This window comes from Diadema antillarum, unplaced genomic scaffold (genome assembly GCF_040938485.1).
Source record: "Diadema antillarum isolate AM-2024a unplaced genomic scaffold, OU_Dant_1.0 seq00001744_RagTag, whole genome shotgun sequence".
In the NCBI taxonomy this organism is placed as follows: domain Eukaryota; kingdom Metazoa; phylum Echinodermata; class Echinoidea; order Diadematoida; family Diadematidae; genus Diadema; species Diadema antillarum.
The window spans coordinates 11170-83258 of NW_027272427.1; the positions used below are offsets into that span (position 1 = coordinate 11170).

The 72089-nt window shown below is 39.1% G+C and overlaps 1 protein-coding gene across 1 annotated transcript; it reads left to right on the forward strand.

The window, feature by feature from the left end:
• Positions 1 to 31569: 31569 nt before the first annotated feature.
• Positions 31570 to 55688, forward strand: LOC139711985 (S-crystallin SL11-like). Its single transcript, XM_071623829.1, has 5 exons — positions 31570 to 31711; positions 33480 to 33575; positions 35339 to 35454; positions 38263 to 38373; positions 55524 to 55688. Exons 1-5 carry the CDS (start codon positions 31570 to 31572, stop codon positions 55686 to 55688), a joined length of 630 nt encoding a protein of 209 aa, XP_071479930.1.
• Positions 55689 to 72089: the final 16401 nt, after the last annotated feature.

The window sequence follows — 72089 nt, forward strand, 5'->3', positions numbered from 1 at the left end:
CTACCCAGATTGAGAAATTACAGCGGGTTCAGAATGCAGCTGCCAGACTTGCCACAGGCGCATCCAAATTTTCCCACATGCAACCTGTCCTCCGTCAACTGAACTGGCTTCCCATCAGGTCCAGGATCCACTACAAGATACTTCTGCTCACTTTCAAATGTATCCATGGTCTTGCCCCTCCTTACTTATCTGATCTCATAACCATCCGTCACCCATCCCGGTACACCCTCCGCTCCTCACAAGGTATCACATTGAATCACCCAACTTCCAAGATGCTGGCCACACTTGGTGATAAAGCATTTTCATCTGCTGCTCCCAAACTGTGGAATCAACTGCCCAAAACTCTCCGCAGCCAGCAATCTCTTGTCACCTTCAAAAACACATCTAAAAACCCACTTGTTCCGTTAATATCAATAATCCACTGGTAAAGCGCATTTGAACATGTATGTTTATGGAAAATGCGCTATATAAATGTATTATTATTATCATTATTATTATTATTATCTGTCTGATAACAAACTCTAATCTTATAATAATAATTCATGCTAGTTTACTAATGCTGTAAATTTGTTTTTGGTGAAGAGAAACTGAAAGATCATATTTGAACACTCTTGATATGCTCATATCGGGAACTTTGATGCATCAGAATATTCCGTTGGCTCGGAACCCTTTGCATATTATGCAAATGAGGCCCAGACTATGTACATGGTGAAATGTTTGCATCGCACTAGTGACATTGCAAACATAAGTTTCAACACTTTCGGTGTTCCAATCTGAAAACTAGAAACCTAGCTTTTCATGGAAACACTGTATTTTTATCATAATGGGAGCTAATTTGCATATTATGGAAATTTAGCCACTTTGCCCCACTGGATTTCTTGGGACTTTTAGTATGGTGTTTAGGAGCCCATAACAAGTATAGCACTGCAGTGGAATTCCTGCTGTTGCAATTAGTGTTGGGTGAAACCCTATTTTGACTGGACTAATGTGATCTATGACAAAATGTGTATCCGGTGTCTGTTAACAGTGCGTCATTTCTTTCAGAAGTACAGTATTTGTTGTAGTAGTCCATCGAGTATAATGAGCTTGCTCTGGTATCGTACAGAAGTTCATGCAGGACCCGTTTCACCAACACTGATTTCAGTGAGATCAGTGCCACTTAGTGTTTTCAGTTTCACTTAGCAAGTCCTCGTGACTGAAACATACCAATCAGAAAAGTGAGATAGCGAGACTGAAACCAGTGAAGTGAAACTGAAACCAATGAAAAGTTTGTTGAAACACCCTACAGGACTGCAAGAAAGGAAAAGGCATGAACTAACCATTTTTATAGGGATTGGGGGCGGAGGTATAGATGGTCTCATTTTATGAGAAATTGACTTAATCTATGTTCTGTGCCTAATTGACTTGAACGAAATGTCAGCTTGTGCCAAATGCAAAACAAAAAACAAAAGATCCAGCTACTGGGATGTAATATATAATATAACACACCACTAATAATGAAAATTGTGATTTCTGGACAGCTGTGTTGTAATGGCTACAGGCAAGTTTTAGTGTAACCATGGTAGCTATGGTCTGTAACAGGTTAGGTCTCAACTCTAGTAAATTAAATAGCTATGAATTTGCATACTTATGTAACTTTAAAATGGTGTTTAACGTTGAGAAGGTGTTGCATATTTTTGTTTGAGAAAAACATTGTTTTTAGCATAAAGTTTCCATAGAAATGACCTAATTTGGGCTCAGATTTTTTGAAAAATAGGTCACAAATGTGCCCAATTTTGTTTGAAGAAAGGCAGGAAATAAGAAATACATACACTAGAAACTTATCTCATGATTAATGTCAGTTGTATAATGAACACTTGAGGTATCCTAAAATTCCCATTCATTTATCTGGTTTGTGGGGTGGCCATGTTGATGATGTCATTTCGGCATGTTCCGAAGCAGAACTTCTGGGTAAATTTTACTGGTAAGTTTGTTAAGACATACATGTATACTTTCTAATACAAAATTTGTTTGTTATACGATAGTTGCCAGTTGACCCCAAAATTCAGCCTCAATTCCCTGGCTTATAGACTTACAGTTGAAATCAAGCAATAGTATATAATCAATTTTAAACAGGGGCCCCGGTATTACGAAGTCCTATTCTTCGATTCAAGCTATTCGCATGCCCTCGATCGAAAACGTGCACCGTATACCCGAATAGTATACTAGTACTGTACTGTACTCCTATGTGAACCAATGATTTTTTTCTACTCGCCCCCCCCCCCAGCAGCGTGCTGCAAAAACTACTACTCTGACCTCAAAATTGATATGAAGATTAGTATAAATTCCGTGTTCATTCAAAGAATTTAATACTCTTCATTTAAATTTGACATTTAAATCATGATAAGTGAACAATTGTATCAAATATTACATTTTAAGGAGATTCTGACATTTCCATCATGCGTCGCCTTGGTAACAGATTTTTTTTTGTCACCATGGGACACTCTTTGACCTGTTAATGCATTTTTTTTTTAAATTCTACCCACAAAACTGGTCTAGATGACCCACTTTATCACATCCAACTTCATTCCCATGCTTTTGGAACCAAAATTATGATGACTGAAATGTTTAAATGAGATTATTCAACAATAGAGGGCGTACATCACACTCCCACCTGCACATTCTTGACATGCTTGAATGTCAACTTTGGATGGCCGTAACTTTCTTATTATTTGAGCAATATCTATGAAATTTTCACATTGTATTGCATACATATTTAGTATAATTTTGAAGAATATTCAAACAAATTGAGTATGTTTTTGATATGATTTAGAGATAGATAAGTTTTATGGTAAAATTGCATTTTTGCTAAAAAATGTGAAAAAAATTATATTTTGGCCTCAAAATTAAGATGAAGGGTGGTATAACCCCCTACACAATTGGTATCATCATATAGATAATTTAATTTTCTTTAATTTGATACCAAAGCCATGATAATTGAACAATTTTATCAAAGGTTACATGTATTTTTATGAGATACTGACATTTTCACCATGCGTTACCATGGAAACGGATTTTTTACCACTATGGGACACGCTTTGACCTGTTAACATTGCATTTTTGAAATCTACGCACAAAACTGGTCTAGATGAAGTAGATTAAAAAAATATCTGTTTGGGGTGCATGGGAACCCCTTTCTCCTACTAGACTAAAGTATGAAACTCGCAAACATTCTTGGCCGCCCGCAGAAAATTCTCCTGCGTGCTGGAAAATCCCTACTCCCAACAAGCCCGCGTAGCTTGCCCGGAAAGCATAACTTGCATGTTTCAGTGATATTAATGTGACTAACAAAAGACATGGCGAGGGAACATGCAAGTTATGCTGAGTCAAGGGGAAGGTGCATTCCAATGTCTTTTGTTAAACATTTCAGTACCTAAGCAATGATTGACAGATGAGGTAATCTCAAGAGTATTGGTTTGGAAGGATTTTTGTGGGCGTTCCGAAGTAATCTGAAGAATAATAGAAGAAAAAATCATCGAAAATAAATGGAATGTTTCTATAGATATTAATTACACAGCAAAAGTGTTGTTGAGGGTATCATAAATCTACACAAATCAACATGCATTGGGATTTCAGGGCCCCTTTAACAACAATCTTGATCTCAATAACGTTGAAAACCCTATCAGTTTGATATGAACACCAGCATATATCACTGCAAATGAGTGTCAGTGCTCTTCAAGCAACTAAACACGGGAAAAGGCGGGGACAAGGTAGTATGATAACTGTTTCGAAAAGGAGCAGTCGTATTTACGTTAAGATTATTTTCTTTTTCTTATTGACGGTGGAGTTAACGGGGACCTGCGTGCAAAGGCTTCCAAACCTCGCTATACAAACTGAAGTTACATAACCGACCGATAGTGCTGCGATAAAGAAAAGATGAATGAAAATCCTGCTGAGTCACTGGACGCGCCGCGGATGAGAAGTCACAGGCAACGTAGCCCCTCTGCAGCTGATACACCCTGATAAATATCGGAACCAGCATAAGGTATAAGGTGTAGTATCGGAAACAGTATTACTTTAGATGGCTCAATCCTGAAAATCTTACCCACTACGACTTTTTTTTGTTGGTTTGTTTGTTTTTAGAGCTAATCATAAGTATTACTTCCCATCGTATGCTCTGTTAATGTTGTATTTTACATTGACTTTACCTTTAGATTATGGTACTCTGGCATGGGGTCACACTCATTCAACATAATTGTCATGATAGAATACGTCTCCTCCAGGAAAAAAAAAGCTTTGCGAATGATTTGTCATACTTCCTATGGGTTCCCTTGCAGATGTTCTATTTTCTGAAACTAAGATACTGAAAATTTCGTTATCACCTGGGTCAATTCATGTACAAACTAGAAAATCAAGCGTTGTGTTCTGTTTTCTCCATAAAAATTTATTATATAAATTCATTTCATAAAAACGAACCAATTCATGTGTATCCAACCTGTCATTCGAACGAACCTCATCTGCCGTTAACGAGAAACATTCTCACCCATTTTATATTTACATTTTTTCTTGTCTTTTTTCTTTTGTGAGAATGTGTTACCTCTCATCTGCAAATTCGTATCTTTGTCCAAAATGATCTGTTTCAAGGTGAACTCATGATTCCTTCCCATCCCCATTCTTTGCTGCAAGAAGGTGATCTTGTGAAGGGCTTTCACTGGTAAGGTTTTAATTCTGTTGCTAGTGTTCGATGTATTTTAGTCACTTCTATCCACCCATGCATGGTTACATTTTCGTACCTTATTGATGACATTGGTTTTGAGGGGATAGCATCATCAAATAACCAGCTCTGCTTTTTAGCTTTTCCCCCATTTTCAACATTACGCAGTAAATAACATATATATTTCTTCCTGAATGACGTTTATATAACATTTAGACATATTGAGAACATAAAGTCTATTCTTATTTTCATATCTTTTGTTCTTTTCTCGTGATATGTTTGTACATGTCACTCTATGTTAAATATGAAATGGAAGGAAACGAAACGAAACGAAACGAAGGTATGATTATTAGCGAAAAGAGCATACATAACCCTAACCCTACATATGTATTTTTTTTTTTTTGGGGGGGGGGGGGGGGAGGGAAGAGGGTTGAATCAAAATGCACATCACCACCGAGTTACCTGGACATGGGGGGGGGGGGGAGGGTAGGTTCATGCGGATATCATCTTGATAATATCATATCGTGATGATGATCATGTGGACAGGTGTATATATATATATATATATATATACTTTATTTGTATCATCAAAAATGAAACTGAAACCAAGTTCATGCTGTATTCACCAACAATTTATTCCGGCACACAAATTTGCGAGCGATATATATATATATATATATATATATATATATATATATATATATATATTGTTGATAACCTAAATAATAAGAAAAGTATAGGTAATGATGGTATTTCGGCTTTTCTTCTGAAGAATATAATAAATGAAATAATTTCTCCACTCACTTATATTTTCAATCAATCTTTATCTAGTGGCAAAGTCCCAGATAATATGAAAAATGCTTTTGATACCATTGACCATCAAATTTTGCATTATAAGTTAAGCCATTACGGTATCCGTGGGAGGGCTTTAGAGTGGTTTAAAGACTATCTCACAAACAGAAAACAATTTGTTTACATAAATGGCTAAATGGCTATGAGTCAGGTATGACGTCAACTTCTTGCGGTGTCCCCCAGGGTTCTCTTCTTGGCCCACTTTTATTCATCCTGTACATCAACGATCTCCAAAATTCGTCACAGATTCTTTCTTTTATTTGTTTCGCTGATGATACAAATCTATTTCTATCTCACCGCAATCCCAATACCCTCGTAAGTATAATGAATAATGAATTGAAATCTGTTCAGTCCTGGATTTACGCTAACAAGTTATCATTAAATGTTGATAAAACACATTATATGTTATTTAGCAATTCCTTGCAAGTTATTCCTGATGATGTTAAGATTAATGATATTAACCTAACCCGAGTAGATAGTACAAAGTTTTTAGGACTTTACATCGATCTTTAATTTTTTAAGCAAAATTTTGTCACGAAATACAGGAATCCTAAACAAACTGAAACATTTTTTGCCCAACCATATCTTGCAGATTGTATATTCAACCATGATTTCCCCATATCTTAATTATGGAATTCTTGCGTGGGGTAACGCATCTAAATACTTACTGGATTCACTTTTTCTTCTTCAAAAGCGAGCGATCAGAATTATTAACCATGCTGGGTATTTATCTCACACTAACGCCTTATTTCAGAAAAATAAGATTTTAAAACTGATAGATTTGTTTGGTTATAATTTAGGTATTTTTATGTATAAACTTTCCTCAAAAGATCTTCCTGGTGTCTTTTTACAGATGTTCATAAGAAACAATTCTGTCCACCACTATCCAACTCGCCAGAGTGACGCTTATCACCTTCCACGAACTCGAACAGTTTTCGCTAAAAACACAATTATGTATACAGGTCCTAAATATTGGAATGATCTCCCAACAGAGGTTAAGAGCTGCTTGTCATTATCATCCTTTAAGCGTAAACTCAGACAGCATGTATTGAATAGCTACAACACACAAGTGCACTAAAATTCCTTTTTATTATGCTGATGGCTGCTCTGTTATACTACTCGGTTGTTGCCATGTGAACAGACTCATGCATATACATTTTAGTTGCATGCTCTCTCAAATTCCTTCCCATCGGTGTTTTTCCTTCCACTTCTAGTAAGACCTTGGTCGTGTCGCATAGTTTCCCCTCCTTTCTTTCTTTCCTTTCTTTTATGCATCATTGCAGCTGGCTGGTATATCACATATAGGAATTGCAATTGATTCATGTTCTCCATTTTTCAAATCTTTCCCCGTGTCTATGGAAGCCGGAATGTTTAAACCCTAATAGTACTTAAGTATTCACGTCATTATCACTCCCATGTCTAAATTGCTATGAGAGCAACTGCTATAGTGTGCAGCATGTGGTTACTTGTTCTCATTTTATCACACACATAAATGCATGTGAGAAGAATCTTCTGAGCCCCGAGTAATAGTCATTCTCTTTTGTTTATCATTACTTTTGGTCTTAATTGTACCCGTGCTCCTCATCCTGTTCCCCTTACTAGGCTTTTGTTGGGACCTACACTCAACAAGCTTTGCTTTTTAGTAGGTTCCATCGTATTTCTCTTCGCATCTTTTACTTTGATTGAAAATGACACATCGACCGTTATGTATTACTTTTGTATTCCTATTTCTTCATGTATATATCCAAGCTGGACATTCTGTATTATATTTTGTTATATACCATGTATTTTCCATCGAGAAATACGAAAATAAATTGAAATTAAATATATATATATATATATATATATATATATATATATATATATATATGATATGTTATTTCAACTAATACCTTGATTGCATATTATGTTTATATCAGACATGCCAGAGTCAGAGTACAGCTATTAGGTGTGGGATTTTGCAGTGCTGCAGCGCTGTCAGAGGGAGCTAAGGGCCCAAGCTTTGGAGAGTGTGTTTGTGTGTGTGGGTGTGTGGAGGGGGGTTTCTCACCTCCCGTGGTTAGAAAAGCATCAGAATGCAAGCTGTTATTCATGCGATCTGGTGCATAATAAATATAATGTTACGGCTCATTCTAATAAACAAACATATCGCCTTGAGTTGTTGCTTTTTGGTGGTTGGAAATCCATATTTGTTTGTTTATTGCGCGGCATGAAAAAAAAAAGTGAGGCGCATTGGTGTGAGAGTGACAAGGACCCCTGAGAGGTGAGTCTCACGAGAAACGTGGTAGGTGTGTCATTTCATATTCTTCAAATCTCGAGCATTGAGATTATAAATTATTATATTCCACGTGATAATAACCTTGCCATAGGATTGTTCAAAAGTTGATCACGTGGTAAATCGTAGTTTTGCCCATCATAGTCCACACAGTCCTAACGCGTGATCACTTATAATTTTGAGTACGCGCGAAGTATAAGTAGGTGCGTTACACTGTAGACTACCCTTGACCTTTATAGGTCAAGTGATAGTCCAACTCGTGTATAACGCGGTAATTACAAATTTGTTATTGTCAGCTACGTCTAATGTTGACTCGTATGTGACTGTACGTGTCGTAGTCTAGCTGCCTTGGAGTTTTGCCTTGTTTGTGTCTCAGAATTCAATCTAATTCAATTCAATTCAATTCATTTTAATCGTCCAATAAAAACATTACAGGAAATTCAGTGCGGGATTTTTACATATAAATGAAAAAAAAAAAAACATAACAGGTACAATGTATACTTAGAGAGAGAACAACACGAAAATAGTACATGATAGATAGATAAATAACCGAACACGTATGCAAAGTCAAACTGAAAAGAACAATCGTATAAAAACGTGGCATAAAAACCGGCTCCATTAGCATGAAAAACTCCAGACACCTTCCCTGTTGCTGCGTTCCGAATCTCTACCACCCCCCCTCCATGTCAGCCCGCGATGCGATAAACTTAAATAACTCAAATCAACTCGCCCTGAAATATAACACAACATACAAATTAACACGTACGAAAACAATATCAGTGATTATATCAGCATAAAGATTTCTTTCTAAATCCCACCAATAGTGCACATAATCACTTTACAAATTCTGAGATATAATAATGATAACGAATATAATCATTGCAGTTGTACGTCAATTTGCCAGAAAAAAAAATATAAAGGGAGGATAAGCGGTAGAGAGAAAAAAGAAAGAAAAAAAAAGGAGAAAGGAAAGGGAAACAGAGGTAAGTAACATAATCATATCAATCATCATTGCTATGACATCATAGATCCAAAAACTGTAAAATCCCAAGATGAGGTGATGATGATAATGACCAGTCAATGTCAATGACTATAAAAAAGGCAATGATTATGATGGTAAAGCTGATAATGAAGGAGGCGATAATGTTGTCGTGGAGATGATAATGATGATGATAATGGTGATGATGGAGGTAAAAATGATGATGAAGGTGATGATCATAATGATGCTAATGGTGATAAAAACATAGGATCTTCAGAACATTTTACTGTTTTACAGTACCCCCTCCCCCATCCCATCCCATCCCAACAACGTTCCAGTCCATGCAAAATAAATCACCACACATTTACCCCTATCATAATTCATCCATTTGAAAGCCCAAGACTCCACCAAAAGACCTGCTCATCACATAAACAATTCCAACACATCCCTGCTGACCTGCAGCCTTCCTCAAATTATTCAATACTCTGTCACATATTCCACATGGAAACAGTTACTTAAACACAACATTATCAAAAAGCGGACAGGCGGCCTCGGGTGGCCACGGGGGCAACCTCACGGGAAGCCTCTTGTGATTCAGCTACATACGAGTTAACGGGTACTAACTGCAAATGGAATGAAAGAATTCAGATATCGGTTTGTCTTGCATTTTGCAGACTGCAGTCGCTTGCCAGATCTTAACCAACAGAAATATTGATGAAGAGGGTGCTGTGGGTCCTTCATAATATTCTCTACTTTCCTAAGAATACGGATAGTGCACATGTCATCAAGATCGACTGAAATTTTCTCCGACTATTTCACCTGCCTGATTCAATAACCTTTGAATTTTCAGTTGGTCTCTCTTCCTTAGACTACAATACCAGGAGAGGCAACCATATAGAATGGTGCTCTCGACAATAGCTGTGTAGTACATTTTGAGAATGGGTTTGTAAACTTGAAAGGATTTTAGTTTCCTCAAGAAGTGAAGCCTTGCATGGCCTTTTGCCAGTATGACCTGTTTGCTCTGCTCTTCCCAGTTTAACGACTGATCAATCATTACACCAAGATATTTACATTTTGGAACAATTTCAATAACTGAGGTGTGGATGATAACTGGTCTTGAAAGAACATTCTGTCTTTTTCTGTGATCAAACACAATTTCCTTTGTTTTCTTTTCATTAAGTTTGAGGTAATTACAGTTACACCACTCTACGAAATAGTCCAGTGTTCTTCGATATGCTACTTCATCATTCTTTGTAATCAGTCCAATTATGACCGTGTCATCAGCGTATTTCAGTATGCTCGTGTCCTCGCAGTCACCTTGACACTCATTAGTCTAAAGTATAGAAGGATGGGGGACAGGACACAACCCTGGGGGGAACCGGTACTAAGACCCAGTTTACAGTGCGAGGCTCGGCCGCGCCTCGGCCGCGGCCGAGCCCACGTTCATTTCAGTGTAAACGCGCAAAAGGCCAAATGCGAGGCCAAAATTGGCCGCGCATTTGGCCACGCCCTGGAGGTGGTCTCGGCCGCGGCCGAGCCCGGCCTTTTCTCAGTGTAAACGCAAACTGGGCCAAAAGCGGGGCGAATTTTAGTCTGGCTTCCAAACCCTCTGCCTGTCCTCGCAGTCACCTTGACACTCATTAGCATAAAGTATAGAAGGATGGGGGACAGGACTCAACCTTGGGGGGAACCGGTACTAAGACCCCGTTTGCAGTGCGAGGCTCGCGGCCGCGCCTCGGCCGCGACCGAGCCCACCTTCATTTCAGTGTAAACGCGCAAAAGGCCAATAAATGCGAGGCCAATATTGGCCGTGCATTTGGCCACGCTCTGGAGGTGGTCTCGGCCGCGGCCGAGCCGCAGCCGAGCCCGGCCTTTTCTCAGTGTAAACGCAAACTGGGCCAAAAGCGCGGCCAATTTTAGTCTGGCTTCCAAACCCTCTGCCTGTACTATTTCGCTATTCAGGATATTAACCCCCTCAACGTCGAAAACTAGTATAATTTAAGGTGGTTTTGTCCTGCAAAGGATTTTTTCCCTTCGGCAAAGGCCTTTGCCCGAACGGCGACTTCATCGCCACGGAATTCAGTTGGCAAAAGGTTTGAAAACCAGACAATACCAAATTGCGTTTGTTTACATGCAGAGCGTCACTACGACAAAATATTGAAAGGTTTGAATTAAAAGCGCGGCCGAGCCCGGCAGTGTAAACGGACAAAATTGCGGGGCTCGGCCTCGCGCAATTGAGGTTGGGCTCAGCCGCGGCTCGGCCGCGGCTCGGCCCAGCCCCGCACTGTAAACGGGGTCCAATTGACATCGGGCGTGAAAGAACGCCACTAACCGATACTTGCTGCGTTCTATCATGAACCTATTACACACATGGACTAGAAACGAAGGTCTTTCTTTGATCCTGTCATCACCGCCGCCACCTGATCATGTGCATTCAGGTGCTTGGACTATGACGATTGTGCAATCGTGCATCGCACTGACAAAAGAATCGTTTCCCTCATTGCAGTCTTATTTTGCTGAGGTGCCTTTTCAGACACAACTGCCTTTTTATAAATACCAATGAATGGGAGCAGCAAACCCGAAACATGACAGTTTTCCTGTCACAAAATTGAAAATTACTGAAGTGGACACTTGTGGACAAGCACGTAACATGGCTTAATGATAGGACATAGACATGCCATCTTCGGTTACTGTCCATGCTTACTCTGGTACAATGTGCGAAAAATGGGAAAACTGACATTACAAATCACAACCAACCTGCCAAAATAATTGCTTTCTCTTGTAAAGTACGCTCATTTCGCAAATGAAATTACTTGAGCGATAATTTCTCAATGTACACTACAACTGCACATGCATTTTTCTTGATTTAAGAGAATTACTATCTTCTGTGCATTTAGTTTTTAGATTTCTCAAAGCAGGGAGGTGTTAGAAAAGGAGAGACAACTCTTCGTAATTCATGCAAACACATGTTTTGGTTCAAAGCGTTACAATGGGATGTCTAGCATTCCACTATACGCTTTGAAGTCATGCTCTGCACCGCTCTAGTTGCCAGGCGAAGTTCGGAGACGAAGAACGCATTTCACCTTTCGTTGAATTACAAGCTTTATTTCCCCGTAAAATTTTAAATGAAATACTCGAATTGATTAAGAGTAGTTTAGGAAAGACTCAATATTATAAACATGCATTTCTAGTTTCTTCGTAATGCGCAAATTGAAATGAAATGAAAATTAGGCCATCTTAAAAACCTAATTATTTTTCTGTAATGCGCACATTTCCGCATGTTAGTTTTTTATACTTTAATCTGGGACATTTTGATCTTTCAAATAAAGTACTCCGCTAAAACGTGCACCAGCGTGCTTTTAAACTATTTGCTGTTAAAATTGTCAGTTTTACACTGCATTTTGATTCGCTGCTCCAATTCAATGTACACAAATTCATTGTTGCCATCACATTGAAAGAGAGAGAGAGCGAAATGCAGTAGGGGCAAGTATTTCTAGATGTGAGAGCGCTAGTCCCGATTATTGATGCTCTCTTATGTCAAAGCACCTGATTTCCACCTGTAGTTAAGCGCATAACTTCTCGGCAGTGCCGAGCATGACTTCGAAGGAGAGCAGGAGTTGTCTCTCCTTTTCTAACACCTCCCTGCTCAAAGGGTCGTCATGTTTTTATCCAGGCTAACTGTCGGCGGTGATGATAAGATCAAGGCAGGAAAGCATGTTTAAAATGCTTTTGTGCCACTAATTTTGACAGAAACAGGTGCATGAATTAATCAACGAGCGATGAAAGTCCATGTGTAGTAGGTCCATGGTTCTATTGACAAGGAAATCGCGAATCCAGTGAACGAGTGAACTCGCAGATTCCGAAGTTTTTCGATCAGCTTTCCTGCTACCATGGTATTGAATGCTGACGAGAAATCCACAAATGTAGAGCGAGCGTATGTGTCGCGGTTGTCTGTATGACTTTGAATGGAGTGAACAAGTTTTAACACCGCGTCATCTACGGATTTGTTCTTCTGATATGCAAACTGAAATTTGTCCACCTGCTGCTTTAATGGATCAATGAGCTAGGCGCTTGAATACAATTCGCTCAAAACACTTCATGACTTGTGACGTCAGAGCAATCGGACGGTAGTCATCCGGCCGGCTCACTTGGACGCGGTTTCTTGGCAACGGGAACAATAACGGCAGATTTCCAACACTTAGGAATGGTGTGTTTCTTCAGTGGCTTGCGGAAGAGTGCAGCATAAGGAATTGCCAACTGATGAGCACATTCTTTGAGAATTTTCCCGGTGATATGATCTGGCCCGCAAGCTTTCCGTGGATTCACGCGCTTTAACAGTTTCGCTATACTTCCCAAGTTTCGATAGTGACGCTGCATTGTGATGAGTCGTCACACAAAAGCTGTTCAGGTGGAGCAATTAGATTCCCACATCTTTCCCTATCGAATCGGCAGAAAATTCATTCAGGTCATTCGCCTTGTCATGGGGGTTAGAGGCCAATAGGAAAGGGTCGCTTTTCCTCGAGGAGAAACCCGTCATCTCTTTCATGCACGTCCAAGCGTCACGGGGATTATTTGTTTTGAACTTGTTATGTAATTCGCAGGGGCGGATCCAGGAATTCCGCAAAGAGGGGGCGTGTTTACGAAATTAAAGGGGGGGGGGGCGCACGCACCCCTCCCCCATTTTTTCTTTTTATTTCTTTTGTTTCAACAAGAAATAAAGGGGGGGGGGGGGGGCGTGCGCCGGTTGCGGTCCTCCCTGGATCCGCCCCTGAATTCGTCTCGGTATTATGCAAGCTTTGCATTCTTAATTTCTTTCTTTACTTTCTTTGCACTCTCAGATACCGCAGCTCGATCATTTGCAGAGAAAGCAGCGATATTTTTGCTTCATTGCATCTTTCACAGTTTTAGTTATCAAGGGTTTTTGGTTGGGATATATTTTCACTGGCTTTGAGTGAACACAGCTGTCTATGCAGAAACGTACATAATCATTTATCCTTTCCGTTTCCACATCAACGTTATCATCGTGAAAAACATCCCAATCCGTGGTTTCAAAGCAAGATTGTAGTCTTTCAATGGCAGATTTGTCCCACACTTTCACAACTGTTTTTGGTAGGTTTTGTCGTTTTAAGTTTTTGACGGTACCTTGGTAAAAGATGAACGACATTATGGTCAGAGTTTCCAATCGGAGGACGAATGAGAGACTTGTAAGATTGGCAATGGAACAGTAACATTGGTCCAAAATCTTATTTTCTCGTGTAGATTCATTGACACATCGATCAAATGTAGACAGGGAGGCTGCTCACAATGATTACATCTCCCAGAACAATCTTTGGCGAATCGGGGGAAGAAATACACATAGACTGTACGTACAGTGTCATAAACCAAGTTTGACGCCACCTCAGCATTTGCGTCGGGAGGGATGTATGTCAAAATAACATGAATTTGGTTGAATTCTCGGGGAAGGTAGTAGGGACGTAAGGCCACGTACATGAGTTCAATGTTGGCGCTGCGTATACTTTTCTTTATCTGAAAATTCTGACACCAGCGTTTGTTCACATACATACAAATTCCACCTCCTTTTGATTTATTATTTGCAGTTTGTGACCTGTCCAGACGTAAAATATCGAATCCGTCACTGTCAATAATGTCGTTGCGATGGGTATGTCATTTGATAGCCAGGTCTCGGTGAAACAAAGTATGCTGGAATCTCTGAGTTTGGACAAGTATTTGCAACCAGTTCGAATTTCGTCAATTTTGTTTCTTACTGACCTTAGATTAGACAGCGTTAGTATTGGTAAGGGTGGGCGTTGTCCGGCCTCTCCGTTGACACGTTGTCTCACACCACCCTTCCTACCACGGCGTCTGTGTCGACGCTGATCCGGTGGCTCCGTCCAAGAGTCATTTCTCGGTGGTACCCATGAAGGCAAATCTATGGGCGTGACTCGCGACGCCACGGTTCCAGCAAGTTCATGTAGTACTCGTTGGTTATATGTAATTGGGTTGTAGGATCGAGCCGGAGGTAAAACAACCAGAAGAAGTACCAAACAAACCCACATGACGTTCAACAGTTTGACGAACATATTCACCACTGTGCAATAATCACACTGAAACTGATGACAAGTCGAAATCAATCTCCAAAGATGAAAATTAACATATTTGACAAAAAAGGACGAGAAGTAAAAATCCCTGGTCGCCACAAGAACAGCGCCCTCTGTTCAGCGTTTGTTTGTTGGTTTGTTGTTTTTATTCTTAAATTGTTTTTGTTTTTTAACAACAACATGATTGGTAGGTAAACGTAGCCTGAGCCTAAGGATACTTGGTCTATACCTAATCAAGGACAGGTCTAGACATTAGCTAGGCCTACATGTTAGATCTGCAGTTTTCATGTTACTTTAAAGGGGCATCGCAGACAGTTTTCATAATTTCACATCATGCGATACATAAATCGATAGCTCTATTACAGATTTGTTTAATTTATTATGGTCCTTGAGCAGAGAAACAGTACTCTGAAAAATCTTAAACAAATTACATGCTCTGAACCGTGTTGATGACATAGGAGCCTCACATATTTTAGAAGTGTAGCAGTGTAATCCCATTACAATACCACTTGCTTGACAAGTTAACCTGTGTAGAATGTATGCATCCCATCTTCTTTTGTTCTGTTCCCTTAAGCTCCAACTCATGCTTTGTTATGGTGTTCATTGCAATTTGTTGTAAATTTTGAAACATTCTTATTCCTCAACCCAATCGCTATAAATTCTGAAACCTTGTACTCGGTATGACTGATTTATGATGTTCAAATGTAAAAGTCTGAAAATCATCCGGAGGTCTCCTTTAATAGTCTAAGGGTGCGTTTATCAATTCCTTTTCTCGGCAGAAACAGATTATCCAAACAGGTTTCAAGGAATTTTTACGAGTTGATAAACGCAAAGCTGTTTTGAAAGCCCTTCAGGAAAGCCTTTACGAAAGGGTGCGTTTATCAACTCTCCTCTCTCGGCAGAAACAGGTTATCCAAACAGCTTTCAAGGAATTTTTACGAGTTGATAAACGCAAAGCTGTTTTGAAAGCCCTTTAGGAAAGCCTTTTCGAAAACCCCAAATTTGTGGCTATCCAAACAGGTTTCCTAAACAGGTTTTCAGAAACCTGTTTGTAAAAGCCTTTTGGAAGTTGATAAACGCAAAGCTGTTTTGAAACGGCTTTGTAGTCTTGTACTTCAGTTACGAACAATGCACGCCTTATGGCCTCTTCTCCTCGGGTCGAATTGCGCAATGCAGCTGTGCAGTGACAGGCCACTTAAAAATCGTGTTCGCGAAGAGAGTTGATAAAAACGCAACTATTTTGAAAGCCGTTTCTAAAGGGCTTTGGAAAGGGCTATCGAAAGCCGTTTAAACAGGGGAAAGTTTATAAACGCAGCCAAAGTCTCATGCTGCCACTCAGAAATATTTGAAGTATGTGCTAAACTGGAGCTGCCTCACAGATAGGAAGACAATTGATTCATGTGGCATTGCATCATGACTCGTCACTCTCAAAGAAAGATATGTCTTTATGATGGTAATTGCTTTTCGCCGTCCCTTCTAAAGAAAACAAGCGACACATTAATAGTACAGGCAGTCAGGGCTTTGGAAAGGGCTTTGGAAAGGGCTATCGAAAGGGCTATCGAAAGTCGTTTAAACAGGGGAAAGTTGATAAACGCAGCCTAACTAGCTGTGTTTTTCGTCACCATTGAACAAATGAATTTGACTGTTGTGTGGCTGCTAATATCTTGCCTCGAGTTTCGTATTCTTTTAGTACAGTGGTCTCAACAAAAGACCTCTATAACTTCCGTGATACGTTAATAGAGGTATAGAGGTGACTTTTTTTTTGTGCTGTAAATAAATCCACCTGTAGTATCCGAAGTTGGAAAAGGTATGAGATAGAATGAATGAGCTACAAATTATAATCATTAGCATGTGCACAGTAAGCTAAATGAGCCACTTTAACTGTCCACGAAATCTAATTTCTAACGTTGGTGATATGATGGGGGAAATAGCGCATTTCAGCTCTTCATATGAGAAGAGCACGCAGCTGTAAGCCCGCATCTTTCGATAAACCTAAATGTACACGATTGAGTGTGACAATTAAAGCATGAAGAATAATGTAGCTAAAACACATTCACATATAATCGACAGTCACGTGTAACACTGAATTGTAAATATTATGCTTGGACATTGAGCTACAGATCGGTCCGTCCGGGCAAACCATCCGGAGTCTAAAACAAGAGAAACCGAACTGCTGATGAATGTCTTTCTTGAAACAAGGTATGAATGAGAAATGCTGAAACTGCCGAGAAGCTTCATTCTGGGAGACAATGTACATAATCAAAGTGTTGATGTGACCCTTCTTTGCGCTGATGTGACCCTTTTTATTTTCATTCATTTTCCCCATTTCCAACAGAAACATATACATTGTAAATATTTTACATAAACTGAATGCTCGCTCATGCGTAAATCACATCACAATGCATAATAAAAGATAAGTTTACAAAATATTTTAAGTAGACTGAAATGCAGAAAATGGGGAGGAATGCTAAAAAGCAGTGCTTGTAGGGTGCATTCCCCCAATACGTAATGCAACAAATTATATGATTGATATACTGTTATACATAAAAAAGCGGAAATACTACAGAAACTAAGATATGAAAACCGAATTTCCCCTTAAACAAACACCCTGGACAAATCCCTACACTAAGTTGCTGTTATGCAGGAGGAGAAAGGAAAGAGGCCGGGAAAGAGGTGTGTGTGTGTGTGTGTGTGTGAGAGAGAGAGAGAAAGAGAGAGAAACTGATCACATGGTGTGAAGATAAAAGATAGAAAACGAGAGTTTAATGGGTGGTTGGAGCCGCTCTGCATTGTTGCTTGATTTGAACAGAAAATAAAGTTGATTTTCCAGTTCTTTGAAATCATTAAAGGATCAACACAATTCTTCGATTTCATGATGTCAATACATGCCATTATATAACATCATTAATACAATCAGGTCCAGAAATTCTGTTATTTTTGCAAAATCAAAATGATATTTTTTTACCTTGTGGCTAAAAGTCGGATCAAAAACAAATGAATTAGAAATGGGTGAATGAAGAAATTCATAAAATATCCTTTGAGATATATGAAGATTTCTGGTGACATCTTGTCCAATCTGAGAAAAATAAAGGTTAAATGCACCAGCTATCAACACTGTTTCTACCCTTTCCTTATCATCAAATTCAACTCTTATTATACGGGATTTATCCTTATCATTATTTACAACACTATTTATCATTTTCCAAGTCTTACGTCATTCTTGAAAAGAGATATATGATCCGCATAATGCTTTTTCCCATAACGCAGTATTCTTGTAAGAATATTTGTATACGTAATTAATATACGGTAAGATAGTCATTACGTTTAATTTTGTCTGCATAATATGGATTATTTTGTTCAATCTTTAACCACAGTAATCTAGGATCTTTTTTTATAATCACGTTCAACTTCAACCAAAGGAACATATTCATCCATATGAGAACTCAGAATTTCGTAAAATCCTCAAATGATATCAAAATCACTCTAGTGAGAGCTATATACTTCTCTCCCAATTTCTTCATTCAAACTATTCTTCAAATTCTGTGAATTATCTGGTGTTACTTTTCTGAATGCTTCTCTAGTGGGACTTTATTAGTTTTGTGGTGATTGAAACAGTGTAAAAATCATAACAATCAAAGTGTGCACTTAATCGATGCACAAACTCTCTCGCATAAATGGTAGGGGTTTCCCCTTCCACACCATTCCCGTAAATGTACCAGAATGAAATGTTTATCTTGCTTTCGTGATATAAACAAAAATGGAATATTACCCAAAAGTGTGCACCAGATCTCTGAATTTCAAGTGTGAAAATGTAAAATCCCTCTCCCACATCCTGCCCCGCACAGTTGTACCTTGAATACCATTCTTTATTTTACTTACTTTCATGCCAGAAAAAAAAATCGAATATTTCACCAACAGTGTGCACCTATATCTCAGATTTCAGGTTTAAACATACCAAATCTCAATCGTGTGGGAGGAGGTATCACAGTCCAACACCCTCCCCGCACATGCACCTGAATTTATTTCTCTTACTTTTAGTGATAAAAACAAAAATCTGATATTTCACCAAAAGTTTGCACCAGATATCTGATTTTCAAAGATGAAGATGGACGAAGATGAAGGAGGCGGTATCCCAGTGCAACACCCTCCCCGCACATGCACCTGAATATATTTCTCTTACTTTTCTTGATAAAAACAAAAATCGAATACTAGTATTTCACCAAAAGTTTGCACCAGATCTCTGATTTTCAAGGATGAAGATGGAGGAAGATGAAGGAGGAGGTATCCCAGTCCTACGTCCTCTCCGCGCATGCACCTGAATCACTTCTCTTACTTTCCGTGATAAACAGAAAAATTAAATATTTCACCAAAAGTTTGCACCAGATCTCTGATTTTCAAGGATGAAGATGCAAAAATCTCCTGCGTGTGGCAGGGGGTCCCTTCACATTCTCCCCGCACATTTTCTTAAATATATATTTTTTTCTTATTTTGGATAGAAACAAAAAACGTGTGCAGCAAAAAGTATGCACCAAAAATATATTCAGAAATCTCCTTCGTGTGAGAGGGGTATCGTTTCTTGATCACCCTCCCCAGCACATTTTCCTGAATACATGTATAATATTTCTCTTACCTTCGTGGCAGATTTTTATAGATTTGAAGTCTGAAGATGCAAAGAAATCTCCCTCGCGTGGGAAGGGGTATCCAACTGGGGTCATCCCACGAGACCGACATCAATAAAAGGTCCATGAGTCATACAGCCCACGAGTTATACGGCTCAGGAGTCATACAGCCCACGAGTTATACGGCTCAGGAGTCATACAGCCCATGAGTTCGACACTAAGCACAAAAGGCTCACGAGACCGACACTAAGCAAACACAGCCCACGAGACCGACACTAAACAATAAAGGCTCACGAGACCGACACTAAGCAAAAAAAGCCCACGAGACCGGCAGTAGGCAAAGAAGGCCCACGAGACCGACACGATAAACAGCGCCATCTACATGTCAATTACCTGTACAGGGTGTTCCATGAACGGAAAAATAACATACTGGCGGGTGCAATTTCGTCACGCTATCAAGTGAAAGATGGTAACCATCTACATATGAACGACATCAAATATATATTTCCACATACTTCCAGGGGGGCAGGTCTGTCAGGGAGCGACATTGTTATCAATATGAAAAATAGAATTGAATTCTTCATGCCCTTCCCCCCCCCCCAAAAAAAAAGGAGAAGACAAAAAAACACATGGTCAAATGAATTGATAAAAAAGGACAAGAACGATGTATGGATTAATTTTAGAGCTTTGATAATGCCACCGTGCTACTTTTAATAGGCTTTCCTAGTTTTTAGCTAGAAGATGGACGGGATGTACTTTTTACCTCTTCTCTTCTCTTTCTCTATTCACTATTTTCTTAGGCTATATTAGATATCCTACCCTCATGCTTAGACGTTTTGGAGAAAGATCTATTTGTAATTTTCTCTGTAACTATAATGTATGTAATTCAACTGATTAAAACGTTTTATATCGCAGGGAGTCACCTCGATTTGTGGCTTGAGTTATTCTCCTCGAAAACAGTACATTTTTCGTGAAATACAATAGCTGTTTTCATGGATGCATCTTTTTTTTCGAATCCGAATCGAATATGTATATATTATATAGGACCTATATGAGAAATTGTCATTTTTTAATCATTTACTGCCATCACATTTCGTGATATTTTTTCCTTGATAATCTGATTCGTCGAGCCAATGCAGATTAACATCATAGTACAACAGTATCTCATAAAATCCCAAAATTCGTGAAGTATAGCTAAAACCACTTATCTCTCATCAATTCAATGTATTGTATTTGCATTAAAAAATGTGTATGCTTTATTTTCTTACTAATTCGTTGTCTTGTATTAGATTCTTGTCTGCAGCTCCACCTTCTCATCATGTAATTTAAGTGATGTTAATTTGCCAGTTCTGTGACGAGTTTTCCACAGGCAACCACCTACTAAGAATAAAAACGTAATGATTTTGGTAGCCACTTTGTTTATACAGATTACATTGAATTGCACTAACAATTTTTCTTACAAGCCGTTTTTTCTCTATTCAACCCATAAGCATACTCGAATTATGCCGATTTTTACTCTATAAAATGCCTCCCACTAGAATATAATAACAGTCACCAAAGGCAGATCTCTTTCTCTCTCTCTCTTTCTCTCTTTATTTTTTTTTGGGGGGGGGGGGCTGGGAGTAGGAATATATAAAAGAGGTCAAGGGGTTAACATGCAAACGAGGGTGTCTTGGCATCTGTAGTTAATGTGGAAAGATCTGTTGCACACTTTTACTGAATTTTGTTCACTTTTTTTTCACAAACACACACACCCACGCAAACACAACTAAAGATCCTGATCATTTCGGGGGGGGGGGGGGGGGGGCAACTGATGGGGTAACACCCTGGCAACTCTTCTTTTCTATCTCTCATATCTTCCTTATGCCATTATCAGGACACCCTATACAATGTATTGGTCTATAGGTGGCGCTGTTCATCCTGTCGGTCTCGTGGGCCTTCTTTGCTTAGTGTCGGTCTCGTGAACCTCTTTTGCGTAATGTCGGTCTCGTGAGCCTTGTATGCGTAGCGTCGGTCTCGTGGGCCTTTTAAGTGTAGTGTCGGTCTCGTGGGCTTTGCCTAGTGTCGGTCTCATGAGCCTTTTGTGCGTAGTGTCGGTCTCGTGAGCCGTATAACTCCTGGGCTTATTTTACTTGATGTCGAACTCGTGGGCTTTATTTACTCAGTGTCGAACTCGTGGGCTGTATAACTGGTGGGCTGTATGACTTGTGGGCTGTATGACTCGTGGGCTGTATGACTTGTGAGCTGTATAACTTGTGGGCTGTATGACTCTATGACTTGTGAGCTGTATAACTTGTGGGCTGTATGACTCGTGGGTGTCGGTCTCGTGACGTGCACCCATCCAACTCCCACAACCTCCATATCACATTTTACTCAATATCTATTTTTCTTGCTTTTCATTTAATACACATTGCACGCGTGTGCATATTAGCGTTTACACTCGTGCAGTATGTGGTGACTATCGCCGTGTGTGTGTGTGTGTGTGTGTGTGTGTGTGTGTGTGTGTGTGTAGATGAATGATGCCTGAAAGATACGCCAAAATCCATGAATGTTGAAAACTGACATCTGTTTTCTGAGTCTTATTATTTCGTATCAATTTCCCTTTTGAGCATAGACCTATGTTTATGCGAGGAAAACAGGCAGACAAACCGCGTGACTGATATATGACCGAAACACAAACGCATGCCCTTAGGTCACGAAACAGCTAATATTTAATCCCGGACATCACCATGGATAAAACTCATACGAATTCTTCCTTGTTGGTACCGTCTACTCCGTGTTGCCTCCGCATTCCTACCTTGTTGACACCGGCTACTCCGTGCTGCCTCCATGTATACTCATTCCGGGATAATCCGTGAAGACATCCGGACGTCCACATTAGCATCGGCTCAATCCTGGACGAAAAAATCATGTATTTTTCCAGTAAAAGCTCATAAAGTCCATGAAATTTGCTCACATATTCCCCCATCAGTACAGCCATCAACCCCTCACATTGTTCGTATAGTGGTCGCCTAAGGGTGGGATTTCACGGAGCACGCGAACGATTTGCGAAGGACGCGAATGACAAAATCCAACATTCGGAAAAGTTTTTCTCCGAATGTTTTCCGACAATGAAGCCGAAAACTATTCTTGCGAAATTTGTGCGAAGTTTCCACGACGTATGTGCGAATGTCGTGTGCATCATTGCTAAAGTGCAGCATGTTACGTACACGAAGAACACGCGACGGAAATGCGAACAACGAAAAATTTTCATTAATCATGGGAGAAAATGTACCCAAGGAGAGGTGGAAGCTGTCTTGAGTTGAATTTTTTTTCTTTACTCTATTTCTCCTTTCTTTTCCTCTCATTTGAGAATAATTTTAAGTGTATTCTGCGATTTTCTTTGTATATTATATCAAACATTTCTTTCTCTTTGCTAGTTTTTAATTTCTTTTGTTACTATAGTTGTTAATAATTGTTTGATGTTTAGATGAAGTAGAAAACGTATAGGTCATACATCCCCCAAACGTGCGGTAAACGTTCGCGAGAATGTCTCAAAAGGTACGCGAACAGTTTGCGATTACGTCGTAAAATGATCGGAAAAACTTCGCAGATTTCGCGTAACATACGCGAGACATTCTCCGAAGTTTCGGAGTCTGGTTGGGGTTTCACGAACATTTTGCGAACATCGCGCGTGTCTTGCGAAGGTCTTGCGCATATGACGAAGCTTTAAAGACACTTTCGAGAACAATTCACGAGCAAATCCCGACTAAGTGTGCGGAAAAGGTTCGCAAAAAATTTCAAACTTTTTTGAAATTCTCGCCGAAGTAAAAACGACATTCGCGAACAATTGACGACGCTTCCGAACCCTCACGTTTGTTTGGCGATCTTTTGCAGACTAAAATGCGAATGCTGGATTTTGCCATTCGCGTCATTCGCAAATCGTTCGCGCGCTCCGTGAAATCCCACCCTAAGGGTGGGATTTCACGGAGCGCGCGAACGATTTGCGAAGGACGCGAATGTCATTCGCAAATCGTTCGCGCGCTCCGTGAAATCCCACCCTAAGGGTGGGATTTCACGGAGCGCGCGAACGATTTGCGAAGGACGCGAATGACAAAATCCAACATTCGGAAAAGTTTTTCTCCGAATGTTTTCCGACAATGAAGCCAAAAACTATTCTTGCGCAATTTGTGCGAAGTTTCCACGACGTATGTGCGAATGTCGTGTGTATCATTGCTAAAGTACAGCATGTTACGTACACGAAGAACACGCGATGGAAATGCGAACAACGAAAAATTTTCAATAATCATGGGAGAAAATGTACCCAAGGAGAGGTGGAAGCTGTCTTGAGTTGAATTTTTTTCTTTCCTCTATTTCTCCTTTCTTTTTCTCTCATTTTTCTATTGTGTGCTTGCCTAAATTTTTTCCTAGGACGTATCTCCCTAGTAAAGCATATAATCTTTTTTTTTTTTGCAGTTCCTCCAACACATAATCTCTACACTTCCAATAAAATTGTACATACTTTAGATTAATTTTAACTGTATTCTGCGATTTTTTTTTTGTTGTGTATATCAAATATTTCTTTCTCTTTGCTAGTCTTTAATTTCTTTTGTTACTAAAGTTGTTAATAATTGTTTGATGTTTAGGTGTATGCTACGATTTTTATTTGCAGAAAACGTATAGGTCATACATCCCCCAAACGTGCGCTAAACGTTCGCGAGAATGTCTCAAAAGGTACGCGAACAGTTTGTGATTACGTCGTAAAATGATCGGAAAAACTTCGCAGATTTCGCGTAACATACGCGAGACATTCTCCAAAGTTTCGGAGTCTGTTTGGGGTTTCACGAACATTTTGCGAACATCGCGCGTGTCTTGCGAAGGTCTTGCGCATATGACGAGGCTTTAAAGACACTTTCGAGAACAATTCACGAGCAAATCACGACCAAGTGTACGGAAAAGGTTCGCAGAAAATTTCAAACTTTTTTGAAATTCTCGCCGAAGTAAAAACGACATTCGCGAACAATTGACGACGCTTCCGAACCCTCACGTTCGTTTGGCGATCTTTTGCAGACCAAAATGCGAATGCTGGATTTTGCCATTCGCGTCCTTCGCAGATCGTTCGCGTGCTCCGTGAAATCCCACCCTAAGGGTGGGATTTCACGGAGCACGCGAACGATTTGCGAAGGACGCGAATGACAAAATCCAACGTTCGGAAAAGTTTTTCTCCGAATGTGTTCCGACAATGAAGCCGAAAACTATTCTTGCGCAATTTGCGCGAAGTTTCCACGACGTATGTGCGAATGTCGTGTGTATCATTGCTAAAGTACAGCATGTTACGTACACGAAGAACACGCGACGGAAATGCGAACAACGAAAAATGTTCAATAATCATTGGAGAAAATGTACCCAAGGAGAGGTGGAAGCTGTCTTAAGTTGATTTTTTTTTCGTTCCTCTATTCTCCTTTGTTTTTCTCTCATTTCTCTATCGTGTGCTTGCCTACATTTTTTTTTCCTAGGACCTATCTCCACTAGTAAAGCATTTCATTTTTTTTTGCAGTTCCTCCAACACATAATCTTTATATTATACAGTTCAAATGAAATTTTGCATACTTTAGATTAATATCAAGTGTATTCTGCGATTTTTTTTTGTATATCAAACATGTCTTTTTCTTTGGTAGTCTTTAATTTCTTTTGTTACTGTAGTTGTTAATGATTGTTTGATGTGTAGATGTATGGTACGACTTTTATTTGTAGAAAATGTATAGGTCATACATCCCCAAACGTGCGCCAAACGTTCGCAAGAATGTCTCAAAAGGTACGCGAACAGTTTGCGATTACGTCGTAAAATGATCGGAAAAACTTCGCAGATTTCGCGTAACATACGCGAGACATTCTCCAAAGTTTCGGAGTCTGTTTGGGGTTTCACGAACATTTTGCGAACATCGCGCGTGTCTTGCGAAGGTCTTGCGCATATGACGAGGCTTTAAAGACACTTTCGAAAACAATTCACGAGCAAATCACGACCAAGTGTGCGGAAAAGGTTCGCAAAAAATTTGAAACTTTTTTGAAATCATCGCCGAAGTAAAAACGACATTCGCGAGCAATTGACGACGCTTCCGAACCCTCACGTTCGTTTGGCGATCTTTTGCAGACTAAAATACGAATGCTGGATTTTGCCATTCGCGTCCTTCGCAAATCGTTCGCGTGCTCCGTGAAATCCCACCCTAAGAAGCTTCAACGTGATCCACACACATCTCATTGCTGTTTTTTTTTATTTCTTTTGTTTTGTTTTGTTTATGTCATGGTGTTCCCGCAAGATGAGAGTTTGCAACACAGAGATTTGCCTTCCTGATTTCGACAAGCAGAGGCGTATGTAGGCTGCATAGATTTTCTGGTATGCTTATATAAATTATCATTATACTTAGCTCTGGAGGCATGACTCCCGAAAAGTATCAACAGCAAAGGCATATGTCATCTGTCTACATTTTGGGCATATCGGTGTAAAGACCGCGAAGGGACCCAGTTTTATCCATACTCTTCCTTATCCGTGTTAGCTCCGTGTCGTTTCCGCTGTGGTCCGCGCTCATTTCTTGTCTGTCCATTTAGGCGCCGTACTTGTCCGTGTGGCCCCCGTACTTGTCCGTGTATATATAGACACCCAGTTGGGATCGTATTCACACCGGCATTGCGAGGAAAATCGATACACTGTACTTTGCATACCGAACACCACGGACATGACGGATGAAGATGCGTAATAATCCGTGTAGCAATCCGTGGAAGTGGAAAAGGGGCTTATAGTCCATATGCAATGGGCCAGGCCAGATATTGGTACCACCTGAGGTGGCAAATCCGCTGTGGTGTCATTTTGTTTGTTGGGCATAGATATGCTTATTAAGCTATGATAGCATTTCCAAATGAGTAGCTTAGTCATGATATAAGTACTTTTAACCAATTTGGTCTCGTTTTTATATCCCTGTACTTCTGAATCGAGACTAATAGCCATACAACGAAGAGCCCTGTCCCAAGGTGTTCTGCTATAAAAGTCATGCGCTTAGTTTTTATTCAAGACAGCGAAGGGAATATCCAAAGGTTAAGAAACAATGTATATCCCTGTCTCTAAAAAACAAGACGAAACAAAGAAAAATAAAACAATTCCTTCTAATGGAAATATTGCCGCATTTTGATAATTTTCAAATAGTCATTTTTCGGTGAAAATGCTAATTCCACGATATTCAATTTTACTTCATTTCCAGCCAACAACGAAAGATAATGCAAATACAATGTACATTACAGTAGGCCTTACATAATGATAGATAATATGTAAATAGATATAGTGACGTAAAAAGATTGATCTACTGAAAAACAAGGCTTGTGAAGGGTGGATCACGAAAAAAAAATTATTCCACCAATATCGTATTTATGTTAGAATTAGAGTGTTTTTTAATAGGCCTAACTGACGTTCATCATCAGATGCATTGTTACTCCAAACACCCAGAATAAAACATGGTTGGGGTGATCGTGCTTTCTCCGTTATGGGACTAAAATTGTGGAATCAGTTACCTATTCAGTTAAAGCAACTGTCATCTACAGAAACATTAAAATCCAAACTTAAAACGTATCTGTTCCTCTCACACTGCGTGAGGACTGTACTTGCTGTCTGCTCTATGTTCGAAACAATTGTATTCTTTATCTGGTATATGTTTGTTTGTTGGTTGCCAATTTGTGACACTGCACCTCAAAACAAACAAAAAGTCGCCAGACATGAATTTTTAGTTAAGACCATATTCTGAAAGAGCAGACTTTAAGCTTTAAAATGATGTATAACTGAAATCAAGTGGACTCTCCTAACCTATCTAAATATTGGAAAGAAAGCACACACTCAGGAAAAGTGTGAACTGAGAAAAGAGGCTCTGAAGTACAGTGTCTATTCAAGCGCTTAATCTTTACCAAACCGTGCTGGCTGTGCGATGAATGGGACAAAAAACAGGAAGTAAACCACCAGAGTAACAACAATGAAGAGATTATCAGATTAAACTGAAATTAGGCATGCCTCATTAACACATTCTGTCCATAATCAATGCCAACTTTCAAAGCAGTAGCACTGTCCTTTCAAGAGTTATTAGAGTTGAAAGTGAAGAGTGTGGACAAGGTTTTTCAAAAATGAAAAAGGGATTCTAAAGACACACCTAATCACACTATTCTACCAAAAATGTTCGAGATAAACTGCTAAAAACACACACTTTTCTGCCCGTTTTATGATACCAAATTTTAGCATACTGTAAAAGAAGCCCCGCTCTTTCAAGAAATATGAAAAAGTCAAGTTCGGCTAGGTTGACCCATTTCACTTATTTTCAGTCCTCACGCAAAATCAGTGTGTGCGACTTTATGTTCGTTTTGAGGTGCACGGTCACATTTGTTCTACTTTGTCATGTTTGAATATGTATGCATGCATATAATATCTATCTTTTCATTTCTGAAGTGCCATGAGCACTGAAAAGTTGACCTGTGCGCTATATAAGTATCCACTACACTCTTAGAAAAAAAGGTTCTTTTGAGCACCATTAAATGGTTCTCAGCACTGTCACAATAGCGACACCCTTTTTGGTGCTCGTGAGAACCTTTTTTAATTGGTGCTTGTCGGCACCTTTTGCAAAAGGTGCCCATTAGAACCCTTTTCCCGATGAAATGGTGCTCGTGAGTACCATTTGAAAGGTGCCCAAGGGCACCTTTTTGACTAAAGATGGGCACCTTTTTGACTCTTTTCAAAAGGTGCTCATGAGAACCATTTCATGAGAAAAGGTTCTAATGGGCACCAATGTTAAAAGGTGCTGACAGGCACCATTTAAAAAGGTTCTCATAGGCTCCAAAAAAGGTGTCGCTATTGTGACAGTGCTGAGAACTATTTAATGGTGCTCAAAAGAACCTTTTTTTCTTAGAATGTAGTATGTGAATTGATGTCTGTGTATTTTTGGTGTGTTTCACACGCAGTGCTGGTAAGTTGCTTCACTGGCACCATTCTTAAAGGTACACTTGTACATGTACATATCTGCATTGAAAATGTGCATCACAAACTCATTTGAAATGAAATGAATTGAACTGAATTTCATCCCATCAGTCAAACATACGTACAAAACATACATACTAGCAATACATACAACATAAGCATGTCATTCATTATCGTTCATTATCATTATTATTATTACATGTTGAGGGTAATATGAAAAAAAAAAACATAAACTGTGTTTTATTCTTTATTCTGAGGACATCTAAACTTTAGATATGATAAAAGTGACGGCCCTGTATTCTTTTGAGAAGTATTTAACAGAATATCATTGTTGATCAGGCAAAAAGAAAGAACAGAAAGAATTGACAAATAATCAAAAGACGCAGTATTGTAGCAGAAATTAAGAACACAAGGACAGTACAATAATATGAAGGGCAGAGGGAGAAAAGGACTAGAGAAGCAAATGAGAGAGATCTGACGACACGCAACTCCATCGCGAGCTATAGGACAACCGTAAGTACGAATGGCATGTATAGGAAATAAGACGCGGTTGTTACATTTCACTGTGTGTTTGGTTCATATTTATGTCAAATATCATAATTCAATGATGTTTTCAGAAAATAGGTTAGATGTTTTACAGCTAATTCGAGGACCATATTTGCTGTAAGTGAATATCGAAGTTTATGTTAAACCTAGTTCAGACTTCCCCGAGATTGGATAAGTGAAGTGATAGTGAATTTCCTTTATGATATATAATAGGTTTTCGGCTAATTTTATTGTTATGTCATTCAATTTTTATATTAGGCTGAGCATTCAATGTTGCTACATTTGCTCAGGTATCAAACTATCGTCATTCAAAACCGTTTGTCATTGTTCAAATGAACTAATTTATTTAACCGATTTGCGCACCCTAAATTATTGATGGCAGAATGCTTGTACATTTTCGGCAAAGGTTATTCAGCTCCTTCTGCACCTCTCCCCAATTCTTTCCGAGTATTCAATTTCGCTTATGAATAAAAAAGTTCATAAAAAGAGTATTCAAATTAAACCTGAACATCAAAAAAGTACGTTACTTGAACTTAAATTGAATGTTGAAAAGTCTACACGTGGATTACACACGATGCAATTAAGTATGTTAAATGAATATCACAAATAGGGAATTTGATGATCCGGATCAAATTAAAGATGTCAATTCAGATTATAAACACAATATGAAGTTCATTATGCAATTACTGATGAATATTAGAGATAAAGATATCTGTGAATAACATGTAATGGGGATTATTTTACACTGTAGTCGACTTGACGTGTTTGGCAAAAGAAAAAAAATGGATATTCAAAACAACTACGGCTGATCATGATGATGAATTTTAGATTAAAGTAAAAGTTACAGTCAATAATAATACTTGGACATAATCACTCTTGCTTAATATATAGCTAGATATACTTGTACTACGACGGTCGCTTGCTCAAAAGCGAAATTAAAAGATGTTTTAAATGCTTATCGAGCCGATGGCACTGAAGTGAGGGGCTCCCTTTTTACCGTACGTCATTTGCTACGTTTCTGTCCGATGATCTCCAAATGTGAGTTTCCTTAGAAAAATATTTCAAACAAAATATGCTTTATTCATGTTAACCCATTCTGGTTATCACTGCAACCAGCATACAAAAGCAAGTTGTCAATAACTTCAATGTGCTTTCCCAATGATGTATGGTTGGGAAAAAGTTACAAGCATGGCTCGATATAATTTCTTCACGTGAGATAAGAAACATGAATTGATAAGTTTCGTGCATTTGTTTTACATTATATGAAGTGATTTTTTTTTTCATAATTAATACCATTTTTTAGTAGCCTCTCCATAAAAGTTGCGATAACACCTGCTGTGTTATCGCAACTGCTTCAGAACAATACAGTCATAACCATAACAAAGGTTGTTTTAAGGAAATATTAATTAATTGTTAAAACGGTTGTAGCGCCCTCTTGATTTTTGTCTTTATTTCTAATGTGGTAAGCACTGTTTTCTTGTAAGTTTTGGACCTTTAAATGCACTAAATTTGTCAAAACAAGGCTAAAAATATGTTCCTTTGTCTTTGTAGATTTGAAATAAAAGCATAATTTGATTCATTTTTACTCCACATGTCCAATTCATAATCTAGAACAAATCAGTTGACTATAATTTTGAAAATTGTTCTTTGTTTTCAGCGTATTTTGACTGAGTGCACCCCCATCCGCTGTTTTTAGTGAAATTCTGATGATGTCATTTTATAAAGCATTATATACTCTACGTATGCGACAAATTATAGAGGGATTGGTTGAAAAATCTGGAAATTATCATGGGGGAAACTGTGCATGTCTTTGGTCACGGAGCGTCAAAACATATTTGGTATTGTTCGGGTTAATGGCTGAAATCTATGACTAAGCTACTACTCTGGACATGCTATCATAGCAAAAAATAATCCTTAGATATATGCCATTTCAAAATGAACAACTAGAACTTGCCACCTCAGGTGGTACTAATAACCCATTTTTCGGGTCTTGGCCCATGGGCTTTTAATGCTATAACATTTTAAGTCAACCATTCAGTACTGCATACAGGCCGATCAGTCGCTGTTGGTATAAAATAATGCATGTACATGTTTTGTTTGTTTGCGTGTGTGTGTGTGTGTGTGTGTAGATTTCATCTGTCTAAATTCGAACACATGACTCTGTGTTAATTTCAATGGACGATAATTACATTGTGATTTGAATGAAATCTTAACGAATAGGGCCTACTACAGAGGTGGGGGGGGGGGGGGTGTGGGGGTGGAGAGTGCTTGCATGTTGGGGCATAATACTGGTTCTGTTTTTGCCTTATGGTGATACTGCCGAGTCATCGCACGCATTGTATAAGTGCTTATTTTCACGAAGACCCTCAGCAGCATTACGTAATCGCTATTGTACGTAGGCTTATAAATTGATCTGCCTCTCACGTTGAGTTGGTAGTCTTTCACTGCAGCTGAAGTCGGACGTCGAAGTGCAACTTTGTCGTTTTCTTACCACGTCGCTTGCTCTGTCGTTGAAGCTTTCATAATGCCGTCGTACAAACTCATGTACTTCAATGTGCGCGGGCGTGGGGAGGGGATCCGGCTGCTTTTCGCCCAGGCCGGAGTCGACTACGAAGACTGCCGATTAACTGGTGAGGAGTTCCGAGACATGAAGACTGATCCAGAACGTAAGTATACAATTTTACATGTATACTAAACGTGTAATGCATAATGTGTCTCACAAGTAGCCGCTCTAACGAATCATTGATTTTTTAGGATGATTGGAAAGGAATGCAGGGAATCCATAATTGTGGAAGATGTCTTTAATCTTAAACATACCTTTTTTATTTTTAAATATTAATTTTTATTTCCACATATTTAAAGAAAAGACAAATACAAATACAAATCAATTTGGGGGAAAAATCCACTACTTGGCACAAACTAGGTATTTTGTGTTCTCTGTATCTCAACTGATATCTATACATCTCTGAATAAGAAATATACTTCTCCTCATCCTCAACATCCTAGTATTCATATACAGCTGTAAGGCAGGCATCGCGCTAACCGTTTGAGCCACATGGCTCTATATTCAACATAAAACACAATCAATGTCTGTACTCTGGATAGCTATAACTTTAAGAGTGTTCTCCAGTTAACATAAATAATATTCACCACTGTTCACAAAAACATGTCAATGGCTCTTACTTTTCCTTACTCATAATACATGTTTGTTTCAGTGTAGATGGTATAGCAGAAACAATAGAACACCATTTCATGTACAATCTTTTACCTACCCCCTCCTCTTCCTCCACGTTGCAAAATCAATCAATCTACCTCCATCATCTACAAATCTGAAACATACCATAAACCAGCTTGTTTTGCAAAAACCTTCGTAATAATTTTAACATCTACGTTTAATAATGATATAGGTCTCCAATCTTTATCTCTTGTTCATCCTTACCTTCTTTCTTTATCAAAACAATAATAGACTGTCTTTGTGAAACTGTAATTTCACCCTTTCCAAAGCTTTCTTGTACAGAGTCCATGAATTGACCTTCTAATTCATTCCAGAAACGTTGGTAAAACTCTACGGGAATCCCATTATTCCCGTGATTCTTATTTCCGGCTAAATTATTGCTTGCTTCCCTGCATTCTTTCTTCTTCTTCTTTTTTTTTTTTGTAACTGGCTTCTCTAAATCTTCCCTTTCATCTTCATTCAACCCTGGTATCTCTAAATTTTCTAAAAAAGTTCTACATTGTACCGTTGCTCCACCATAATTATAACTTTGAAGCATAAAGCATTTATCGAATCCTCACAAAAATAACTGTACTCTTTTCTCCTTTCTCATACCAGCGACCACCGTGATCTCACAATAAGCCCAGATATCTTTATTTCATCATTTTCCAACAATTTCTCCTTAAACTTCTCATTCTCATGTATTATAATATGCTTTCATCTGTCTTCAGCGAATCTACTTTCTAACATATTCAATAAATTATAGTCTCCTATTCCAATTCATTCTCCAAAGATGTAATAATTCAAAATGTATCGTTATATCCCTTATTTTTTGAACTACACATTTTTTTTTTGTGTGTGTGTACATATGTCCCACCCATCTTATCCATTTGCAGATTTCATGTATGATTAAATTCCCCTTCAATAACAATATTTTCTCTGCTATATCCCATTTTTCTTCCATCAGTTTTAACAAACTCTCATAAACGTTGACTTCAGCATACTTATTAACCATATATTCTGTGCGGAACATTAATTAAGAGCGGGGAAATAGGCTTCTGTGCAATCTGTGACGAAAAAAAAATGTCTAAACTGCCATGCTCATAGAAACACTGAATAACAAAGAGGAGTTTTTTTTACCTGTTACACCATTAGTTAACCGATGACATGACATGCCTAAGCTTATATGTGAATTTTACCATTCTGCCTATACCATCCAGGGCTCCCCTTGGGACAACTGCCAGTACTGATTGTGGATAACAACCCACCCATCCCACAATCTAGCGCTATCGAGCGGTATCTCGCCAGGGAATTCGGTGAGTATTCTTCCAAAGTTTGATAAAATAAACTCAGCAACAGATTTCCAACGAATCTCCGTTGAAAGTTAATGTACGTATATACACACATATCGATCGCATACAACAAAAATATTTCCCTTAAAGTTTTGATACATGGGCAGTAAGCGTGTAAAGGCCGTGTCACACCTTTCCGGGCAAGCCTTGTGTGCGACTTGAACAATTTTACCACCCGGAGGTCCCCGCAGATGACCCGCACATGACAATCCCAAGCACGTATCTCACCCGTAGTTGCCCGGAGGTGCGCATGCAAATCGTTTTCTCGCAACCATATTTAGGCCCCGTAACACCTTTCCGGGCAAGCTACGCAGGCTTGTTGCAAGTGGGGATTTTCCGGCATACTAGTACCGGACAATTTCTTAGGGCAGACAAGGATTTGGGCGAGTCAGTGCATGTGTCTTAGTTGCTGGACGCGTTTTACTTAAGTTCTACTTCCGGGCATTCTGTGACACCTGCGTGCCAGGCGCGCGGGGGCTGACAACTCAGTGAAGGAATTCATCTGAAGGAATGGCAGAAGTCCCACAGAATGTCATTATCTTGGCCGAATACGGGGACTGCGAAGTACCTGCGTGAGAGTTGCCTGCGAGGTGCTGCCGCTAAGGGCCTCCTACTGGCGCTCTGCGTGGACCTCTGCGGGCAATCCCCGCGACTCACCCGGAAAAGTTCGGTCATGCTCAAAACGTGGATGCGGGTAAATGGGATGGCACCCCCGGGCAACTATGGGCGAGATACGCCCTAGGTACTGTCAGGTGCGGACCAACTGCGGAGGAGAGTTTCGGGTAGCAAATTATTTCTCCTCAAGTCAACCCGTAAAACTTCCTAAGATACGGTATGACAAGGCCTTGAGCATGCTCAAAACTTCTTAAGGGGGTTCGCCCGCAGAGGTACACGAAGGAGACCCTTACCGGCAGCACCTCGCAGGCAACTCCAACGCAGGTACTTCGCAGCACCCGTATACGTCTCTCGTAACAAAAAAACGGATCGGTTTCAAAGCTCTCACGCAGATCACACGGAATACACGCAAGTGGAAGGTAAGTAGCACGCGTCTAGCAGGTATGACACAATTTAAGTACGAAACTCGAAAAAACGTTCTTGTCCGCCCGCATAAAATTCTCCTGCGTGCTGGGAAATCCCTACTCGCAATAAGCCCGCGTAGAAGGTGTGACACGGCCTTTAGATTGTCAAATGTTAACAGACATGGAAAGAAGCGAAGTCTATTAGGTTCTAGATGTATATATTGGCACAGAATTGCGAATACATTTCAAATTTAAGACATAAAATTACCAAGTACCCAAAATCTATTCAAAACTTGATTTCCTTCACATATTTGTGATACAGGAAGTGCCAATTTGATTTTTTGCTGCATAGAGAAAATTAATGCTTTAGCATGTATGAGCATGATGTCGTTCAGAGCAGGTCCAACGAACACTGTACACGGCAATGAGGCGTATCCGAAACAGACCATTAATTATAAGCCCACGATTTATCATAAACCTGAAGCTATTTCGTCAAAATGAGATTCTTTATTCAGCGATTATTTAAACTCATTTTAAAAGCATGTTTCCGTATTGTGTATCAAAAGCATAATTCATGTAATATGTTTCAGAAAGATACAGTTGTATCTGATATGACACAATTCAACAAGTGTGCATTTTGGCGGAGAACGCGGAGGAAATGTTAGTGTGATCAGATTACAAAAGATTGTTCCTTCGCTCTCATTGCAGGGATGTACGGTAAGAATACTTTGGAGACAATCAGGATCGATGTCGTCTGCGAGACTGTACTCGACCTCTTCAACGGCACGATCAAGTTTGCCTTTGAGAAGGATGAAGCGACCAAGGTACAGTAAACATTCCTTTCTAGCCTGCTTATGGTCTCATACTGTAAACGCTCCTCATGAACATTGTGTTGATTATTAACAGTTCTCTACAGGGAAATCCCGAGATCGGACACAACGAAATCTGCTTAAAACGAGATAAATTGTCCGATCCCAACTATTTTTGCGTGTTAGCCTATGGGAATATGAAGTTCCGTTTATAGTGAGATAATTTTCGGGCCTAAAAGAACAAAAAACTAAAACCCAAAACAAAAAACAAAACAAAACAGAACAAAGCAAAAATAAAGACGAAATTGTGCGGATATAAGTTTTTTTTTTTTATCTAACCGAACTAAAAAACGGGCAAAATCACGCATTGTTCTTAAATCGGAGAAGGTCCATTCTACATTGAAATTGTCTGAAATATCTTTGCGTGCAGGCAGCCACTAACAACTGCCATTAACGGTGCCAAACAGAACGCAATCAAGGAGCACGCGCCGGAAGTTCGTGAAGTCTCTTTCCGAGGGCCAAGATGGAACAGCATCGGAATATCTAGAAGCTATTGCGTTGGCTTAAGAATAGGCCTAAATATGTTACCACAAACGCTGCAATTCGAATTAATGTTCTTTTTTTTTTTTGCTAAAACAAGAAAAAAAGTAATAATGGTGTATTTAGTAATCCAAAATGTCACTTAACCTTTCCCGTATAGATACGTAAAAGGGGGTATCTCACTTAGCTGCGAATGTTTGCGAGCGTTGCAAATTCTAGGGAAATTCGTAAACAGTTGCAATCAAATTCTCAAACAGTTTTCATGGTCGTTAAGTTTTTTTCTGTCGCAAAGAATTTTGAACATGTTCAAAATTACTTTGCCCCATCCGCGGTAACTTTCAATAATGTTTTATTGCCTAACCAATCTTTCAAGGGGGTATCTCACTTAGTGGTGTATCTAGGGAAAACGGCGCCCGGGGCAAGCGCGAAATTTGCTCCCCTAATTTCTGAAAAAGTGTTCAACCCCAACCCCATTCCGGTAGGGACTTTAGAAAAAGTCCACGTGATACGCTTTTGCAAGCACTTAAAAGGGGTCTTTTGAAGGTGATTTAAATGTAATAAATTTTTGTAATTCAGCTTACAAAACATGGAATTCTTGTCATTTTTTGCTTATCAAATCTTACATTTCTAATCAAGATATAGTGACGGCCTTATAGACATACCAAAAAGTCGATCCCGATCAACACGATTAAGAAGCACGATTAAATAAGATTTGCTGCGTTTTGATACGATTAAAGACAATCTGATGCGATGATCACGATCAAAAATTAATCGTGTTAAAGGTCCTGTTTACCTTTGGGAGCAGAGATTTAAGAAATGTTCAAGATATCACTTCTGATGCCTATGAGTAGATGAGTTGTATCACAAAACATCCTACCATATTAAATTTTTGCAATAAAGTCTAAAATATAAGGATATATCACTATTTTTCTCATTAAACCATAACTGTATACGGTTTAGTCTGAAAATATTTTTATTATAACTATTGCTCACATTCTGTATATCTAACAATACTTAACATTGACTATACTGGTTCAAATTTTTACATTGGTTGTTTCTATATCCCTAACTCACATTTCAGAAGTATTTTGAAGCACTAATGCTGGATTTTTGTTTCACCTGAAAAAGGTAAATTATGCCTTTAATCGTAGAAAATTTTTGAACCGTCTTGACCTCAAGATCTGATACAATCTAATACGATCTGATAAGATCACTGCGATTGCTTCACGATTAAGACCACGATTTCAATCGTGGCGCCAATCGTGATAGTTGGAACTCCGCTTTATACTTCAAATGCTATGTATACAGAGCCTAAAGTCAATTGTAAACAACAAGTTCAAATTGTCATTTCAGAGCTTTTTCAACTTTTTTTTCGTGTTTGTATAATACAATTGGAAAACAAGGCAGGAGATAAAGAAGCAAGATAATAATCAAGAATTACGTTTGAAGGAGATTTATGACATGATGGGTGCAGAGTATGAGCAATACTTTTTCGTATGTCTAGGTTTCTCCTTGCTGATGAGGTTGGCATTAGACCTATATTTTCAGATGCTTGCTAGAGTTGCTCGCTTTTGCTAATTGGTAGAGAGAAAAGTACCTATGAAATTGATATATGACGAAAAATTTCAAGTCGGAGTCAAACTATTAGGTATTTAGGGCAAGATTTAGCAGTTTTGTTGTTCAAGTTGAAATATGCAGTACATATTCAATAATAGTTCTGCAATATCTTGATAGTGAATCATTGCTTTCTACTCTTCTTTCTCCAAGTATGTTGTTGTTTTATAGAAAGAAAGAAGAGAGAGAAAAATGGGGCCCTATACAAATAATTTGCCCCAGACAGCACTTAACATAAAACAGACATTATAAATCTTAGAAAAATATAAACATTATTAATATATATATGTATGTACCAAGTCTCCACGAGGGAGCTCATATCGTCTCCACGAGGGAGCTCATATTGTCTCCACAAAGGAGCTCATTAAGTCTCCACGGGGGAGCTCATATTGTCTCCACAAAGGAGCTAATTAGGTCTCCACGAGGGAGCTCATATGATTTTAGAATTCTCCAAGTATACTATAGTAGTAATATATCATAAATTCAGAAGAGCGAAAATACAAGTAACATTTCCTAGTTGTGAAAAAACCCCATCCTAACACACATGAAAATAAGAGTATAGAGAGTAATCAGAAATATGAAAGAGAAAGAAATAGCTCATACAGAACAAGGATAGGACTTAAACTGAGAATGCTAATCGAGCAAGTGCTACGTTTCCTTGTCAAATAGGCCAAGAAGAAGCAGGACTTCATGGAGACGGATTCTGTAAACGCCATGAAAGCACTGAGCAAGGGGCTTCAGTACAACAACCAGGGCAAGGGCTACTTTGTCGGCACAACGGTAAGTCTTCATGTAAATTTGTGCATGATTTTAGAATTCTTGTTCAGCAGTGATGAGGCATTAAGCGTCATTACAAACTAGAGCACTCGCAATCGAGCACATGTATCCCCGAACCCGTCTCCCATACTCCATCTGGCCTACTTTTTAGGCCAGAATTTTGTATGATATGGCAACTGTTGTAGGATACAATGAAATCCAAATAGGTGTCTACAGGCGTATAGATTTGACTATGATACATTTACATTTTCATGTATAAAGACGGAACAAGCGAGAGCGCCACCACCAAAAACAATATGGGCATCTTCATTTCCCTACAATGCACCTTATTGCCAAATTCGAAGAAAATCTTATAAGAAATGTGGCTGATAGAGCACACACAAGAAATGTGCATTGGCAACCAAAGCCAGAACACTGTTGTGTCCTTCATGTAGAATGATCACGCATACTCCTCCCTAGCAAGTCTGAATAAAATCTATTGAGTAACAATCAAGTTATTGCATAAATAAGCACTTTTGCAAATTTTGACATGATCAAGGTGACCTTTGACCCTGTAGAAGGTGGAACAGTGAGGGCAGCATTATCAATAGGTATAGATGTATAGATGTGACTATGATATATTTGCATACCATATTTGCAAAAAATTGGTCAAGAAACAAGGCCAGCGTCACACACACAAGCAGACCCTTTAAAATTTACCTTTTCATGTATAAAGACGGAACAAGCTAGGGCGTCATCACCAAAAAAACAATAAGGCCCGAATTCACAAAGGTGGTTTAAACTTAAACCATGGTACAAATTTAGACCATGGTCTAAAATAAGCGTTAAATAGGCGTACCAATACATGCGCGCATCAATGCACGTTTTTTTTTTTTTACTTGATGCCTGTTAGCGTACGCAATCTGTGAATCACAAATACGCAGAAGACATATATATAAACCATGGTTTAAATTTAGACCACCTTCGTGAATTCGGGCCTAAGCGTCTTCATCTTACGATAATACACCTTCATGCCAAATTTGAAGATGATCGAAGAAAAACTGCAGCCAGAAGAGCGCTCACAAGCAGACCCTATTGAATTTACCTTTTCATGTATAGAAGCGGAACAAGCGAGGGCACCATCACCAAAAACAATAGGCATCTTTGTCTTATCATAATACACCATCATGCCAAATTTGAAGATGATTGAAGAAAAACTGCAGCCAGTAGAGCGCTCACAAGCAGACCCTATTGAATTTACCTTTTCATGTATAAAGACGGAACAAGCGAGGGCGCCATCATACCAAAAACAATAGGCGTCTTCGTCTAACCATAATACACCTATATGCCGAATTTGAAGATGATCGAAGAAGAACTGCAGCCAGTAGAGCGCTCACAAGCAGATCGACCCTATTGAATTTACCTTTTCATGTATAAAGACGGAACAAGCGAGGGCGCCATCACCAAAAACAATAGGCGTCTTCGGCTGCGTTTATCAACTTTCCCCAGTTTAAACGACTTTCGAAAGCCCTTTCGATACTATAGCCCTTTCGATAGCCCTTTCGAAAGCCCTTTCCATAGCCCTTTCGAAAGCCCTGTCCACTCCCTGTACTATTAATGTGCCGCTTGTTTCCGTCGGCTGCGTTTATCAACTTTCCCTTGTTTAAACGGCTTTCGATAGCCTTTTCGATAGCCCTTTCCATAGCCCTTTCGAGAGCCCTTTCCAAAGCACTGACTGCCTGTACTATTGATGTGCCGCCTGTTTTCTAAGAAGGGACGGCGAAAAGCAATTACCATCATAAAGACATATTTTCCTTTGAGAGTAACGAGTCATGATACAATGCCACATGAATCAATTGTCTTCCTATCTGTGAGGCAGCTCCAGTTTAGCATATACTTCAAATATTTCTGAGTGGTGGCATGAGACATGGGATCAAAGGGAATGAGACTGTTGTTACTCTATTTTTCAAACCTTGTTGGTGAGAGAAATACCTCCTTGTTCCAAGCATATGCGTGCATTACACACAGCTGTATGTATACACCTGTGTACACGTACTCGTGTGCACTTTACGTGGCGCGCGTCTTTTCAGAAACCGGAAACGCATGGTTGCGTAACCGCAGTAGGGCGACCTAAAGGGCTTTCAAAACAGCTTTGCGTTTATCAACTTCGCAAGGCTTTTACAAACCGGTTTCTGATAACCTGTTTGGGAAACCTGTTTGGATCGTCACAAATTTGGGGCTTTCGAAAAGGCTTTCCTAAACGGCTTTCAAAACAGATTTGCGTTTATCAACTCGTGAAAATTCCTTGAAAGCTGTTTGGATAACCTGTTTCTGCCGAGAAAGGAGAGTTGATAAACGCACCCTTTCGTAAAAGGCTTTCCTAAAGGGCTTTCAAAACAGCTTTGCGTTTATCAACTCGTAAAAATTCCTTGAAAGCTGTTTGGATAACCTGTTTCTGCCGAGAAAATGAGTTGATAAACGTAGCCTTCGTCTAACCATAATACACCTTCATGCCAAATTTGAAGATGATCGAGAAGAAACGCAGCTGGTAGAGCGCTCACAAGGAAATCTCTGCGGCGGCGGCGGCGGACGCGGCGGACGCGGCGCGACGAGGCCAAATCCATAGTATCCTCCGAACTCTGTTCGGGGGATACAAAAAACATATTTTGCTGAAGTAGTATTTGTATGTCTAGCAGCAAGCAAACTCCGTACCCACGTCTCTTTCCATTGTTCTAAAATCATTGACTCTCTGGCTTCACCTTTCTTTCGTTTGGTAGCTGTTAATTACATTACAATCACGGCAAATGATAATAATAATAATAATAATAATAATAATAATAATAATAATAATAATAATAACAATAATAATATATATATATATATATATATATATATATATATATATTGTTTGCCGTTATTGTTACATGGTGTGGAATTTTTTTTTTTATTATTCTAGCCCTCTTTTATGCATAGATAAGGCTTGTTGCGGTGAATTGTTTCGTGTTAAATTTTGTAAAAGCCTCAGAATTACTGGATTTATATAAGTGATACTTGCATCGCTTTTCTCTCACGTTGGCAAGTATTTTATAATACTGATGAATTCACTGAAGACTACGTCCTTGAAGCAGATGTGAGCTGTGATTTTGAGCATGTTGTGAAATATTTCCTTGTAAACTTTATTTCACAACTGGATGTTTTTCTAGCAGGCTGATCTGAAAATGCACATCATTACATGATTATCATTTTCTTTTCTTCTTTTTTTTTAACGCAGATTTTGTTTTTTGTTGGGGGATGGGGTGGGGAACGAGATTACCTAAAAAGGTTGTAGAGTTAATTGTCATCATTATTCGTGGTTTGGAATCATGATTTGCAGCACACAATTGTACATAAAAGGCATGATGCATACATATGAATGTTATAAAACTGTCTAATACTGCACATACAATCATAAAATTATAATTCTTTGTACATATAGAGTAAAATGCATAAATATTATGTACAAAATTCCGATATTTTGCCACGAAGAAAATGCCTCTTGGTGCATTTCGAACTTCTGTTGAGGTGCTTGAGGGATGTGTCTTTGAGCATAATAGTGTGTATAATGTGTATGTATATGTACGCGGGTATGTGTGTATTCAGTTGTATGGTTATGCGTATTTGCAGCGATGGAGTTGCTGAATCACTCCCATTTATACATGACAGGACATGCATACAATATAACAAAATTGTGTATTATTGTACTATTAATATAATTAAAAAACCCCACTTTCTTGCATATATAAAATGAAATTGTTTAGGGTATATAAAATTCCAGTTCTTACTACGGGGAAATTTATAACCTTTTGCTGTATTTCAAAGATCTGTTGAGGTGCTTGAGGGATGTGTCTGTGAGCATGTTTGCCTATAATGTGTATGTATGCGGGTGTGTAATGTGTTTGTGGATAATGTGTGTGTATTTAAGTGTATGGTTTTGCGTGTTTGCAACAGTGAAATTGCTGAATTTCTCCCATGTTTTCATGAAGGACATTACATTATGAATACATAAGGATATAAAAAAAATCATTGTCTATCATTGTACTACAAATATAATCACAAAAACAACAGTGCATTGCACATACAGAATGAAATTGATTAGAAGATATATGAAATTCAAATTCTTATGACAAAGACATTACCTCTTGGTGAATTAGGAACGTTCTGTTAAAATACTTGCAGAGGCGTAGAATACACAAATATTCGCCCTTGAAACGGGCGACAAATTGTGCAGGGCGCTAACAACACAAATTGTCGCCCGCCCTCGAAGCACACTTAGGCGTTTTCATATCAGCCCAATGTTTCGAAATAGCGCGCTATTTTCTGACTTAGGAAATTAACCCAATCACGAAATAGCGCGCTATTTGATAATATGAAAACAAATTATCTCGCTAATTGTATCGCTCTGATCGAGAAAATTTCTCGAGTCCAACTCGGGAAATTTCTGAAAAAGCGGGATAGTAGCGCGCTATTTGATAAGGCGTTTTCACATCAGCCCGATGTTTCGAAATAGCGCGCTATTTTCTGACTTGGGAAATTAAAAAATATCTCGAACTTGGATTTTTATCGGGCTAATAGGCGTTTTCACATCAGCCCGATAAAAATCCAAGCTCGAGATATTTTTCGCAGAATATAGTCAGTAAAATAGCGCGCTATTTCGAAACATCGGGCTGATGTGAAAACGCCCAGTGTGAAAACGACTCGAGAAATTAGCGCGATGCATCCCATCATGCCGAGCGTGTGTGACCCGATCGATCGAGGCAAACTACACACAAATCATGAGGAATTTTTAAGAGGGCACACACATTATAATGATGCTGTTTGCACATACTCAGCTGTCGAATTAGCTCGAAAAAAAAATCGGGCTAATTCTCTTCGGGCTGATGTGAATAAGAAATGAAATAGCGCTCCAATTCGTAATCGCGAAAAATATCTCCAGCTTGGATTTTTATCGGGCTGATGTAAAAACGCCTATTGGGGGAAATATCACACTTGACATTGGCACTGGAATACCAACACATTTTTTTTTTTTTTTTTTTTTTTTAACTGACATGGCTACATCCATGCAAACAAACCATGTAAAAAGTCACGTTCAGGTTTCGAGGAAGTGCATATGTGTATGTGCGCGCGCACATGATAATGGAGTGTCCGTTTGTGTGTGTGAGTGTGTGTGTATGTATACCCGTGGGGTGCACGTGAAGAGGAGAGGAGTGGATGGATGGGGTGTGGAATTGAGGGACAGGTGTGACTGTGTGTGAGTGTGTGTATGTGTGTGGAGTGAGTGGATGATGGGTGAGTGAAAGGGAAATGGGTGTGCGTATGTGTGTGTGTGTAAATAGGTGTGCTTGAGGGATGTCCGTATGTGTAAGTGTGTGAGTCTGTGTGTAGAGTGTGTGTGTGTGTGTGTGTGTGTGCATGAATGTGTGTGAAGGCGGATGTAAACGTAAATGGGGGGGGGGGGGGTACGTAGGCCTATGTATGTGCTAGTGCCTCGGGTTGTGTGTGTTTGTGTGTGTGCGTGAAAACGTAAGCCCTATGTCTGTGTGTGTGTGCGTGTGCGTGTGTTTGTGTTTAGGTGGGGTTAACCATACACAGCCCAGTCGCTGTAAGTAGCGCGACAGGGCTGTACCAACGGACCAACAAACACGAAGAGAGTTCAGCGATAGCATGGCGATCGCTTTTAATTTTGATACTTTAGTTCATTTTTTGTCACCTCAAACTCATCGAACGAACAAAATAATAATGAGACTTCATATATATGCTATTGAAATTCACATTTTACAACTTACCGAAAATGATGATTTAATATGCAGCATGAGCAAACGCTACATCTGATAATCGGCAGTTCACTCGATCTGTCGACCGTGCGTGCTACTACCATAGAGCACACGCACGCAATAGATCGCTGCACTTCCAGCCACGCACGCCCACGCATAATTTGCTGAGTAGTCATTCGCCATTTTTATGCCTCCGCCACGAAGTGGGGCCGGAGGTATTATGTTTTCGGGTTGTCCGTCCGTCCGTCCGTCCTTCCGTCCGTCCGTCCTTCCGTCCGTCCGTAATGAATTTTGTGGACAGGGTAACTATCAAAACCTTTTGAGGTATCCTAATGAAACTTGGCATGTATGTGTATTAGGGGGTGAAGTTGTGCCTATCAACTTTTGGGTGCACATGCTCAAAGTCAAAGGTCAAAGGTCAAGGTCAAATACATAAAATTTCACTATTTCCACCATATCTATGCAACGCCTGAAGATATTTTCTTGAAACTTATTGTATACATGTATTATCCAATTAAGATTCTCTGGTGAAAGTCTGGGTCATGAGGTCAAAGGTCAAAGGTCAAAAGGTCAAGTAAAAATATTAAAATTTCACCTTTTTTCTCTGTACCTTGGAAATTGTTCAAGGTATCTTTATGGAACATAGTATATATACATGTACTGACTGGCAGTGATTATCTAGAGAATTTAGGGTTCATGGGGTCAAAGGTCAGGGGTCAAAGATCAAGGGCAACACTTCAAAATTTAACTATTTCCCTCATGTTTATGCAAAGCATTAGGATTATTATTTTTTTTACACTTGGTGTATGCATGAATAACCTAATAGAGATTCTCAGGAAAGTTTTTTTTCTTTTGTCTTTGCCTCAAAGGTCAAAAGGTCAAAGATCAAGTGAAAGTGCGGAACTTATTTTTCCTCCATATCTCGGAAGTGGCTCAAGTTATCTAGAAACGTATTACTTGTACATGTTTATGCATGTTCTGCCTGACAATGATTATCTTATGAATTTTAGGGTCAAAGGCCAGATGAAAATGGTAACAATTTACTTTTCAATACAGAAATTGCACTTTTTCTCCATACCTTGAAAATTACTCAATGCATAAACGTATGAATGGGTCAAAGTCAAGTTAAAATCCTTAAATCCAAAATACATGCTCTCCTATTCATCCAATTAAACCTAGGTCAAGGAAGGTGAACATTCAACACATTTGTGGCAAACTAGTCATTTTATTATTTTGCCAATTTTGTGAAAATGTAATCACACATTGTCCACATGTACTATCTGGACCTATTAGGAGAATCATGCATTATGGCGGAGGCATACCAGTCGCATAGCGACATTTCTAGTTGAATTCTGCAACGATGAACCCCGATGGTCGGGGACTCCTTTGCTGTTCTGCTGCGCTAGAAAGTGCTATTTTTTTGTTTTGTTTAATGGACTTATCGTGAGGGCTCTCTATGGACTTATGGCCCTTCTCTAATACAAGTATGCACTTAACGTGAGTAACGTATAAATTTTAATAAGTTTTGTAATCGTGTTGTGGTTCCCAACTTTGAAGGTGCATGCCTCGTTGGTCAGACCAGGGAGGTTTTAGAAAAAGGAGAGACAACTCCTGCTCTCCTTTGAAGTCATGCGCTGCACCGCCGAGAAGCGCATAATATGCGCTTAACTATACAGTTGGAAATCAGGTGCTTTGACAAAAGAGAGCATCAATAATCGGGACTAGCGCTCTCACATCTAGAAATACTTGCCCCTACTGCATTTCGATCTCTCTCTCTTTCAATGTGATGGCAAAAATGAATTTGTGTGCCTTGAATTGGAGCAGCGAATCAAAACGCAGTGTAAAATTGACAATTTTAACAGCAAATAGTTTAAAAGCGCGCTGGTGCTCGCTTTAGCGGAGTACTTAATTTGAAAGATCAAAATATCCCAGATTAAACGATAGAAAACTAACATGCGGAAATGTGCGCATTATGGAAAAATATTTGGTTTTTAAGATGGCCTAATTTTCATTTCATTTCAATTTGCGCATTACCAAGAAACTAGAAATACATGTTTATGATTTTGAATTCTTTCCTAAACTACTCTTAATCAATTCGAGTAATTCATTTAGAATCTTGCGGGGAAATAAAGCTTGTAATTCAACGAAAGGTGAAATGCGTTCTTCGTCTCCGAACTTCGCCTTGCAACTAGAGCGGTGCAGAGCATGACTTCAAAGCGTATAGCGGAATGCTAGACATCCCATTGTAACGCTTTGAACCAAAACATGTGTTTGCATGAATTACGAAGAGTTGTCTCTCCTTTTCTAACACCTCCCTAGTCAGACGCTGTATTCGTACAGCGTACTACAGCGTCTGGTCGGACTAAGGCGGGGTAAGCATCAACCACCACACATGTACACTGATTCCACACATGTGTCTAGGAACACTACCCCCTGGAAAACCACCCTCCGGATAACTACCACCCGGATAATTACCCCCTTGGAAAATTCCCCCCTAGGGCAACTACCTCCCGGACAACTACCCTCCAAGGGCAATTACCCTCCAGGGTAATTACCCCCTAGGACAACTACCCCCCGGACAACTACCCTCCTAGGGCAATCACCCCCCCCCCCCAGGGCAATTACCCCTTAGGAAAACTAACCCCTGGATAACTACCCCTCGGATAGCTACCCCTGGATAACTACCCCCGCGGATAACTACCCCCTGGATAACTACCCTCGGAGAACTACCCCTTGGGTAACTACCCCCCCCCCCCCAAGAACTACCCTCTGGATAACTACCCCCCCCCCCCGGAGAACTACCCCCTGGGTAACTACCCCCCGGAGGATGTGCTACCCCCTGGGTAACTACCCCTCGGATAATTACCCCCCCCCCCCCCCGATAACTACCCCCCGGATAATTACCCCCCGGATAATTACCTCCCGGATAATTACCCCCCGGATGATTGGCTTGTGCCGAAAGGGTGGGTTGGGTGGTGGCGCGTCGCGTTAATGGGAACACCACCCTTCGTCCAAAGCCCCCCCCCCCCCCGGATTTGCCGAAAGGGTGCGTTGGTACTTTTTCTCATGTAATATTAACCCTATAAAGCCCAAGCTATTTTGACCCTTCCCAGGCCCAAGGGGAGGGGGGCACATTGTGCCCCTCCCCCTATATAACTTTGTTATTGTTTGATGTTTCATCGTCACATTTGGCACATGGGTAGAGCAACTCATAGTCTACATGACCGCATACTTTATTTTTTCAAGGTCACACATAGAGGGCGCTATTTACCAAAATATAAAGAAATACATAGGAAATATGCTAAAAACATGATTTTTCTGTATAATTTCTTTATCCCCAGTATATATGTCTTATCATAGACCAATGTTTTTCATATTTGCCACAAAATGATCTGCAAGTCAAAGCTCATTATTTTTCTATGGTTGAAATTTCTCAAGGTCACCACATGGGGGCGCTATTCATAATAAAATAAAGAAATACATTATGAGACCTGTGATGTATTGTTTGGGATAGGTACATGCATAGTTATCATATTTCATGTTCCCATAATATCGGAATTTTAAGTTTGCAGATTGATAATGCGATAAACAAATGATATTAGAGGTATAACTTGGGTGAAGGAATCAAAATGACACAAAATAGAATGGCAATCTTTGGAAAATACTGTTATTTTCAAGTATCTCTATTATATCTATTGTTTTATGGCATTGTCACAGAAAAACAAAGGAAATAGTAGGAAAAACATTTCAGGGCCATAATTACTTCACATTTTGCTCCTTTAGCAAATTTCAGCCGAGAAACGCCCATTTTATACATTATAATATGGTTAATTGGAATTGGAACAGAAAAATATGCAAAATCTGACTGACATGGTTTTCAGTTTATTGTTGCCATGGCAACCAGCAATATCAAATATAGCTAAATTATATATCAAAATGTTCGGAATAAGATTTTAGGAAAAGTCACCAAATTTGGTTAAAACTGGATTAAGGGCGAAGGAGTGGCGAATGAAAATCTGGTAGGGGGCACAATGTGCCCCCCCCTTGGGCTTTATAGGGTTAAAAGACGAGTTTTGAATTTTTATTTAACCAACTGATATTAAACAACAAATAACAGTTAGACCAAACAGTAATTGGACGAAATGATGACTAGACCAACTGGTTATTAGACCAACTGATATTAAACAGTCTATTAGACCAACTGGCTGTAGACCAAGTGGTAATAGAGTGTAAACGGATCCGGACGATAGCCTCTTTGAAATGGTTGTTTGAAGGTTAAATGTAAATTCAAAACTCGTCTTTCAATATTACATGAGAAAAAGTACCAACGCACCCTTTCGGCAAAACCGGGGGGGGGGGGGGGCTTTGGACGAAGGGTGGGGTTCCAGTCAACGCGACGCGATCCAACGCTCCCAACGCACCCTTTCGGCAAAACCGGGGGGGGGGGGCTTTGGACGAAGGGTGGTGTTCCCATTAACGCGACGCGCCAACCCAACCCACCCTTTCGGCACAAGCCCGGATGATTACCCTCCGGATAACTACCCCCCCCCCCCAGATAATTACCACCAGGATAATTATCCCCATGTTAACTACTCCCTCCTCCGATAACTAGACCCCAGATAACTTCCACCCGATAACTACCCCCTCGGATCCGATAACTTCCCATGGATGATTACCCCGGATAATGATAGGTCTACAACTCCCCCTCCCCTATATAACTATCGAAAGAAAAAAAAAATCACTGGATGTCTAACTCGTGGGCTTTTTTTTCACTCAGTGTCGAACTTGTGGGCTGTATAACTAGTGGGCCGTGTTACTCTTGGGCTGTATGACTCGTGGGTGTCTTTATCGTAACGTGCACCCGATTAAACTTACCAGAGGCTCAATCGCACAAAATTATAGAGAAAAACTCATAAATATCGTGGAAATACATCAGGGAAATCAACACGGAAATACCATATAAGTGAACATGGTATTGCATAACACACATCGTCATCATCATCCGTGGAGCGTCATTGCAACGACTTTATAACTATCATAGTCATTACGATGAGAAAATGTAAGATAGTATGAATCATTTCGTTTTCAAGGTTTCCTGAGATGTAGTGATATTATGATGGTATAGTATTATGTATATTTCTTTTATTGATTGGTTTCAGCATTTTTTTATGAATAAAATTCAACACGGAAAATACATATTCCATAATATAATGAAAGTAAAGGTACATTGTGACATCGTGATATAACATAACACAGGCTTATCAAAAATGAATGGGCAATGTAGATAATTTTTCTCCCGTGGAATGTTTGATGAGGTTTCAGGGGCTGACACAAAAGCAGGGCTTGAAAACATGACAAACCTGAAAGAAATCTATTTGTGAACCTATCTATCTATCTATCTATCAGTTTATGAATATATACATCATATCGTCGGCTGAGAATGAGAAGGGTGTTAAGGTGCCTTGAACACTATGGCTTTAGTGACAAGTAATGTCCTTGTCATTCTCAGCCGACGATATGTAATATGTTTATGACATCATGCAGTCACACTATACACATATGTTTATACATACACTAATTGATAACAAGATAATATGATTGCTCGAATTGGAAACACGTGACATTTATTGTTTTCGTTGTATTTTACGGTCGTGATCAATACTTTTTGATTGTTGCGTGGTAATCCCCCTATATAGCATCGACAAATCAGTGTTATAGATTAAGGGTGCGTTTATGCTTCCATTTTGGGGGCCAAAATCAGGCTTTTGAAACGTGATTAGTGCAAAACGCTGTTGCGTTCATGCTCATTTCGATAGAAACGCTGATTCAAAACGCCGATCCAAAACGCACAAAAAGGTGCGTTTACGATCGGCGTTTCTGACTAATCACGTTTGACGGGGAAGCATGAACGCAACAGCGTTTCTAAACGCGTTTAGAGTGACGTCATCTAAACGCCTTTCCGGTCCACGTGAAAAAGCACGCGCCCGGTCAGCCAGCTACCATGGCCTGCATGTGCAGTTTTCCCATGTACTGTGCATACGCATGTCTTTCCCAGCTGCTCTCCCAGGCCAGGCCACCGATCGCAGCGCGCGCCCAAATTTGACCTGCCTCTGCTGAGGTCAGCGAAGCAATCGCAAACGCTCTTTCCAAGGCTCGAAGAAAGTGAGCATAAACAGTGCTCCTGTGAACGGCGTTTTGAATCAGCGTTTTGAATCAGCGTTTCAAAACGCTGATTCTGCCTTCGCAAATTGAGCATAAACACACCCTAACTGCAACCAAGGAGGTTGAAGAGATGGAGTAACAACAGAAGTTACGTTCAGACGGCACGCCCTAACCTCGAGGTTAGGAAACCTCGAGGTTTAGCTCTTGCCCCCTAACTACGACGTGTGTCCACACGACAAATCTTAACCTCGAGGTTACGAAACCTCGAGGTTAAGCTTCTGCCCCCCGTAACTACGAGTGGGTCCCACTCGATGTTAAAACCACAAAACCGGAAGTTTCAGCCCACACTGCTAACAAGGCGTCTATTTATTCTTTAGTCCAACCCTGTCGGACTCGCTTACAGGTACTCTTTTTCTCTGTCATGGTATGCAGAGATAGCACTGCACTGATGACTTTATGCCTTTATGAAGATATTCGTCGAAGAAGAACATAGAATACAGAAGCGAGTTCGACGTGTTCAGTTTCAGAGATCAAGCGCATGGGAAGAAAAGATGATGTTGTTGTGTCGTGCGTCATAGGTTTTTCACGTGTAGTATAGGGCTCACACCCGTAAATACAATGGACTGTCCCAGACCCCTTCACAAATTCGTACCAAAGATACCAAAATAAATGAAGAAAAAAATTGATTAAAAATCAATGATGTAGTTTGGCAAAAAACTGAATAGCTGTAGATATTGAGTATGAATTCCTCTACAAATTGCATTTTGGTTGGAAGATGAAAGCTTTTCTGGTGGAATTTGAGGGGACTATATTTCATTGGGTACGTGTATGGAAAATGGGTGATTTTTTGAGTGACAAGAACTCGTAGTCTGGCTTTGCGGACCCCTGGACAGAATTTGAACTGAATTATCCACCCTGAGAATTTGATGGATGAAAGGGCATATCTAACTTATCCAGGTTAGTGAAGCTGAAACACCTCATTTCTCCCAGCTATTTTACAGAATTTTTTGAAATTTGATTTTTAACACACATCCCTATGGGGAAATATTTATGGGTGTGAGCCCTGTATTTGTGGTGTACGTTTGGGAGGTTGACCCGGAAGCAGAGGGAAATTGTGGGGGCTGGAGTTTACGGCGAGGTCACTCTTAACTTCGAGTTCGTTGTTTTTTGTGTCCACACGGTGCTTAACTACGGGTGGGGACCCCCCGTGGCTCGTGGTTAGAGCGCTAACCATAAGATTTCTCGTGGCTCGAAACATCGAGCAAACCTCGAGGTTTGCTAACTACGAGTGCGTCTTCACGGTCCCTAACTACAAGCTCTAACCTCGAAGTTTCCTAACTTCGAGGTTATGGGCTCCCGTCTGAACGTAACTAGAGTTATTCCTTTTGATCTATGTTCGAAGCCGCCGCTCAAAAATATTTGAAGCATGTGCCGAACAGGATCTGCCGCGCCGATACGAAGACAATTGACTCGTGTCTCATTGCATAATCACCAGCCACTTTCAAAGGAAGATATGTCTTTGTGATGGTAATTACTTTTCGCTATCCCTTCTTATAAAAGCTAGGTGGTACCATGGACCTACTACAGATATGGACATTCATCGCTCGTTAATTAATTCGTGCACCTGTTTCTGTCAAAAGCGTCACAAAAACATTTTGAACATGCCTTCCTGCTTTGATCCAGTGTTGTCCACCGACAGCCAGCCTGGATAAAAACAAGACGGCGCTTTGAGAAATCTGAAAACTACAAGCGCAAATGATAATAACTCTCTTAAATCAAGAAAAATGCATGTGCAGTTGTAGTGTATGTTACGAAATCATCGCTAAAGCAATTTCATTTGCGAAATACAAGTACTTTACAAGAAAAAGCAAATAATTAGGCAGGCTGACTTTGCTTTGTAATTTATTTTCTCCATTTGTCGCACATTGTTTCAGAGTAAACATGGACAGTAACAGTAAAGGACATGCTTGTCTCGCCATTCAGGGGCGTTACACGCGTGGCCGCAAGTGTCCGTTTCAGTAATTACCAATTTTGTGACGCAAAATTTGTCCTTGTTTGAGGTTTGCTGCTCCCCATCATTGGTGTTTATTCAAAGGCAGTTGAGTCTGAAAAGGCACCTCAGCCAAATAGGACCGAAATGAGGGAAACGGTTCTTTTGACAGTGACTATCCACGATTACACAATCGTCATTGTCCAAACGTCTGATCGTCATTGTCCAAACGTCTGAATGTACTCATTAAGATGCACATAATCATGTGGCGGTGGTGAACACTGGATCAAAGAAAGACCTCCGTTCATAGTCCATATCTGTAGTAGGTCCATGGTGGTACAGACACGAGGATGCGTGAACAGAAATTGAGGAAAAAATGCTGAAATGAAGATGAAAATTACTCGACTGGGCATACGCGGGTACTAATCTGATATATCTATCAATAAAGAATTATACTTCAAGATTATTACATGTTAGTTTCATTTGGGGAAATTAAGTCGAAAAGTGATAAAACCAGCTTTCCAGGATACAGTTTTAAACATTTTCACATAATACAGCTCTGATTTACACTTTTGCGCAAATTTCTGAACGGAATTGACTTTTGTTTTACATGCTTTATTAAGTGAAATTTCATTTCATTTAATAAATAAATAAGCAAAATATGGCCACAATTATGATAACGTTCAAAATGAATCTTCAGATTGCTCAGCAAGACGGCGGCTTGGAACATCGATCATCAAAGGCACAAGTGCACCTGTGGAATTCTTTTGTACATCAATAGAAATCTGACAACTGTTTGAATAATTACAGCCAGTTGGAACTCCATGTATAAAACGTTTTTGCTGCAACATGCTCCTTCATGCACTACATATAGTCTATCTAATATACACTCGTGAATTTTTATTTCACCTCAACATTCGGTCTTGTAATAAAATCTATCATACTGCATTCAAGCTCATGTACACACATCCACAAACACTCACACACGCACACATACATACATATACATACATGTCCAGGAAGAGTACAAGCATCAACTCTCTTCTGAAAAAGCTACATTGGCTATGTGTTGAACAGAGGATTGAGTGTAAGATCAGTTTGGTTGTGTACAAGGCACTGAATGGCAGTTCTCCATCATATATATGTGATATACTAGAGCCATATGTCCCAGCAAGAGAAAATCTACGTTCTGCAGACAAGTACCTGCTGGTGGAACACAGAGCACACAACTCTTGGGGAGCTCGTTCATTCCGCGTGGCTGCTGCAAAGATATGGAATGGCCTTCCACAGTCTATCCGCAGAGCTCTTACCACAGAATCTTTTAAAACAGCCCTCAAGACCCATCTCTTCAAATTGAAAAACTAGCCAATGTGTAAAAATGTATGTTTACACATTTGGAGACAATTACTTCCTGGAACTATTTCTTTTTATTTTAACTGTCATATCACAAGCGGTGCACCCATGAAATTTAAGCTGAATTATGTATTCATTTTGGAGCAAGCGCCATGAGCGCCTGACTTGGCGGATACCGGCGCTATACAAGACTTCATCATCATCATCATATTGCATATAAAATCATATTCTAGGTGTTATATATAAGAAAGGTGCTTGCATACACTAGGTGTTGCATATAAAATGTAATATATATTCTAGGTGTTACAAAAAACATTTCCCACTTTTGATCCTTAATAGTTCGAAAACTATACATCAGATACCTCTGTCATTGATATGAGTAATAGCTGAATGGTACAATCAGCTGGAGGGGATTTGAATATGAGAGCATGAATCAGTTTCGTTAAATCCATGATTAATCTTAAACTTAAGTTTCAGATTTAGGTCAAATTTAAACTCTCTGTACAAAATTGAAATTTACGCAGGAACCAATGATGTGTGTGAGTGTGTGCTTACAATGACCCTGAACAATAGATATGAATACCACGAATACCACCTTTTCAGAGCTCTGCTGACTAGGCTTCTGGACTCTTGCTCCAAGGCACATGAATGCTTCATTAATAATTCATGATGGACTGCCCTGGGAACTGCTAGTCTGTATCTATTGCCATGTTCAGACGTATTTCTAGTCGGAGTAAAAAATTATGGCACGGCAATTCAAATTCAAATTAATGCATATCTTACCCAGACCCTTGTGTCCACACGACGGTTGTGGGAAGAAATTCCGACCAATTTATGTGCGAGGGTCGGTGTAACTTCCAGAAGTGGTAGCGCCGCGCAAGTCGACCATGCGATTGTTTTTTACCAGTGGCATTTGTCTATCTTGTTGATGGAAATTTCTGCATGAGCGCTAGCTTCTTCGTCGCAATCAACTAGGTTAGAATTGCACTACACGCGCACGTGTAGTCGCAAAATATCAACATTGCGATTTGACCAAGGAAGTTTTACCTAGGTCGTAAGGTAAGTACGTTCATAGATACTCCGAGGGCTTGTCCGCACGGGCAATTCACTCCGACCGGCTAGTCGTGGTAGCGAGATACTCCTGAGAAAACTCAGGAGTATCTCGTTCGGAGGAAGAGGTCGTGGTAAGTTCCTCCTATCGGAGGAACTTACCACGTCCATGTTCAGACGGGCACTACTCCGACCTATCCTCCGAAGTTACTCTGACCAAGCTTCCTCCGACCCTTCCTCCGAAGTTACTCCGACCAAAACTGCCTCCGTCTGAACTCAGCTCTAGATAAAGGGTAATAGGCATGCACATGAAAAAAAGTAAACACATGTTTTCATGTGCTTGCATACTCTTCATTTCAGGATGAATAATGACTAGCCGTGTTAGTGGAATTTCTTATGAATATGTAATAGAACATTCAAACTATGGCCATTATTTAGGGCGATTGTCTAGATGATAACCACACACTCCCATACACACCAATTGACTCCTATGCAAAAATAAAGTTTTGTACAGAGGATTGAATATAGAGCAAAATCTGAAACCTAACTTAGAAATAAATCTTGAATTTAATATAAATTATCTATGCTCTCATTTTTTAATTACCTCCCACAAAAATTTAGATATTGCTCATATCAATGTCAGTGTTATATGTTATATAGCTTTTTGAACTATTAAGGATCAAAAGTGGGATTTTTTTTTGCAACACCTAGTATATAAATGTATATGCGAACACTCCATGTTTTGCGGTCTTTGATATTATCATTTTTTTTTTCGAAAATGCAACGTGCCCTTTTAAATCTTCCCTTAGATGACTCTGGCTGACATCCGAGCCTTCGTTTTCTTCGAGATTGTGGAAGGGATGATGCCAGAGATGCTAGACAAGTACTCAGACCTCAAGGACTTCCAAGCCAGGATGAAAAAGGAGCCCAAGATTGCAGCATGGCTGGCAAAGAGACCCGAATCCTCGTTTTAACGAGAAGGATGAAAGGCCTCCACACTCCCCAATAATCACTTTGTCACATATATGATATCCGAATTCAAAGAAAATGAAACCCGCTCTTACATTTTGACAGGAAAGGAGAAAACAGTTATTTCGCTCATTACAGAAGGGAAAAAGGAAGCCTTTTCGATAGCCAAATTCTACGTTCTATTTGTTTTCCTTTGACATCGGTACCTATACAGTTTATTTATGTGCAAAAGCAGTGTATCATGATGTAAATGACTACAAGAAAACACAGATATTTTATGTATCATCTCTGGAGGATTAGTGCGTTAATGTCCATGAAGACCATTTCATGATTCCATAAAAAAATCCGAACTATATGTAAAAAGACAATCATGAGAACACATGTAACAAATGAATAAATCATCAAGGAGAAATACATATAGTATGCGTGGACAGCTCATTAGACATCACATTGCCTATGACTGAAACATGACGTTACGCAGGATTTGTTTGTTTGTTTGTTTGTTTTCTGGGGGATATGTTCAATAGTCGAATGATACCGACTAACAAGCTGTGCGCGGCAGGAGGGGGGTTCCCCCAGCACGTGGGAACTTTTGCCTTCTTAAGAATTTTATATCCTTTTTTAAGATAACGAGAAATGTCTATTGAAGTAGAAAGCACAAGGCAACCTTCCCTCTCCCTAGTTGGTACGACCATGCTCACAAATATTTGCATAAACAAAGTAAAACTGTGTATTTATATACCTAAATATCTATGCGTGTGTGTCAGTGTAAGACAGAGAGAGAGAGAGAGAGAGAGACAGGCATACAGACAGATACGACAAACGAGATCTTCCCATCTTGTCCAGTAATAAAAAGTCGGACGATCGTCACCCCTAATGGTACGTTATTTCGTAAACTCCCGAACGACCGAAGTTTGTGCATGCAATTGCGCAATGCCAGACTCCGTGCTATATCCATAAACGTGTGGGACAATGCTGCCACGGAGACACGTGTGTGTGTGTGTGTGTGTGTGTGTAGGCATCATACACAAACATTGTGACCGCGAGCTGCGGGGATTGGAGGAGAGAGGCCAGAAGATTTGTGGCTCTTTTGGTGCTTGGCCTCTCTTCATTCGCATGCGCACTGAGAGTGTGCGTCCATTCGGAAGCTCGAGTAGTCTGGTTTCCAGACCATTTGCCAACTGGACTCCGCGACAGTCGCCGCCTTTGCCGAAGGACAAAACCAACTTAAACTATACTAGTTTTTGACGTTGAGGGCGTCAATATCCTGAATAGCGAAATGGTATTGGCAGAGGGTCTGGAAGCCAGACTAAAGCTCGCGTGGCTCGGACAACCATTTTGGGTGGTGTTCGCTGACCCATTGAGCCAGCGCTATTCTCATTCGGTGTCACGACATTTAAGATACAGAATGGGGTGGGGGGGGGGGGGGGGAGGCAGCGTGTTGCGTTCGTCTCCATGCCGCACAAACCACTCACCACGATTGTAAGGTTTTAAAGGACAAGTCCACCTTCATATACATGTGGATTGAGTGAATGCAGCAATATTAGTAGAACACATCAGTGAAAGTTTGGGGAAAATCAGACAATCCGTTCAAAAGTTATGAAATTTTAAAGTATCTGCGTAGTCACTGCTGGATGAGAAGACTACTATAGTGTATGATGTCATATACGTACAACCATATAAAGAAAATAAAAAGAGAATTTCACAAAACTTTACATTTTGAATTAAGTGAACATTTCTTCGACTTGTTACTGACGTATGTTAAGGGTAATATTATTCCCCCTGCCTTCTGAAAGAGAGAAGTCAAGTGTTCTTTTGTTATGCGAGAAAAGTGAGAATATGTTGACTTTTCTTAATTCTTTCTCTATATCGTTGTACTCATGTGACATCACAAGCTATAGTAGTCTTCTCATCCAGCCTTGAATGAGCAGAAACTTCAAAAATTCATAACTTCTGAACGGATTGTCCGATTTTCCTCAAAGTCTCAATGATGTGCTCTACTAATATTGCTGCATTTACTCAACCCACATGTCTATGAAGATGAACTTGTCCTTTAAGTCTGCAGTATGAGGAGCAAACAAGCCCATAATGTTCAACTATGTTACGTCTACAATATTCTTCTGAGATATCCAATTTATTTCTTGTAGACGATTTTGCTGCTGATGTCGTTGCTATTGATGGAAGATTTCCTACACGCAGTATCAGTCCAATTATGTGAATTTGCGTGTTTATAGCCTAAGCAATGAGATAAAAATACCATGTGTAATCTAGACGACTTGTAAGTCTATATAATGAATTACTTTCTCTTTAGGTCTGTTGTACCAATCAGATATTTGTATTAATGCATTGATTGAATTTTTTCGCAAGGACCCCTCAAAAACATACTCTGTACTGCTAACATAATTATCACTCTTGTATTGTTTAATTTAACAGGTTTGAAATCATCTCACATGAATAAGCAAGGACCTAAAAGAGCTGTAGTTGAATCTGCCCAAGAATCTCTGCACTGGAAGTCACTGCTGAGGAAAACAAACATAAAAATGAATAACGTAAACGGCTTGTGTGGAGATTTTTGCTATCAAAAATTGATAAACAAATCAGCAGCACAAAAACATACGATAACGTCGTTACATGACTGCGATGATTGGAGTCTATCACGAGTTTACATGTCGTCATGTACCCTTGATAACCTTTCTTTTGTCCCTACAAGTGAACTGTCACCGCTTGGTTACTCGTCGTTATTCTGACAATTATGATCCCGATATGAAAATTGGTTCGTTGATCCGAAAATAAGAAAGGGTGTGCTAATTCGGATATGAAATAGGGTTCACTGTATTCCGAAAATGAGTAAACTTCTGTAAATATAAAATACCGTGTATAAACAACCATTAATGTTTTATGTAAATGGTTGAATGAAAATGGATTAGTTGTTAATACCGATAAAACCACAGTTATATTAATTTCTGGTAGAAGGAAGAAAATCCATTTAAATTACAAATTAGAATGGAAGACAAATTGTTAGAAAATGTAACCAAATTTAAGTATTTAGGTGTTATTGTAAATCAGAATCTAGATTAGTCTTTTCAGATCAATGATATCGTTAAGAAAATTATGAACTCTTTTACATGTATGCGAAGGATTAAGCACTGCCTGACGAAACCAGTACTCCTTCATTTATATTACACTTTGATACTTCCTTATATTGATTATTGTTCACCTGTGTTGGGCTCACTGTCGAAGAAAAACTTAATGAGGCTACAGAGGTGTCAAAACAAATATTGTCGCTTAGTTTTAGATGCACCTTATTATACCCCTGTTGAAATTACGTTAGATTCATTGAAATTACAATCCGTTAAACATAGACTGGAATATAATTATAATGTATTTATGTACAAAATTCTGAATGGCCTTGCTCCTGAATATCTAAGACGAGTTTTACCACAACGAGCTAATCCATACTCTACGAGATCAGTCTCCATGCACCGACTGTATCTAGCTAAACCCAAGACCGAGTATAAAAAGCAGTCTTTTTCATACACAGCAACGAAGCTATTTAACTCACTGCCTGTGTTTATCAAATCCTCCGCCTCACTGCCCCTATTTAAACGCAATGTCCGCAACATCCAGGTGGTTATCAGCAGTAGCTAATTTCTCGTTTCTTTGAAAGTTGCACACATGTATTCTTTCTGTCACCTTTCTTTTTTTTTTCTCTCTCTCTCTCGCTTTATCTATCTACAGAGGATCTCCACTTTTATGAAATGTATTATTGTGTATGTTTGCATATGATTGTTATGTGTACATTTTATTGTATCATAAATGTGGTTTGTTACAGCAGGGCTCCCTTTGCGGCTTGAATGGGACTACCCTGCTTTTATAAAGAAGACAATGAATAAATAAATAAATAGAAAATTTAATAACAATATATACAGTTCAGAATCAGGAGATGAGACGCGATAAATTGTTCATGTAGTCGAAGAGGAGCCAGGATGATTATTCATCGTGTCAAAGAAAAAACGAAACCGAGTATCCTCTCTCTGTTTTTTTTTACTACTAAAATCATTAATATGCCCTATGAAATATACATAAATGGAAAGATACGCTTCTCTGCTTTCATTTGATGCACAACTTAATGTTCATAATTCATGCACGACTAAGTTAGAACAATGGACAGTGGTGCTCCCAAATTTTCATTTGCACACGGAAATGGTGACTTCAAGTGAATTTTTCAGACTTTTACCGTTATGTTTTCGGAAAAACAATGCTCATAACCCAAACATTCGTTATTTCTTCTTTCTTATGAAACAATATGCGCGAATATGAATTACGCATGTTCGAGAAACAGTGGCATGAAAATATGTTTCATTTCTATCGATTCTACGGATAGTCAAAAAACAAGCACTCAGCTTTCCTGACTTCGTACTAGACAGTGGGTTCATCTGCGCGATTGAATTCACACAAAACAACCGTGTAGTGCTACAGTAAATGTTGTTCGGAGGGGGGGGGGGAGTATTTACAGAGAAGATGAATTGAGACGGAAAACCCATTGTTGGCATATATTTGCAATTAACTATGAGACTTAACCAATAGTTGAAGACATCGCGAGTATTCTCAGGCTGCATGGAGTCTAATGGCCAAGGAAAATCAAAGTTACAACGATGGACTCATATTGATTGTTAATCTCAGCTTCTTTCAGCCTTTTCGTTCCTCGCTACATTTCACAGGCAAGCATGGTGCATCCTTCATCACTGAAAGGGAAGGCGGAAAGTTTTTGAAAGGGGAGGAAATGCAGAAAATCATGAGGTTCACCACATTTTATCACTAAACTTGAACTTCTAATAATTCAAAGGTACAAGCACAAGGCAGTAAGTCCTTTTGTGCTTTTTGTGTAATTTGCGGTTTTTTTTTTTGGGGGGGGGGGGCATGCAAGGTTTTTAAAGTGGGTCAACCCCCTCAAACATTCCGCTGCCCCTGTTTCACTAGGGAGTTTTCGCAAGCACGACGCGGCCAGGAGTTGAGCGTGCCGTGTGCAAAATTTGCTTCTGCGCATGATCAAAGCCGAGAAACGTCCCGTCCTGGGGAAAACGAGTACGGTACTTGTAGTCCATGGGCCAGGCCAGATATTGGTACCACCTAAGGTGGCAAAACCTTTTTGGTGTCATTTTGTTTGGCGGGCATAGATATGCTTATCAAGCTATGATAGCATTTCCAAATGAGTAGCTTAGTCATAATAAATGAATTTTTAACCAATTTGGTCTCGTTGTTATATCCCCATACTTCTGAATCGAGACTAACCGCTATACAAAGAAGAGCACTGTCTTCTGTATGTTCACAGGTGTTCTGTTGTAAACGCGGTGCGCTTAGTCTTTATTCAAGGCAGCGAAGGGAATATCCGAAAGTTATGATGTCCACAGCGCTAAGTCTTTATTCAAGACGGCGAAGGGAATATCCAAAGCTTATAATACAGTGTATGTCCCTTTATCTAAAAACAACAACAACAACAACAAAAAAGCAATTCCTCGTGAATTTACCGTATTTTTCAATTATTTATCATTTTCCGGTGAAAACGCTACGGTGAAAACGCTAATACCACGCCAATGTCGCTTTATTTCTATCCAGCAATGAAAGATAATGCAAAAACAATGTACCGGCACACTACAATACCTTGTAATAAACAATGTTGTAAATGAACAGAGTGATTTTTGTTTAAAACTGATGTATTTGTTGATAAAAACAGTATAGAATAATATCTTTTATTAGGAACTTTAGATATGATAATGGTACATTGTTCTAGATAAAGACTAAGCTCACCGCGTGACAGCTGTGGACATCATAACCCTTTGGATATTCCCTTCGCTGCTTTGAATAAAGACTAAACGCACCGCCTTTAGAACAGAACACCTGTGGACATACAGAAGACAGTGCTCTTCTTTGTATAGCAGTTAGTTTCGATTCAGAAGTATAGGGATATAAAAACCAGACCAAATTGGTTAAAAATTCATTTGTTATGACTAAGCTACTCATTTGGAAATGCTATCATAGCTTGATAAGCATATCTATGCCCGACAAACAAAATGACACCAAAAAGGTTTTGCCACCTCAGGTGGTACCAACAACCCATTTTTCGGGTCTTGACCCATGGACTAAGTTATTCTTCCAACCATTCGCAGAACAAGCATAAATCATGTTTGTACTAAAAAAAGGAAATGAAATCATTTGAAAGGAATTGAGTTTGATTATGCTTTTTGTTATGTCATAATAATCATGCAAAAATAAACTGATTAAACTTGTCAATGAGAGTTCAAGTTAATGCGACATGACCACCGTCTCTTTCAAGGCATGTTTGCGCACTCGACCTCATGGTTCTCACTGAATTAATCCTCTGTCCTGTCGGAGAGCGTCCACCACTTCGACGGTTCTGGCTCTGATATCCCGAAGGTCACGAGGAGGAGTGACGAAGACTTTTCCCTTGAGGAAGCCCCAGAGAAAAAGTCACATTGAGTTGTACATCAAATGAAAGAGGAGAAGTATATCTTTCCAGACATGCACATCTCATAAGGCAAATTTATGATTTATAATCGAGAGAAAAACATATGATGAATCGCGGTTTCGTTTTTTTTTTTGTTATGTGACACGCTGTACATTGTAATTTATTTTCTGCCAAGCACTTTGCAACAAGTAGTAGTGTAGATGGGTTCCCGATCTGGAAAGAATTATATTATAGGCAGGTGTTAGGGTAAACATGATTATCCTCCCTTCGATGATGAAATGGTAATAACGATGATATTAACAATGATGATTATGATACTGAGAAAATAATAAGTAAGTCTTATACGTGTATATTGGGAATCTCTTAGATACGCTTTACATACTTTCTTGTACGATACGTAGGTGCACTATATGCTTGATTATATACCAACACTAAATATGCAGTATTATAAATAACATTCATGACGTGACATAACAGTATTAGTGGAAACCTAAGCTCAAATATAAATGTGGATTGAGTGAAAGCAGCAATATTAGCAGAGCATATCAATGAAAGTTTGAGGGAAAATCCCGCAATCGATTCAAAAGTTACGAATTTTTAGAGTTTTTAGCAGCATTATGGTCAAACTCCTTGTAGATTATGAGCGGGAGTTTAAACTGTATTCTGAAATGTAGTATATACATGGGGGTCGTGGAGACGTGAAAAAATGGGGCAGAAAAGGTGTGGTATACTCGTTGGACCGGGATCTTGTTACGATTTTTTTTCAGCAATACTTTTATTGCGCTCTAGCTTCTTTGGCCCGAATACACGAAGGTGGAACAAATGAAACCATGGACAAAAACCATGGAGCGCCAAGTGTCGCGTGGAATATTTCGTTTCGAAATCAGTCATTTTGTCGATGAAATGATTATTTTGTAATTTAACGACAACATTTTGTAACTGAATGAACATTTCGTCCATTTGTACCACCTACGTGAATTCGAGCCTTTGAGTCGAAGTGAGGAAGATTACAGATGATAGAAATACAGCTGTCAAAGGGAGAGGTTACAGCTGTATGAATCAACATCTGTCGAGTTTTTCTCTATCAAGAAACTCCATAATTTGGCCTTTTTCCTGAGAGCAGTCATACCGACTGACGGATTTTATTCATATGAGGTCTCATGATGATGAGGATGAAAGTCGTCCATCAGAACTCCGATATTCCATACTACACTACCGTTTCCCACCTGTACTAAATTCGCCCATGTTGATCTGGATGTCGCCCTGAGATCTATTTTCAAACTCTAAACTAAAGTGGTGAAGCTCAGTCTTGGTATATAGAGAGAAAGAGAGTTTATTCCAGGTTATTTTCCAAAGTTTGATGTCTTTCAGTTAACCGTTGAATTGATGAATGGCACGTCGATGGTCAGAAGCATGTACGATGTGGTACGTGTGATTGTCATCAGCAGAAATCATCGAGCGCGATCCATTCGAGTGGATGACGACCTCATAGGGTGGCATAAAGTGAGAACAGGAGGGGTGCGAGGACAAAAGCTGCGGAACTCCACAGATGTCTTGTACACGGTATATAACTGGTGATGTAGCCCATGGCATCGAACGCTGAAGGAAAATCCAGCTGTACAAGAGTGACATCTTGTGGTGGTCAAATGGATGCAGGATGCCTGATCTTTAAAGTACTGAGCTTTGGCTTTATGTAGGAGACTATGGTGCATCTTGCAGTGATCAGCATTTAGATATATCTCTATCAATTTGGAGGGATGTCTTTTCCATTTGTCGCTCAAGACATCTACGACGGTCTTTCACTTTAAGAGTTAAAACCAAGGAGAATGAGGGCATAAAAAATGACTTCACCCTCTTTCAGCAGTGCATAGTGTCGAGAATGTTCACCAAACTGCGATGACATGGACTCTAATTCCAGTGTCGTGACTTCATGCAGTGAGCATGAAATCATGAATATACATTATCATCTGCATACCTATCTCAAATGTACATTCTACTTTAATGTTCAGCAGTTCGAGACATTAATATCTTATAAAAAAGTATATTCATGTACAAGCTAGTATATAAAAAAATCCACTCTGCATGGAATATATCCACCGATATTCATTCCTTTTTAAATTTTCATTTCTAAACAATAAATGAATACAAACGTCAAATTATAGCACATTCTGTAGCATAGTATCACAAAGAAACGCATCTTGTTTCATTAAAGACAAGAAATGAACATTTAGGGGCTGCTAAAAAGCAAGCATGTATAATGCTAAATCCCCTCACTTACGGTACCTTACATAATTATAAGCCGCTCGCAGTTCGACTGACTATATACATAATTAATCCCTAACTGTGTGGGCCGAAAAATCAATCCGACATTATAGCGACCCGACGAGACGTTGGGATCACTTTTCCTTCTAGATTTTTTAACATTTTATTTTGTTACATATTTTAGGGGAAGGCGCATGGCATTTGGATCGTATAGTTTTGGTGAAGATCTAATTTCACGTTACTAACATATGTTGGTGAGATAACGAGAAACCTCTAATGAAATATGAAAAAAAATTAATTCCCAGAGGAATTTACTATTCATTTGATGAAAATTGGTCTTGAAATGGCTGAGATGTGATCCAAAACAGGGCAATCCTAATAAAAGGTGGGACCCACGTTTTATTACGATCGCTTTGCTTTACTTTTTCCAAACCCGATTTTCATCAAATAAACTTTGAATTCCTCTTAGAATTGTATGCTCTGTGCCATTTCATAAGTGGTTTCTTGGTATCTCGCAAAAAGCTAAAATCCCAATCTTCATCTCCACCAAAACTATACTATCCCTTTAAGCGGCCTACATAAATACACACCTGACTACTTGGTATTACAAAAAACATTTCGCACTTTTGATCCTTAATAGTGTACAACTTTGTTGGAGGTAATCTTGAAATTAACGCTTAAATCAGTTTAATAAATTCAGGATTTGTTTTTAAAGGACAAGTTCATCTTCATAGACATGTGAATTGAGTGAATGCAGCAATATTAGTAGAGCACACCATTGAGAGTTTGAGGAAAATCGGACAACCCGTTCAAAAGTTATGAATTTTTGAAGCTTCTGCTCACTCAAGGCTGGATGAGAAGACTACTGTAGCTTGTGATGCCACATGAGTACAACGATATAAAGAAAGAATAAAGAAAATTCAACATATTTTCACTTTTCTTGCATAGCAAAAGAACACTTGACTTCTCTCTTTCAGAAGGCAGGGGGAATAATATTACCCTTATGTCAGTAACAAGTCGAAGAAATGTGCACTTTATTCAAAAAGTAAAGTTTTGTGAAATTCTCTTTTTATTTTCTTTATATGGTTGTACACATATGACATCATACACTGTAGTAGTCTCCTCATCCAGCAGTGACTACGCAGATACTTTAAAAATTCATAACTTTTGAACGGATTGTCCGATTTTCCCCAAACTTTCACTGATGTGTTGTACTAATATTGCTGCATTCACTCAATCCACATGTATATAAAGGTGGACTTGTCCTTTAAGTTAGGGTTCAGATTTTGTTCTATTTTCAACTCTGTACAAAACTTTAACTTTGCACAGGTGTCAATTGGTGTGTACGGAAATGTGTGGGTTACCCCCAGACAGTGGTCATGAACAATGGACAGGGTTTGAAAACTCTATTACATATTCATGACATCTCCACAAAGACGGCTAGCCATTGGGCGGATGCATAAACGCTAGTAATTGCTTGTGCTAAGCCTTTTACTCGAATGCGAATGCATAAAAACAAGCAATTGCTTGCTAGCAGAAGCTTTTGTTAGCAAGCACAAGCAATTGCTTGCTGCCCGCAAGCAATTGCTTAGAGACCAAACGTTTGCTTAAAAACGTATGCATAAAACATGCCTTTTGTTTGTTCTTGCTAGCAATTGCTGACGATTTTCCAAGCTCTGTAAAATGAGCTTTATAGAGCTTTTGCTTAATTGGGACGTTCCCTTTTAAGTATCATTTTCACATTTGTAAAAGAAAGACCACACTTGTGCAGGAGTAGTATAAATCTACAAGAAATTACTCCTTAGCAATGTAAGAAACTTTTTCGTTTCAACAACTGGAATGTCCAGTGGTTAGCACGCAAAATGTGATAAAAAACAGATAGCCTGTCTGACTTCTGTGGACACAGCAAAGAGACCTCTCTCCACGTGAGATCTGGCAGATCCGGGCTACCTATATATATATAATAAGCAGTGATGGGAATCAGCCAGTACGTGTGTGTGCGTCTGTGTGTGCATTTATGAGTGTCATTTCATAGCTCTTCTGCTATCTCAGGAAATGTTTCCGCACACACATGCCCTTTCAAATACATGCTGTCACACTCGCCTTTGTTCTTGTGTTTGCACAGGCGTGACGTCCCTTTGTGTTGAAAACGCAAGCAATTGCTTTTGCGGGACAAGCAAAAGGTAAGGGCACAAGCAAAAAGTTATGCATATGTATTTAAGCAATTGCTTGAGCTAGACCTTTTGCTAGACAAGCTTGCGCTTTTGCTAGAAGCATTTGGCCCCATTATTCATCCTGAAATATAGTGTATGCAAGCACATGAAAACATGTGTTTACTTTTTTCATGTGCATGCATCTTACCCTTTACCATGAAGTCACACAAGCAGTTCCCAGGGCAGTCAATCATGATTTATTAATAAAGTATTCATGTGCCTTGAAGCAAGATACCAGAAGCATAGTCAGCAGAGCTCTGAAAAGGTGGTATTCGTGGTATTCATGTATATTGTTCAGGATTATTGTAAAACACTCACATACACATCATTGGTTCCTGTGTAGAGTTCAGTTTTGTACAGAGGGTTCAACTTGACCAAAATCTGAAACTTAACTTTCAAAATTTATCATGGATTTAATGAAACTGATTCATGCTTTCATATTTAAATCACCTCCAACTATATCATACACTATTAAGCTATTATTCATATCAGTGACAATGTTATCTGATCTATAATTAAGGACCAAAAGTGGGAAATGATTTTTTTGTAACATCTCGTATTTTCACAGTGGCCTATGTCATGTGCACGTGAATCCGGCGTTAATGGGCTTTCGTATCCATGTAAATATATCGAATTTCATGTAACCTAACTGCGCTAAAATCACTGACACACAAAAAAAAAATACTTAAAGGCATTTATTACACTGCCCTGGGCACTGCATAGTCTGGATTCATGGTAAAGAGTAAATTGCATGTACATGAAAAAAATCAAGCACATGTTGTCATGTGCTTGCATAAACTACGTTTCAGGATGAATAAAGACTCGCTATGATAGTAGAATACCATGAATAATAAACTCTGGCCATTGTCTGGGTGTTAACTACACACTTCCGTACACACCAATTGACCCCTGTACGCACAGAGAAATTACGGTTCTAGTTGGCACCCTATTGGGTTCATATCGTTGTAATACCAGCGGCTCCATTTAGGGTTCTATTTTTCACCCCAAAAAGGGGTGCTTATTTAGCACCCTATATCTAACGACATATATGGTGCATATTTGCACCCCTCCATTAGGTTCCTTTTTTGCACCCCATAGGGTGAACAAAAAATAAGGTGCAAATTTGCACCCTTTCTGGTTCATATCGTTGTAACACCAGCGCAGCGGCTCCATTTAAGGTTCTATTTTTCACCCCCAAAAGGGGTGCTTATTTAGCACCTTATATCAAGGTGCAAATATGCACCTCCATACAGGGTTCCCCTTCTGCACCCCATACCTGCACCCATTATGGTTCATGTTGTTATTGTTGTGATTTTGCACCCTACGGGGTGATAAAGTAACCGCAATACATGCAATAAAATTTGCACCTCTATATAGCGTTACCTTTCTGCACACCACATGGTGATAATTATAACCGTTTTTTAAAACCAAAATAATCATATACAGGCTGCCTTCACTGACTTCACAATTACCGAAGGTAACACTCCAGACATGAAGCAAAAATAGCATGCATGGATTTACACACAGTTTCTCAGTCAATTAAATCCACAATCTTTCGAAAACTCAAATTCAACAACAAATAGAACGTAAACATGATGAATACAGTAAATGCTTGCATAGGAATTACTAACATTTTAATACATGTTTCGAGGAAGAGGGACAGTTTGACAGCAAAAATTCTGTTTCCTGGTACACTTACAGTGAACATCAAATATACATTGTATTTCTACAAATTTTAATACCAGTTGCATATTTTCTCATGAAAAGGACAATGTAAACCTAAAATGCATAAACATTTGCTCAGGAATTTGCTCATCAAATGATTACTTTTTCTTCTTACCACATTGACAGAAAGTACTGATTCTTTTATAAGAAAATTCTCCCTGAAGCTTGTGTAGAGTAATAGTAAACTATGTGACAAATATCTTTCACATTGTCCTTCTACTTCTAGAATGGATCATAGATATTTACCTTGAATCTACCGGTACATCATAGGGTAATCAAAAGCACCTTTATGACGCTCTTAGAAAAAAAAAGTTATTGCCAAAACAAGTTATTGCCAAAACAATGAAGGGTATGGCAAAGTTCTGCCATATTTGAAACTCACTACTTGTACTGACATATTCCATCCAACACCAAGTTTGAGAACTTGCAAATGTGCTCCATTATAAAATTCCTATATTTTACATTTTGTTCTTCATGTGCAATTTACACCAATGATAAGAAAGGTGAAAAAATGAATGAAAACATGAAGAATGCACATCTAACTTCGGTTACTTTTTTATGTACACAGATAAAGATATGTCCCAGTTATAAACTTCGGGCAGAATAGCACAGCTGAAAACACACTTTTCATTGCATGAAATTAACATGAACAGTTCCACAGAAAATGTTACCTCAGAAAGGGAAATAAGATTAAGCAATCAGTGGTATGACAAACTCGACATAAAGAGAAAGGAATACATCTTGTGAGTCAAGTTTAGAAACAAATTATTTTGTGATACATTGTTTGTTTTTTTCAGCGATAGAAACAGGAAGCACATTGTGCTCAGTAGGCCTAGATCATAAATATAATCACACGATGTATGCAGTTTAGCCCCAACATTCAAAATATTGTAAAGAGCAGTCGATTTTACACATGTAAAAAGCAGACATTGGTATTTGCACCACCAAAAGCATAATGATCAGGGGGAAAATGTGTTATCATTATTATTACTATTACTATCATTATTATCATTAGCATTACTATCATTATCATCATCAATATTTTACAGAGATTTATGATCATGCATGAGAGATACCTTAAGTGTTGATGTTACAGTCTCATTCATTTTTTACATTTAATTTTCCCCCAAAATCGCACAAAAATACAATGACTTATACATCCTACTTAAAGAATGCTGAAAATCATAAGCAGGTTTAAAGAGCAAGTCCACCTTCATATAGACCTACATGTGGATTGAGTGAATGCAGCAATACTATTAGAACACATCAGTAAACATTTGAGGAAAAAACGGACATTCACTTCAAAAGTTAATAATTTTTAAAGTATCTGCGCAGTCGCAGCAGGATGAGAAGACTACTACAGTTTATGATGTCACATGCGTAGAACGATTCAAGGAAAACTTAAAGAGAATTTCACATTTTTTGTCTTTTTGGAAACACATGCACATTTCTCTGCCTTCTAAAAGATGAATGTCCAGTTTTCTTTTATAATGCAAAAAAGTAGATTATTATAATATGTTGAGTTTTCTCTACTTTTGGAACAAACCCTATTTTTCAATCCATATACATAATAGGTTTGTGACAAAGCTACTCCACTTATGACATTGTATTGCCAGAGATTGCCCAAAATTGACATCCACTGTGTGGCTGTCTACTACAAAACAGCAGGCAACTTTTTTTCTGCGTTTCCCTGCTTAAACAATAAGTTCAAAGTGTGGATGTGTTGGTGAAGCACTGAGGGTATCGATGGTAAACAAATATCTAAAATATGAACAATCAAAACTAACCCCATCTAGTATGAAATATAATGTAAAGCATACTTTATGAGTATTTGATATCCATTAGCAGATTCATATTTTCATCCATAATCCACCCCCCCCCCAAAAAAAAGGTGAATAGAAGTCAAGTTCTCTTTAGGTTGTGTTGAAATATGTAATTTGCAAGTTCGTTCTTTTGTATTTTTCTATAAGATATTTCTTTAGAGCGTTCTTGTAAACATTCAAGGCCAGTGCATTCTAAGAAAGGGAATAACCTGCAAACAGTTTAGAAGACAGAATGAGTAGTTATTGTAAACTATGAAATTAGACATTTTCATATATATATTGCAAAAATATGCTAACCTTCATTTCATGGAGTGGCTTCAGACTCACCTTCAGCTAAAATCAGGGAGGTGATTACCTCCCTGATTAAAATGGAAAGATGTGTCTAGAGCCGTGGTGCTTTGAAATTCTAATGGGGGGGGGGGGGGGGGTTCAATCTGACCCATCTCAAATTTGATAAGGTTTAAAGGAGATGGCTAGTAATTGATCAGTGGGAATCAGTGGGAATGCTGGGGGATGATTGTTCCAATTCTTGTGGGATTCATTTAAGAGTACATTATATATATCTATTGTTGCGTGAAAATTGTTTGCTTCAGAACGGTCTCATATTCAAGTAATGTGCAGTGTAATGCCCCGTCACTGTACAGGCATGCTAACCTAGAAACATTAAACTGCAAACACAGGTCGCTTTGGCCCAGCATGAGACCAAGCTAACATCATTCATCAGCATGGATCAGCAAGGTTCAATCTGTAATTGAACAAAACAAACAAAGTTCGACATACAATCAATATTGGCATATCTACCTGCTACAGTATGGGATCAAGTAATAAACACATTTGTAATAGAACTGTACTTCTGAATGTGATTTACCGTATATGTATCTTGTTTGTGTGACTTATTCTATGTCATGTCTAGCACATGCAACAGTGAATATCATCTGAATTCACACGTTGTGTATCACTGCTTACGCTCTAACCACTATGACTATGGCGTTCCTAATGTATAACACACATTCTATTGTCCTTGATAAATGCTCTGACAACAGTCAAGGCCAACCTAAATTTTCTGACTTCAATCTTCATACAATGTCTTAAATTCTCCTAAATGAACCATGTACACTATTTTCTTCATTAGGCACATCATACATGCCTACATCGTTCTTTCTGTCAACTTCAAAGAAGCCCATATGCCAAACTGAGCCTCAACTCGGCTACTCACATGTAATAATTCCCATTAACGAAAAAGATGCGACCATATCCGGTCACCTATTTACACGTACCTTGGTAGAGGCTTTCCGTATTACCGTGCACTTTCATTACGTTACTCGATATGCTTAAAGGAGACCTCCGGATGATTTTCAGGTTTTTACATTTGAACTATAAATTAGTTATACTGAGAAAAGAGTTTCAGAATTTATGATACTTGGGATGAAGAATAAGAATATTTTCAAAATTTAGAACAAATTGCAATGAACAAGGATGATATGACATGGCAGAGTCACCATAAGAATGCATGAGTTTGGGCTCAAGGAAGCAGAACAAAAGAAGGCATGCATAGATTATACATAGTGAACTCGCAAGCAAGCTGTATTGTAATGGAATTACGCTGCTACATTTCTGAAATATGTGAACCTCCTATGTCATCATCCTTGTTCAGTGTAATTTGTTTAAGGTTTTTTGAAGTGTTGTTTCTCTGCGAAAGAACTAAAATAATTTCCACAAATCTATACATGCAGTTGTCGATTTATGTACTACATGATGTGAAATTATGAAAATCGTCTGGAATGCCCCTTTAATTGCATGTATGATCGCACTTCTACACATACATTGTACCTCGATACAACTCTTTCGCATCATTTTTTCGCCACTAAGCATTCTATGAGCATAAGTCATACATAT

Bases quoted from the DNA above. Each gene is read 5' to 3' on its own strand.
- LOC139711985 (XM_071623829.1), top strand. From the start codon at position 31,570: ATGCCGTCGTACAAACTCATGTACTTCAATGTGCGCGGGCGTGGGGAG. The intron at 31,712-33,479 runs GTAAGTATACAA...TATACCATCCAG, and splicing joins CATGAAGACTGATCCAGAAC to GGCTCCCCTTGGGACAACTG. The intron at 38,374-55,523 runs GTAAGTCTTCAT...ATCTTCCCTTAG, and splicing joins GCTACTTTGTCGGCACAACG to ATGACTCTGGCTGACATCCG.